The following is a 68,653-nucleotide window of genomic DNA, read 5'->3' as shown; positions in this document are numbered from 1 at the left end:
TGCCATTTTAAAAAAAAAAAGGAGAATGCAAAACTGGATTATTGGCAAACAAACACTTTGCGTTGTGGCTTTCTTTCAGATATACGCTTGCATGATGGTGTTCTTCCTCAGCAATATGATTGAAAACCACTTGATGTCGACAGGCGCATTTGAAATCACGTTAAACGGTGAGTCTGTTGGACCGAATCAAACCGCTATGCCTCTGCACGAGACATTTGGTGATCTCGCGTTCTCCGATGCAGTTCACGCAAGTCTGACTAGCTTTGTTAGTGCAGACTCCTGGAGATGGAACATTACAGCGAGTATCGTCTTCCTTTTTAGATGTGCCAGTGTGGTCAAAACTCGAGTCGGGTCACCTGCCCTCCATGCAGCAGCTTGTGCAAATCCTGGACAACGAGATGAAGATGAATGTTCACATGAACACAGGATCACACCTCTCCTAACCTGACTTTTAACTTCCTGCTGCCGCTAAAAGCCCCTCCATGTAAGTGCAGAACTGTTAACAGCTTGTTCTTTTACTGATACTAATCGTGTTGCTGTTCCAAATGAGACCGATTGACTAGTTGAACTGTCACCTTCTAATCTGGTGTGTGTCCCCCCCCCCCCCTCCCCGTCTTCCTCTATAGGTCTGAGGTGGGTTTCTCACTGGGCCGTGAAGTGATGTTAATGAAGGTCTGCGCTGAAGGCAGGAAGACTGCCGGCACAGACTGGATGCCCCCCCCCATCACTCTTCACCACGCCCCTTAGAGACATCCCACCCCCGACGCCTGAGTGGGATCCATAGCAACAGTGCTGACCGTTCTCTTTTCTTTTCTACGATTCATACTACTGCAGATTTGATCATTGTTCCGATAAGAAACAAATAAAAGGTTGGTTACTAATAATCCTTAACTTGTTGTTCTGTGTAAGTAAATAATCATGCCGTATGTAAAACCAAGTTCATTGTGCTAACAGTAGTTCAGCCTTTTCGGAAGTGCAACACTTAAATTGGGTAATTATTCTTGTGAAAGTAACATCTGTGTGACTTCTGAATAATTTTTATATTGATAATGTGGAAGAGGCGAAGATGATTAATAAAAGACTTGTAAGTATTTAATTGTGTAGCTGTTGTGTGATGGTTGGTGAGAGATGGTGGATTTTGGTAGGAGTTGGCTGACCCTGTTCAGTTTAAAGACGCCTTAGTGGGGGGGGGGGGGGGGGACTCTTTGCGTTCCACCTTTGAAAGAAGCCTGCGTCATGAGGTCTGTTCATTATATAATCAGGAAGTTGTTAGGCTCTGTACTGTAATTAGACGGTAAAAGTTTGGACAAGGTAACACACTGAGAGATCCACAATAAGGTCGAAGCTTTTTTTTAATTTGGTTTGCAAGTGCATTCCATGTTTAATAAAATGTATGTGATGAAATCTGACATCCAATAAATGCACTCCGTTGTGCACAAGAAAACAATTTAAACGGTTGTGCTAAATATTAACACAGAAACAAAAAACAAATTCTGATATGATCATTTCCTCTGGAAAAAAAACAAACGTTGAGTCGTTGCATTTTTTTTTTTTTTACCGGGTCTTTGAAGTGTGATTTGTGTACTACTGGTTAATCAATGGTCCTGAAGGCACCAGTGGATAAGTGCTCTGTCACTCACTCTGTCACATCAGCACTGGCGACCAGAAGCCTCCGGGCGGTGATGTGGAGGTGAGGAGGACCTTGTGTGGTCTTCATCACGTGATGGGAGTGGGTTTTCAGGTACTGGTGAAGCTGCTTAATGGCCGAGAGAATCCTCATCCTGGCTGCCGACACAAATAGCCCCTCTTTTAAAACAGATTGTGGTGTGTCTGTCTGACATCCATCCTGGAAAAAGGTTCCACAAATTAGGGAAGCAAAGTGATTTTAATTAACATTTGCATAAATCAGAGTTGCACACGCCACACGTCTTCAGGTCTGGCATGACGCCTGATTTAAAAGAGAGAACGATGCATCACCTGAGCGCAGCAGCTACCCACACTGAACTTTGCCTGCAGGCCTTCTGCCAGGAAGGAGACAAACGCTTGTTCCCTCCCCAGGACTCGGACCCCGACATTTCTGTTGAGCGACATGAAGATGGGGTGCAGCTGAGTCGGGGTAAGACTCCGGCTGTTCCAACTCCACTGACGAACCTTTGCCCCATTCTCATTCAAACATTGACCACCTGCTCTGTTTAAGCTCAGCCTGCGACACAAACGTATGAAAGTGTGCTTTCAGGATTATGACAGCCACAGAAATAAAATACCAGTTAGATGAATTTTAGGAAATGATGAACACTTTTGCGTTGTACCAAATGTTTCCATTGCTGTGGTAACACGTCGCCCTGCCATCGGACTGGAACATGGCTCTCACCGGTTGATGTGGAGCGTCGCTGTCGCCATATACAATGCAGACCCTTCCATGTTCTCCTGTGACGACAATGAGAGCCAAGAGGCCTGAGGGATAACTGTGTCCATTTCAATAAGGATGGGAACACCTGCTGCACAAGCATATGTCATATATGGAAAATCTGACAAACACTGGGATCTGAGTTCTCTTAATATGATCCCTCTAGATCTGGAGATTTAATGGAACTCTAATGGCGAGAGGATACAAGACCTGAGCAGAGCCATCGGGAAACACAGTGAGAAATTTCCCACCACTGCAATAAATCCTCTGCAGAACATCAGACCCATTCTGTGGATAAATATAGATGTAAGATAGAAAGGTGCTTAATTCTCTCGTTTTGTTTCCTACACACCGTCAACACGTCAGAATCATTTTGGTCATCCTTCCGACTAGTCGCCCTTCAAATGTCAGGTATCAAGTCCCTCTTTTTAACCAGCTGCAACATTAATTGGTTAATAAAGCATAATACACATTAAGGAGGCTTCTAAATAGTTACTTAAGATACAGAATGAATGGAGATACACTACTAAACTGCTTTTATGAAGCTTTAATATCCATGCATTTTTTATACATAAATATTTAGTATGCTTACTAAAAGCGTTCAGATATGACACAGAATGACCACATGGGGGCAGTGCCTGCATTCATTTTCAAAAGTTAATATTGTAATATGCATAGTTAATTATACACTCCCATTCATGCTGCCAAAAACATTAAATTTTAGTAAAACATTTGAATACAAATCATTTTCTTAGTACCTGGTGATGGCACAAGCCAAATTTAAGGGACCTGTGGTCACATTGAGGGATCAACAGCTGCTCCTCCGCTTCGTTTATATTCGTGTGCTCCTCAGTTTCAGTGCTTGGATACACTGTCCAGCATCCTCTTTCTGTTGCACAAGAAAGCCGGAAGCTGAGCACCTTTAATTCTGGGGCAGCTAAATAACAGCACAGAATGAAGTAGTATCAGAAAAGGATATTTAATGCCGCAATGGATTTGCTTGGTTCTGATCATCTGAGCAAAATACAGTCTCCACATAGATCTATATGCTGGTTGGGTGTAATATATTTAAGGCAGATACTCACAGGTCTCAGCCACAGGTATCTGGGTTGAGTTATCCTCATAGACTGTCGGTTCTGCTTGTTCTCTAATCAAGGACACAGATTACAAATGTTCTAGACTTCAATGCAGTAAAAGTGTGTTCTCCTGCCATTTCATTAAAAATCTTTACATTTCTGCATGGAGGATAAAAGTGATTTTCTTTTGTACCCGAGTTCACTCTGTAAGTCCATGATGAACTTGTTGGGATCGTCCATCTCCCTGCCTTGGAGGAGGAGCTCCTCCTCCTCTGTGTCTGTCTCGCATCCCAGTGTTGTTGACATGCTGAGCTTCAGGCCGCTTCTCCCTCCAACTAAACATCTGTGCTTCTCCAGCATCTCATGCAGCTGCTGCCTCTGGGCACAGCAGAAGATCAGAGGTGTCTGGGAGAAAGGGATGAAAGAGGATTGGGAGGAGGTCAGCAGGGAGATCAGTTTGAGTTTGTTTTGCCACGTTCACTTCCCTATACCTCGGGCTGCGGTATCCTCGCTAGATCCAGTGAAGGTTTGGCTCTTTGTCCACAAAACTCACATTTTACTGCGTACTCTGGCAGGAGTTGGTGCTGGATTAACGGAGTGCATTAAGTAACAAATACACAAATCTGCAGATTTACAATGATGTGTGAGAATTTGATCGTATACCGCTGGAACAATGATTGGTATGTTTATCCTGTGGTTGTCAGACTCCCGATTGTATCTCAGAATGCCTGCTGCTCCAATACAATGGCTGGGTGGGTCACTGGTGGAGCGTGGACAGCCCTCTGCTTTCTGCATTTTTCTGGTTTAAAATAAATAGTCTGGACTTCAGGTTTTGGTTTTAATGGAAAATACTACGGTGAAACCAAAAGAAAAGAAGAGCACGTTGAGCAATACTCACCTTAATGTGTCGCACTCGCTGCTGTTGTCAGTAACCTTGGGGATGAATAGCTGTCTGTAGCAATGAGGGACTTAGCATTTATTACAGCTGACTGGTTTTAATGCCCACACACATTATAAAAAGGACAGCTGCTGTATATCGTAATGACTTTATATTTTACATGAATGTAGCTCTTTTTGTGAATTCCCTATAAAGACTTGGGGCTTTACCTGAGTTCCTTATCACCTGAACAATGCTAGGTCTGAGTCGAGTGCCTAGAGTCCCCAACACATGTACCTTTCCACATCAATAATTTATTTATACACAATGGCAACTGCTCTTGAGCAAAAATAGAATCCAATATACCTAATGAATATTATTTTTTAACAGGGCTCTCATGTTAACATGTTAGATGGATTATCCACTACAGCAGCCAACCATTTTAAAGTGTTAAAACTTAAACTTTACATACATTAGATCTATAAAACAACAACAATGAAGCCCGGTTAGATCCGGGCTTCATAAAATAAAATAAAATAAAAATCAGATCTTATTGCACTCTACCTTGTTTTTTTTAATAGGTTATGTTTAGTTTAATCATAGTACTGTATATGATTTTAGGAATCCATTGCTCGTTTGAGTTTGTGTGGTTTATTCCAATTTAAATATAAAAGCTTCTGACCTTCTCACCTCAAGGTCAATGTGAACTTGAGGTTTAGAAGAACTGTATTTGTGCAATGTTGTCCTGTGAGTTTATATGCCAACTTTTTTTTTTCTCCCTGCCTGCTGTTGGTTTTGTAGATTTGACAAAATACTCGTCCCATTTAACAGCTTTCCTCGAGCTTCTGAGTATATCGCATAATTCCTCTGACCTCAGCAAAGTGATGTTGAGGGAGGAATACATCTTTAAAATGTACAGGGCATATTTTCGCCCTGAATTCATCCTCTTTATACGTGCTTCTTTCTGTAGTTTCATAGAACCAGTAACACCATTTCGCCACAAGGTGGCAGAACAGCTTTTGTTTTTATCACCCTCCGTGGCATGAAGGCATACAAAGAACATGACACAGTAATTAAAAATAAGTAATTACTTTGCCTTAATTAATGGCTCGTGTATTTACATTCGTTTACCAAAAATGTGAAGAAAAAAAATATATTCCAAATTACGCATATTCTCATTCTAACCTGAAAAATATAGTTAAATCTTAACCTTGCAAATGAGCTCATCTCCCTCCCTCCAGGTGAAACCAATACCAACTAATTAAGGACAATCACTCAGCCAATCATTCAGGCCCCCGCGGGCAGGCTGTGATTGGTTGCGTAAACGCCTGTTGCACCTGCTGGCATAAAACCAGCGATTCAAATAGCGGCGTCTATCGAACTCTGCTTTGTCCTTGACGCTTGCAGATGACGGTGACGATGGCGAAAGGGAAGAGGAGAAGCGTGATCTGCGTGGCTGCCTTACTGCTGACGTGTCTTTTGGTGCCTCCGACGGACTGTCAACGACTGAAGAAATCAAGTAGACGAGAAGGGCGTAAAGAAACCAGGACGGTGAACGTTCAGGAGGGGAGAGTCGTGTTCGGGAGAGTTTTTGAAAGGGGATCGGGCCTCGCTGCTCCCAGCACAGGTGAGAACACGAGTTCCAACGCGTCTGTGGCGGACGACGCGACTTACCAGCAGGATTCTGCAGGTGAGAGGCTCCCCGACTGTTGTCTGATTTAACTTGGTCGAAAGAGGAATCTCGGTGGATTGTGACGTGTGCTTCTTATTAGTCTTGGCAGACTGGCATAAAGGGCAAACGCAGGATACGGATGTCAAAGAGGCCTCGTGGAAGCGTTTGGTGTCTTCCCTGCAGTGTTTTAGGGATCAGCTGAAGTTTAGAGCAGTGGGACCTGGAACTTCATATTTTGCAGTGGACCGAGGTACAAGAACTATGTTCACCAGTGAATTAACTGCGTGATATGGAGGTACTGAGATTTATTTATTTTTTTGTTCTCATAGGGAATGAATCACCGTTGCCTCTGTCCGAGGTCCCGTCCTCCTGTGGCTACAACATACGCAAGAGTGCCTTCGCACTTGTTGTACTGGTTCCCTATACTGGCTGCAGCATGGTTCAAGAGGTGAAAGCTTAAGTCCTGACCAACGTTCCCTCTAAGGTGCGCTCGTGCGTAATTGCGCACAGCTGATGCGGTCTTCCTGCAGCGAAAATCTACGTTGTGCACAAAAGGAAATCCAACTTAAATTAAAAATAACAAACACGTACAAATTAATTCTGTGCTATTTTCCTCTGAGTCAGTGAGTGACCGGTGACTGGCTGCCCCAGCTAATGGGATTCACATGTTTCTACGCATCTAATAGACGCCATTGCAATCTGAGTTCCAGGACTCACAGGACCACAGAACACACATCCTTTGCTTATTGATTTCACGTGGTTTTTGTTTTTCTATCGCTTGCTTTTTATGTGCTTTTATTTTTATACTATTGTGCACTTTGAGATTTGCTTTCAAATATAAAGTGCGTTTAAAATACAATGTATTATGATGTTGTCCAAGGGACTGTTTGGGGAGTTCGTGTTTGCTCAGATGCATGAGAAATTAGAGGGAACATTGGTCCTGGTGCCAATCAAATATCTTTGTGGTTTAGCAAATTGATGTGCCTACTGTTCTGATTGAATATTAAGTTTGGATGGCAGGAAAGCACTAGCTGCAGCTCTCAAAATGTGAGCTTCTTTGCATGTTGTAAATTTCAATTGTGGCTCAAATGGAATTTTCATTGATTTTAAACTTCTCCTTCTGCATTTCTCCCAAGGGTGAAAATTATGTGCTCCCGCTGCGTTGGCAGGAAATCCCAGTCTCTCTTTGGTGTGCGAAAGCTGGGTTGCAAACTTCTATAGCATTTGCTACCCAGAAACCAGAGGGGGCTCCATCTCTCCAGTTCCCGCCCTTCTACCCTACTGGTTTTTCCTACATTACACGTCCTCCAGTGATGGCAGCGGCAGTGCCGGTCACTACAGCTGCGCCAACTGTAAAGAAACCGGCCTTTCCTCCAGGTCAATTCTCTTTCTACCCAATTTATCCCTTTATGCAAGCGCCTCGACCAGGAGATGTGCAAACTACAAAGGCTGTGCCTGTCACTGCTGCACCTGCAAAGAAACCAGAGTTGCCACCATTCCACTTCTACCCATTTCTTCACCACTTTCAAGCGCCTTTGCTGGTAGATGCACCAACGGCAGCACCTGCAAAGAAACCGGACAGTCTTCCAATTCCACAATTCCCCTACCCTCCCTACTTTACGGTGCCTCTGCCAGTAGATGCACCTGCAAAGAAACCAGACAGTCCTCCAATTCTGCAATTCCCATACCCTCCCTACTTCACGGTGCCCCTGCCTGTAGATGCACCAACTGTAAAGAAACCGGTCTTTCCTCCAGGTCAACAATTCTCCTTCTACCCAATTTATCCCTTTATGCAAGCGCCTCGACCAGGAGATGTGCAAACTACAAAGGCAGTGCCTGTCACTGCTGCACCTGCAAAGAAACCAGAGTTGCCACCATTCCACTTCTACCCATTTCTTCACCACTTTCAAGCGCCTTTGCTGGTAGATGCACCAACGGCAGCACCTGCAAAGAAGCCAGACAGTCCTCCAATTCCACAATTCCCCTACCCTCCCTACTTCACGGTGCCTCTGCCAGTAGATGCACCTGCAAAGGAACCAGACAGTCCTCCAATTCCGCAATACCCCTTTCCCTACCCTCCCTACTTTCAGGCGCCTCAGCCGGTACCTGCACCAACAGCAGCACCTGCAAGGAAACCAGACCGTCCAATTTATCAAGTCCCCTTCCCCCCAGGTTTCCCCTATTTTCATGCAGACCTACCAGTTGCTTCAGCAGCTCCTCCAGTCATTGCGCCAGTACCCACAACTGAAAAGCCAGCTGCGCTTCCTTTCCCGCATTACCAACCTTTTCCCTGGCACTTCCCATTCGCTCTGCCAGCCGACTCTAATCCCCTGGCTGCGCATCAGCAACCAGAGGTCCCACCATACGGCTTTCCTCTGCCTCCCTATGTTCACCCTGCCCATCCACTCGAACCACAGGAGCCAGAAGCAACTAAGCCAACAACTGCCACCATTGCAACTGCACCAGCTGAGAGAACCGAAGTCCCTCGAGCACTGGACTCCCAGCGAGTGGTTTACCCAATTCCATTTTTGCCACATCAGCATCCTCTTGGCACTTGATTCCTTGTAGCCTGAAGAAATGGTTCTAATAAATGATTCAATATACATAAGCAGCTGTCCTGTTGTCTTAATCCTAAAGCTGAACCATAAGAATTGGGTGTGTGTGGGGGGGGGGGGGGGGGGTGCTATTGAGATTTGTAGTCCGGTCAAATGCCTCTAGGATTAGACGAACTACTTTACAGACCTGGAGTTGGTGAAGGGGTTGAGCATGAGGCGGAAGGGAAGCCATTTGTTACACCTAATGTGCATAGGTGTGTTCTTTGATAGACAAACCAAAGGCAGCGAAATAAGGGTAGTCCGCACTGGATGGACAAATCAAACATGAATGGGAGACATATGGTGCATTTGCCGCATAAAGATGTAGGTTTTCTGTCTTTGCCTCCTTGTGTTCCCCTTAAAGCTATCGGATGATCTCCCTCCATCGTCACACAATGCAAGACATGAATGACTGCCTCATTGTTTTCATTCTCTGTGTACTAATGACCGTGTATTAACATTTGTTACTCTCGCCGAGGGGGAGGCGAGGGTATTGCAATTGGGTCTCTGTTTGTCTGTCTGTCCGCTCGCATAACTCAAAAACTAGTAACCCAACCGACTTGGACTTTTTACACAAGCAAGGTTCTGTCCGTGGCTCGGTCCTCCCCGAGAATGGCGTTGAGCCGGATCTGGATCCAGGTTCTAGATTTTTTTAAAGGGTTCTTTAACATTGCGAGATAGGGCACTTGGAGGCGAGGGTCTGCAATCTCTGATTGTTCAGCTTGTTGTAGATGTGGATGTGTCCATTCTCTATAGTTAATCACAAGACGAAAAGGGCTGGCTCTGGGCGGGGGTAGACAGGACGAGAAAGAGATTCAGCACACGTATGTTTTTTTTCCTTCAGAACATATTTCTAAGCATAATAAAATTCTACTTACAAACACATAGATTCTTTTTTTAAGTATATTTTAATTGAAGCCCTGCCATCTGAGGCCGTCCATATACAGTATCTGATTTCAATAGAGAAACGTGAACAGGATAAAGGATATCTTGGCCTCTGATTCCGATGATGGCTGAAAGATGACTCAACAACATTATGCAGTTTAGTCAGTCCATTACCGCAGCATGACACAGCGAGTGTGTATTTTTAGTTCTGTTTTGCATGTGAACCCTGTGCTTCCTAGACTTTCACGGCTCATCACACGTAGATCTGTGATGTGAGAGCGTACCATTGAGGGGGGGGATCACTGCTCTGCTTTGGGCCAAATAATTAACAAATGCAGAAACCATGACGTTTGCATTTATCCAAAACGTTCGCATTTAATTATGGCACTGTTATTGATCAGCTTCTTTAATGATTCTGCTTTTGGCCTCCTTTATCTGTCTATATTTAGCGTGGCCTTTTCAGCCCACTGCTGATGCAACCAATCGTACGATTTTAAACCTAGCCGGCGTCCTTATCAGGATGCAGATTTCTAACAGTTATTTAATCCTTTCGTTTCTTTAAGGGTAAGATGAAGAGAAGCCAGGGAGGGAAAAAACATGTAAAAAAAAAAAAAGATGGAGTTGCAGATAGCGGATCAGGAGAGCAGTTGTGCTGAACAGCTCTCCCCCTCCCTTCCTGTATTTCTCTCTCCTTCTCTGCTTACATCCCACATCCCCCCTTTCCTTGCCGTCTATCCACCTTCCCTCTCTGCTCCCTCTCCTCTCTCCCTCCCTCTACTTCACGGAGCTGCAGTATATGAGAGGGTGTCCTGGGTCTGGCTTCACTGCAGTGTAGAGAGGAGCAGGGCGGCTGTTTGAATACGATGGTGCACCAGGAGAAACGCATTTACCAGGTGTGTGGATCTGTGTTTGCATGAGTCGGTGACAGTTAGGGTGTCGCGTTCGCCACACCAGTCAGTCAGACCCATCTCGGTAGTGCTGCTGCCGATGAATCAGCCATAATGGATGTGTGGTTGTAAGGTGGTGTGGGTGTGTTCATGTGTGATCTCAACCTGTTTGTCTCTCACACACATACGCTTTGTTCCTTTTTCATATATGAAATTATTCTGCGTCGGTTACCACGAGGCTCATTTGCTGTACATTGTCTCGTTTATAGTATTTCAATTATCTGTCACTCCTCCAGTTATTTCAACAATTAGTTTGTCCATTTTTCAGGCAGCGAAATGACAAATAACTCTCGTCGTATTCTATTCTCAAGTAATGTCTTCACAATGGTTATTTGACCCAGTCATCAGTTCAAAATCCAAAATCTCTTTGTTTGCCATCAGAAATTATATCAAAATAGTACATTCTTAAAATTGAGAATCTGAACATATTCTGTGGATCACCTAATCGATCAATCAGATCATTAAGGCGGCTCTAGTGCAGAGACAGTCTGCTGGTGACGAACACAACCAGCCGTCTGACGTGGATGCACACAAGAAGAATGAAGGCAGTGAGCTGTGATTTATGCTTTCACGTCGTACCTTGTCACAAAAAAAAGAAAGAAATAAAGGGTGTTGGTGTCGGGACGGTTTTCAAGTTATTTTGAGAGACAGCGCTGACGCATGCAAGCAACATCCATAAATTTGGCAGTTATCGTGTGTGTGTGTGTGTGTGTGTGTGTGTGTCTGTCAAGATCGCCAAGATTCCAAAATAAGAAATATCATGAAACGTTCTCATCCTTTTGTTGTTGTTGTTCATTTAAAGACAAAGATAATGTGATTTTCAAGACTTTGGATTTCATGCACCAGAAACAATGGAACTCAAATGACCTAGAAATGTTCATTTGAGGAAATGTCTGCTCATTATGCAGAAAGAAAAGCTTTTAATATTCAAATGTGATGTTTTTGGGTCAGCTGATTACACAACAAAATGGGGTCGCATTTATTGTACTCTATACATTTTTGGTAGAGAGAAGATCAAAGAATGGATTAAATGTGAAGATTATGCTATAATGTCATGTCTGAGTTTACAGACTATAATATTAACCTGTAAAAAGCAGGAAACTGGACTTCACTGTGCTGCAACAGTCCATCCACCTTCCACCACATGAATCCATATTTGTCCCTCCTCCTTAGTTCCTGTTTCTTCTCTTCTCCTTTCATTCCCCTCTTTTAATTTAACCATCCATCTTGATGTGACCTTCTCTCAGTGTATCCCTCAGTTAATCCACCACAGATGGAACTACAGCTCAAGCCGTACTTTTATTGATGTTCTTCGCACGCTTGTATGTTTCTCTCCCTTCTTTGGCAGGCCCAGAGGAATGAGAGAGAGTCCATCAGGCAGAAGCTTGCCCTTGGCAGTTTCTATGACGACGAGCCAGTCATCTACACCAGCTGCAGCAAGAATGGCCCATCCTCCCGGTGGGTTTGGATCCACTGTGTTTGACTTGAGTGGGTTGCGCTTTGATCAATGAAGCCTTTTGAAGGTCCACGCTGATGTTTTGGTGCTTCAGCTCCCACATTACATCTTCTGACGTTCTCTCAAAATATATACCAGTATATAAAAATATATATATATATTTGGTTGATTTCTGGGAGACAGAGATGCAACCTAGATTTAACTCGTTATTTATTGATGGCAAACATTTTTATTCCATTTAATGCCTGAATAGAGATTTAACTAGATGTTTATATATAAATCAGACTTATTTTATATAAGTGGGGAGCAAATTAAGGAACATTCATATTTTGACCACACACTCACAGTAAATACCTTTCAATCAAACACCAATATCACAGTAATATCAGCCTGTATTGACTGAGTCTGCATGTGTAATACCAATAATATGTCTTTTTTTCTTTGATACACCAAAAAAATTCTCAGCTTTCTTTCTATAAGAAATGTCAGATTATGAGAAGCCGTCATCAGAAGTGAATAGAATAGAATAGAAAGTGCTGTCCATGGGCAAATAAAATCCAGTGCACGTCATTCATGTAATGGTTATCTTTATTTATTTATGTTAGTGCGTGTTGTCTCAGATTTGGAGACGGCGAATGAGGCATGCACGCAAAAAAGAAATGATTCCTTTGAAAACCACAAAAATGCAGTTGGCAGCCAGTTAAAGGGAATTGTCATTTCCAAACTGTAGCAAATTCATCATGGCCAGCAGCTCACAGAAACTCCAATATTAAAAGACTATACCCGTACGTTCTGAGGAGGTGGGGCAGTGGTTAGCCTCTACTGCGTGAGAAGCTGAGATGGGAACCGAGTAAAGCCTAGCATGAGTCAGACAAGACGGTGGCATACATAAGTGATTCGAGTTTAAGCTGAACCATTAACTGTAACAAAATAGCATTAAATGTAAATGGGCTATAACATTTTTCATATTGTCTCTGCACATTTTATCTTACTTAATGGCCTTAAAATATATGCACGTTATCCCCATAGAATGAATCTTTACTTGCGCCATTGTTTTAGTCTTTGCACTTCTACTGGTACCTCTTTGTCATTTGTCTTTAGGGCTTCATGGCTACAACAATGACACCCCAGCTCTGACATAATGAAATCCAAGTGGAGCAAATTTCCCATGAAGTTGCAAAGTGGACATTTTGCGTACCCACATCCATGGGCACTGCGTAATAAGTTGCGTTACGTCTGACAGTACGGTTAACCAAAGCAGCTGCAGCTACAACATGACCGTCCTTCCTTTTATATGACAGCAGAGGTGTCGTTTAGATGAAACGATGCAATGGGCTCCTGTTTTAAGGAAGTGCATTTCTGTCTGTTGTCCAAAAGAGAAGTGATACCGGAGCTGTTAATGTTGATCACCAGTGGAGGTAAAGGTGTACAGGGTTTGGGTACTAGGGTTTGATCTGGGTGGAAATTCCATGAGAAACATTGGCAATTGTTTTGAATGGATGTTCCTTGGTTGATGTCTTCTTTCACTTGTGTTGTAGTCCAGTACCGTAAATGGATGAATGAAGGGTGCTTTGGGCTTTTGGAAAGCTGCTTGCAAGCAGCTTGCAACAGGACCTGGTGTTTTTTCATGCGGCTTTCGTTGTTTCATTAAATCTTGTTCCTGCCTGATGGAAACTGTTAGATTCCATTCTTTGAGGAAGCTTTTCCACACGGTTCTGGGTTTGCTCCCGCTTATCATCGAGAGTGTTAATGAGTTTAGGTTCAGCACTGATGTTGACTGACAGGGAAACTTTCCCCCCCAAACCGTTGCCACAAGGTTGAAACAACCCATGGAATCATCACATGTGATTTTTGACATTAGGATTCCTTTAATTGAGCTCAAATGAAACAAACATCATACTTAAAGTATTAAGTATTAAAAGCATTTTATGTGTTTAACTTAACAAATATTCATTCCGACATTATTTTACATAAACCAATCATTGTTGTTGTATTATGACTAAAAGTTATTTTTTCCCGTCAATTATCCTATCTATATATGTGCTCATTGAGGGGGGGTCTTTTATGTTAATAGCAAATGTTTGTTAAACAGGAGTGACAATTTAAAATAAAAATCAGCATTAGCATGGAAACAAAAAAGCAGGGTTTCATTCAGGGTGAAGAATCTTGTATAAAAAAACAAACACACAGAATTCTGGTCAACTTTCTGCTGATTGTTTTGCTTTTTTTTGCTGAAATTACAATCGACAACGCTCGTGTCATGTTTGATTCATTTTTTAGAACAGTGCAAAGGTTTGAAACCAGTGTTCAAATATTTCCTGGCTTTACGATTTCAGCTTCGTTCATTCTCATGTGAGATCAATTACACGTTAAATGTCTTCTTAGTATAAATATAAAGCCTTCCATTCAAACCAAGTCATACATGCTGTGTTTTTCAAATTTAAATTACTTTTTTTTTTTTTTTTCTGGCTGTAATTACGTTTACAATCAGTATTTTCCCATTTTATTTCCACAGGTTTCATTCTGCGAGGAGACATTTCCAGCACCCTGCCTCATGTTGACCACTCTTTGTGGGTTTTTTCTTATCAGACTGCAGAGTGGGGTGAACCTTCAGGTGTGTTTCGTGAATGACAGCAGCAGTGACAAAGACAGTGATGCAGAAGACTCCAGGACAGAAACTAGTCTGGACACACCGCTGTCACCTGTGGTGTGTACTTTTTTTGTGTTTCCTTGGATGCTCTGTGTCTCTTTCTGTCACGTCCCATTGCTCTCACCCACAGTGGCTGTTGCGTCATGACATCACTCTCACCACTTCCTCTCCAGAGCAAGCAGAGCTCTTCATTGTCAGACCGAGACACGGCAGAGGAGGACTCGGACCCTTTAGATGACTGCAGCGGGTTCTGGCGGGTGCAAAGGAGGCTGCAGGAGGAGGCCCAGGTGGCGCTGGCTCTGGCTCGACCCATGGCACGCATGCAGGTGGAGGTGGAGAGGCAAATCCAACAGCACAGACGTTCGCCTGTGGCTGACCTGGTTAGTCAGTGAGAGAGAGAGACACGGGTCAAAAGATTTGTCCTTAATACAAGGACTTAAAACTTTGTCTTGTCCTATACTACAATAAATCCAGCAAAACACAAACTAGAAGGGTGCTCAAGAGCATATTCCTTCACCAAGGCCCAACAGTCCTGTTTAATTAAATTAAAGCTTAGTCCAAGTTCCAGCAAGGCATATGCATCATCAGAATTACCCTCAGTATCTCTCAATGTTAAAGAGGAAAAAAATCACTTATGTCTGGCTCTACGCCAAAATTAAATGGCTCAATCTGAGACGGGCCTCGGCCTTCGTGATAATCCAATAAGTAATTTATGTGCAAGACCAAAAAAAGCTTGATACTGCAATGCTCATTTCGAGTCCATCTCAATGTGCAATAATTCACCCCCCCCCCCCCCATTTGTATGTGTTAACATGTGCAGCTTCCCCATCTGCCCCACATCAGCGAGGGTTTGATGAAGCGGAATCTGAGGCGAGGGGACATGAGGGACATGAATCTCGGACAGCTGCAAGTCATCACGAATGACTTGCACGCACAGATTCAGAGTGAGTGCGTTGCACACGCCTGTGACACGAACATCTCGACGAGTGTCAAATGTGCGTCAACAATATTGGCCTGAATATTAGCCTTTGTAAACTGGTACTTTCTAACCACGTTTTCCACAAATCAGGCTCCTAAATTCTCTTTCTGCACTTAAACCCAGGTCTAAATGAGGAGCTGGTCCAGTTGCTGCTGTTGAGAGATGAGCTGCATGTGGAGCAGGACGCCATGCTGGTGGACATAGAAGACCTCACCAGGTTAACCGCCCTCTCTTCAATCTTTTATCTACAGTAAATTTGCCGTCCGTTTAATGAGCCCTGCGGTCTCTGCTGGCATTAACACATTCCTTGTCTTTTATTGTGACAGGCACGCTCACATCCATCAGCGGCATCAGACAGAAAAGGCTGTTTCAAAATAAACCTCGAACGTGTGCGTCCATCTGTGAGGACTGTCCCTGTTTGGAATCTTCATCTGTGTTGGAGTTAAAACGCTGTACATTAATATTAACAGGCACATTCATCATGTATGAAAACACAGGACCCGGCATTTAAAAATGGAGACGAGTCATCACTGCTTTCTGTATGGATACAGCTGAGTTTGTGCAGGCTTCTCATCGTGTCAGATTTAATAGAATTAGGGGAATCCTCTCAATTTAATTCCCAGTCCGGATTTACTTTTTCACCATTTTGCACAGCGCACTTGTGTGTGTGTGTGTGTGTGTGTGTGTGTGTAGGAGAAAATCCTGCATGCCTTGTTAACCCCAGGTCTGACTGAGCAAAACATCTTTTAAAGGTCTTTATATTGTCTACAAAAATAAAGAGAATGGACCAGTTGTTTTGCAGACTTGATCACCTGTTCATCTTTCTCCTCTTCTCACAGAGCACAGTCCTCTCTGTTTGATAACATCAAATGTCTGCTATCTGGTCTGTTGCAACATAAAATGATCATCACTCTGTGTTAATTTGCAGCTTAGCATCGGTGTTTAAGTGCTGCAGCAGCTTCACAGAGGCTCTTGTTGGGATTAAACACAGCGGCTGCACATGATAAGAATTTTATTAGAAAACATATATGACTTTATTCTGACAAATTTAGTAAATTTGTCAATGCCTTTATCCACTCTGTGTTGACGAAATGACAAGCTATGTGTTCTGACAAATTCATTCAGGATAGAACGTGCAACAATTGGCATGTTCAGAACGGTATGCAAAGATATTTTTTGTTATGCTCAATTTATTAAACCTTAAAAAAAAGGTTATATATATATATATATATAAAGATTTAAAACAAATACTACTAATTTAGAACCTAAACATATTTAATTTCTTCCAAAGATTGACAGATGTGATGTTCTGTTTATAAATGTTAGCCATTTTATTAAAGGATGGAGAACATGTCTGACTGTTTTCACTCACCTGTTATGAATGTCATTGTATAATGATTGTAATGGAGAGGAGAAAAAACCCTGTAATAAATGTTTTCAATGTGCGACTTCTGTTTACCGTGGGATGGTTTTGGTTAGAATTCATTTGTGTGTGCACCAACGTAATTTACCACAAAACCCAAAGTACACAAGCATTTAATTCAGTCCCAAATATATATTTACTGCATGTTGAAGCCAATTGATGCCTGTGCACATTAAAAATGAATATCTCATATTCATCAATACAACCAAAAAAAAAACAAAAAACAAATATTTGTTGACTTGGAAGTCATTCAGAACATGAAGCTTTCAGTATGGCCTATTTGAACAGTAGCCTGCATACGTCAAGATCCATTACTCATCAGTGCTTGTGTTAATTCCAGTTTCACCAAAGCATCATGATACAGGGAAACCATTCACACAAACTTAAGAGTGCACTTTCAATTCATAGTTAAATATCAACAGTGTGTTGTGGCATGGGAGGAATCCCCTGTCTCCTCGTGTGTATAAAACCCTTATGGAAATCTGGTTAATGTCAGTCACACCAAAGTCAAGAGTCTCATCCAAGATGCTGGTCTTCAAGCGCTGTGAGTAGAAATGGCTCTGAAAGAAAAAGCTTTGCGAGTCGTCTGACAATGAGCATTCAAAATGTATTTTTCTGTTTTCCTTTTTCCAGACGTCTCTCCTGCACTGCTGCTCATACTGGTGACCGGTCCTCTGTGGCAGGCCAGCCAGTCTTTACCAGTGACGGATGAAGGACGGGTGACAAACTCCTGTGTTTTACATGCGCACACACTTCTACAGAACATCACCAACACACTCTCACGGGTAATCCTGCAAAACAAAAGATGTTTCCACGCCCGTTGTTAATCTCTCTGTAATATTTAACTGTGAACAAATTGCTTTGCACATCTTAGAAAGACTTGTTCAGTGGAATCAACTGCGAGAAGCAGGGAGTTGATCTCAACATGGAAACCGAGACGCCATCTGTGTGTGCACCAAAGGTAAAAAAAGAAAAGAAAAGCTCATATATATATGGAGCTATTTAAAGTTTGACAACCTAATCAAACATTATATACTATGCTGGGTTACTTCAAATTGTCTTTGTCCAACAGGGGTTGACATGCGCCGGAGTCATTATGTCACAATTTAATAAGGTAGGTCATACTGAAAAGATTATCCTTTCTAAAATTGTTTTATTTCCATAATTTGTACATTCAGATCTTATGAAATTATTTATTTTAAAATGTACAAGCCAAATATAAAAATGGGCCACAAATATAATTTAAAACAATACAACAAGAAAAAACATGCATACAAACAAAAATACTTCAGACAAGTTACATTTTTCGAAACTACTAGCCGCATATTTAAGAGCAAAGATGTTCAGTATTTGCCTTCGGCCTCTGTAAGATCACATTTACCGGAACAATACTTATTTTGGGGTTTATTCTGTGGAATAAGTCATGCCTGACTTCAGCAAACATAAATGGAATAAGATTTTCATCAAAGATAATGGTTAAATGCTTTGAACCAATCTGAAGGACAACTTTTAAATTATTGTATTATATTTGCCTGCAATCCCAAAACTTTTACTACCCTCCGTTTACCGTAATACCTCTTACAGCATGTAATATATGTGCACTGATTGAAAATGTGTTCTTTTGCATATTCAACTAAAAATTAGCTTTTAGTAATAAGGTTGAAAATGTCTGCATTGCATCATGATTATAATTTTTTTGCACACATTGGGAACAGGTCCCTCTGACCCTTTTTTTATATGAATATATGTTCTATATTTCCATTTACCTTTTCTGTTTCTCCATTTAGGAGTCGTGCCTGAAGAACATCAGGGAGGATTTGAGTTACTACTACCGATTTCTAGCTGCTCAGCTAGATCCTGACAGTTTTAGATCTATTCTGTGCAGCCTCAGAGAACTCATGGAGGTAACTCATGTTACAACCTGCATTACTTACCTCCATTGTTGTTTCATTGCTTTAGCATCAGTGCTACCACTGCTAGCATATGATGCTTCAAATGTTAGGGATGTGAGGTCAAAAACTCTTCTGACTACTTTTTGATATAGTTTAATTGCTTGAACTTTTATTGCATTAGATCAAAATCTATATGTTGTGCAAAAATGCTTCAGATGAGTCATTTTCCTTTCACAGGGGTGCTTTGCAATGCCTCTGCCGACCGACCTGTCCATGGACCAGGTGAGAGATCTCTTCATGCTCAACGATTCCACACAGCCTTGTGGGGTTTTTTTTTAACTCATGGAAGAGCAGCCTGTTTGTGTTAAACTGGTAATAATTATTATTTTGTTTCTATTTAAGGCTTCTGCAGACAGGACCTACAATGACAGACTGAGCCTCTGCAAAATGTTCAAGGGTTTCCAGGTCCGCGCCATCACGCTCAACAGAGTCCTCGCATACATGAACTCTGGTGAACACACTAAATAGGCTGCAGTAGTTTGATCGCTTCAAACGTTACAACTCTACAAACTATGCGACCAGTTCATGCTGCATTCAAATAATTGAGTTCAAAACACTCATTTTTATTTAATTGTACGACTTATATTTGACATCAAAATGATGTCTTTAAGTACTTATTTATAAAGTCTATTTACAGATAACATTATTTTATTCTAGAATATTTATTGAATCTATTTATTGCTATGGTATTCCCTTGTTTGTAGGAATCTACAAATAAATATTTTTTCCTGCAGATATCCTGTTGATTCATCAGTAAGTTATTTGCTGTTTTTCCAAGTGATTTTGGGACACCGTATATTACTGTATATTACTTATCTGGACTGTGTGATAACAAGAAGGACGATTCAGGGCCGCGCTTACCCGAGCCACTGACAAAAAGATCTCACAGTGTTCAGGGAAAAGGGGAAAAAAATAACATTCCACACTTTGCTTTTATGTTCCGATCCACTCTATCCACACCAAAAGAAGACGTTTAGTTTCAGAAGTGGAGGAACACAAAATAGTTCAAGGGGAAAGCTGTAATTATATTAAAACCCCCGCTTCTAATGGATTTTACACCTTATTTACATAATTCTCTGATGGGTATTATACCTTTTTTTCTGAAAGATACTCGGTTTAGCAACTCTTATACTAAATTTTATTGATGATTTTATTGACCAAGGAAACGTCCTAATGTAACTTCCTCCCAGGCTCTCCCTTGCATGAAAGAAAAATCCAGATCAGCTTTGCAAAGCTCTGCTGCTTTTTTATTCCGTTAGCTTTTATTGTCACAATGTGGACTATTAACATTATTTTATTATCCATTGATACGTGACAGGAGCCTGAACACATTTTTTGCGCTCGTAGCGCTACCTAGAGGAACATTTATCTTTTAGCATCTACAGATTTACCAAACTCCCATCCTGGTACCGTGTTCTGTTTGATCTTTTATTAATGACATGGGTTAAGGTTTATATATATATATATATATATATATATATCTTTAAGATAAATATAAAAAGGGTTATAATAAATAACCAATCCCAGGTGTGTTCGTGAAGTTTAAATAACCGTTAATTACGCACAGGTGCGATGATATGTTCAGAGGTCGTGGGACATCGGCCACTCCCGTCCAAACGCGTCGGGAAAGACAAGAATGGGCCGTAGCCGTGCTGCAGCGTGCTGTTGGTGGATCATTGTCCTTATTTCACTGAGCTCTCACGCTAAATGCCGGCTAGTTTACGGTCAGACAAAGCCCCACACCCCAAGCCGAGCCGGAGGCGACTTCCAGCCTCCGTTGACGCACGAACGGGGACAAAACGCTGCGCTCAGCGGGCGGCCTCGACCTGTCGTGGTCAACTGTCACCCGGACTCCATGGAGGTCGTGGTGCAGGCCGATATGTTTGACCGAGGCCTCCGTGTGGACGGGAGACATCTTCGGTTGGGCTTAGAATCGGCGAGCGAGGGGAGTCCGTGCAGGGCAGCGGCCTCGGCAGAGGTGGAGTTCACCATCCGGGCCGACCTGGTGGACTGTGGAACGGAACGCTCTGTAAGCTTTTATATGGAGTTTGTTTTATGGGAAACCCATTTTACAATTACGAAGATATGTCGATGGTACGTACTGTCAGATCCGCGTTGTCCCTTTCAGTCAACAAAAGAGACGATCACCTATTCCAACGTCCTGGTCTACGCCCCTCAGCCTTCATCTGATGGTTTGCTCAGGCTGGATGGAGCAGAAACTTCAATTGTATGCCATTATGAAAGGTCCTGCATTTTATCATGGTGGATTGTTGCTGTTGGAGCCCTCTGTCTGGCTTCATTATTAATTTCCTTCTTTTATTTAAATATCTTTGTAATGTAATCCTGACATTTATGTCATTTCCTGCTGTCTTTCAGGAGGTACCGTGTGAACGCCACTTCCGTGCGTCCCACGTGGGATCCGTCTGTGTCCCTGGCCTCAGCAGAGGGCCAGATAGATTTCAATATGAAACTCATGGCTGGTATTTAAAGGATTGATAACCATATTCTTGTCATCGTGCATCTTTTTGTCATTGAATGTTTGGCGTTCTTGCCTTACCCCCCCCCCCCCAAAACACACACACACACACACAGATAATTGGCAATTCAAGAGGGGCTCTTATTCCTATTTCCTGGGTGACCCCGTTCATCTTGAAGTGTCTGCTGTCGTTCGAAGCCACATGCCCCTGCGAGTCTATGTTGACCGCTGCGTTGCCACAGCAACCCCTGTTGCACAGGCTCCAAAGAGCTACAGCTTCATTCGGAATCATGGGTGAGCTCTGTAAACCGACTTCAATCTGCGGCAACAGCAAAATGATTGTACTTCATCTCTGCTTACCCTGGAGTTTCTACAGCCTCCTCCTTTGTTCTGCTTTGCTGCCTCCACAGATGTTTTGCCGACGCAGTCCTGACTAACTCCAGCTCCCGCTTCCTTCCGAGGGCGGAGGAGCATAAGCTCAGGTTTCAGCTTGATGCCTTCAGGTTCTACGAGGAATCCAGCGATCGGGTTTGTTCCTCGACTTGTTTTTGTTTTTCTGTTTAAGGGTCTATAAAGACCCAAAACTTGGTTGCATTTGACTCCGAGCTCCCTCACAGGTCCTTGTATCCTGCTTCCTGAAGGCTGTTCCTGTCATTTTACCCGTGCGCCCTCAGGACAGGGCCTGCTCTTTAATTGAGAACAGGTATTCTAAAGATGCAGCATTTTGTTTTAATAACCAGAAAAGGTTTTATCTCTGAAAATGTCTTTCCTTCTAGGAAACATGCTGATTTTTATATACAGAGTGTTCTCCCCTTGTTCTGAATTCCTTCTTTATCCAGGTGGCGATCCATTGATGGGAACGACCCGGCATGTGAAACTTGTGATCTCTCCCATCGCAACGATGAGCATCTGTCCTCTGAACCCCCCGTTGCTATGAGCAACCCCCGAGCGTGGCTGTCAATACCACCCCCAGAGACTTTACCCCAGATTGGACCACAACAACCAGCCACGTACGACCGTTTTCGTCCAATAGTGCACCAGAACCAACACAACCAATTTCACCAATCCTCTGCTGGACTGGTGAAAAGAGGAGTAGGTGAGTACAACTTAAGTTTGTTCTTTTTTTAAAAAGATCCGTTTGTCTAATGTTATAAACTGTATGCATAGCGTGCAGTTTAAATGTTTTCCCACATATCTTAAACTGTGAAATCTGAGTGTTTTAATGTCTTAATGTTTAAAAAAAAAAAAAAGAAAGTCAGCGATTGTGAATTATACAACAAATCAGTTGATGTGACTTCACTTCACATTTCCTAATGAGACTGTTTTGTTTTTGCAGGGCGAGCTATCCACCTGGGACCCATTATCATTCTGCGATCCGACAAAAGGCAGGCAGATTCCACAACGGCACCAAAGAACGGGACCGGCTGAGACTTTGGAAGGCATTACTCGCCTACGGGACAAACGGGCACGGAGAGATTTAACCAGTGAATGAGGAGATGAATCATGTCATTGCAAATACCATCTTTGTGAAATTGACTCTAAACTCTCTACAGATATTACATTTTTTCGAGTACTTGTGTTTTGTTCCTCTGTCTAAAACCTTTTTCTGTTACTTCTGTTCCCACCAGAAATGCATCGGCTTCACAACCATCTCCATTGTTTGATATCTGATCTTTCCAGAATTCACCATCCAGCAGCTCTTTGCTAAGAGCTCCATTTGTCTTTCCATGTAGCAAATTAGTTAGCATTGGGTTTGGAGCCCTGTCATTGGGCCCAAGCAACCAGAATTGGATATCAGAATGATGCGTTGTGTGTTTGTGTGAGTTTACACAAACACACAACGGCGCATGCTTTCCACATCCACTGTAATGATTCAGCTGACGTAATAGAATCGATTGTAAACTGTGGAGAAAAGCAGACGTGCTCTTAGGGAGCACTTCCCTCCATTACTGCCCACAAGCTATTTACCTTGTATTCACATTATTGATGAATCACGCTAATCAATATGGCGCAATATAAAATTCTGTTTTTGCTTGCCACAGCCAGTAAAAAAAAAAAAAAAAAAGGTCCATTGAGTAATGGCTTATTTTACTGTAAATTATATAAACCTAGTCACGGACACGACTCTCACCGTTTCTGTTAGGATGCTTTCAACGAAGGGGATTCTTTTCGGATGCCTGTTGAATACGAGTTCCGCTGCTGCACTTACAGCGGAAATCCATGTTGCCAGGAGCAGCGCTTTGCATTTCCTGCAGCATCTAAATGCACGCCGACCAGCCTTTTAACCCTGACTTGATGTCTTAATGCACGGGAGCGGATAATGGAAATGGAAAATCTTTGTGTTCTTGCCAGCCGAGTGTTTGGGATTAGTAGCTTCAGCACCTCGGACAGCGCCCCGCCCGTTCCTTATTCCCAGTGGCTCTTGTGAAGTGCTGCCCACGCTCCATTCTCTCTGTGTCCTCTTCCACCTTCACGGCCAGTCGTTGCTCATTTCTCCGAGCCTCAGACAACGACTGATCGATTTTTTTTTTCTGGCGCCTGTTTACTTTCGTGTCGCATGAATAAGACGGTGTTTACGATTTGCTGCGCCATATCAATTCCCCACTAAGTGCATAATAAATCAGGGGCTCAGTGGACACACACTCCGGGAGGTTAAAGCCTCCTTCCTTGGAATACGGCAGGGACGCGTTCCGCTCTGTGTTCGTGGATCTATTGCTGTGATTATTCGTGGAATGATGTAGACACTATGTCTCCTGGGAATGCGATGATGGCTGCGTATCGGCCTTTCAACAAGCGCGTATTTCACATCATCCACGAGCGTTAAAGCGCGCCTGCACCTTTTTTTTTTTCAGCTGAATCGCCATTTTCATTGCAGCACCAATGTTTTTCTGTAAGTCCCCAGCGCTGGCGGTGATCGGCGTTTCCTTTCTTGTGCGCGCCGTTTATTCCATCCGTCGCTGCGGACAGCAGATTTGCCGGGATGAACAGGTCTGTTGCGCGCAGGGAAACGACACCACTGCCGTTACGTGTTGCCGGCATTTTACGGACCGAACGTACTACAACATCGCCATGGTCACTCGGAAACTTTCCGGAGTGCTCATCATGCTGCTTCTCTTCGCGGTGGGATACCTCGTTCAGCGAGTCCTGTGCGCCAGAGCCAGGCATCTCACCCCGCCGGGCAACGGACACCCCACAGTCACCACGTCGCAAGAGCCGCTCGTGGGGAGCAGTACCCCGGACAGCACCCTGGATGCCGCTGCCGCTGCCGCCGCTCAGCTGCCCTCTTATGAAGAGTGCAAACGCCTGCCGACATACGAGGAAACGGTGCGGGAAGCGAGAGGCGGACATCCTGATTTCAACATCGGACAAACTACATGACAGACAAGACGCCGGTTGGATGAATTGGATCTTCACTAGAGTTCAGCATTAACCGACATCAAGGATTGTGTTATTCTCTCATCTGCAGCAGTCCGGATTTGACCTCCGTGTAACTGTAACGGATGTTACTCCATCTGTTAAATGTGTCCCAGTGCGCGCGGCTGCATTTGACAATAAGGCACGTTTTGTTTAGTAGTGCTTTATTCCATTTACTGCAAAAAGACATGTTAAAATGTTCAACTGGCTGCGTCAAACTGTGATGGAAGGAGGTTTACCGGATAGGCTTTGCGTTTCATTTTGTTACTTTGTGACTGATATTGTCTCGCTGGTGCCTTTAGGCCTGGGGTTAAATGTTAAAAACCCGGGACTGCGTGTGGCAATTCTTTAAACAGCAGGATATGCGACACGTAATTTGTACAGTGTTTTTTTTTTCTTTTATATGCGATTTAATCACATGTGTAGACATATTGGTTTGATGTGTTTCCTGTGGCATCCATAACACAACAACTAATCGATCCTCTCACCCTTCCCTGCAGGAATCTGAAGGTTGGGCTTCTGTTTAAATGAGAGACATGCAATTGAGCGCAAGATCAGATCTTTATTAAATTAAATAGTCATTTCATTCTTATCCCAAATACACCTTGTTTGTTTGAAATAACAGACCGATTTCATATAAATAAACGTTAACGTCTGCTGCTCGCTGCGAGGTTGTGCACCGTTTCCTTGATGCTGTCTTTCACCGTCGCGGTGTCTGACGGCAGTTTGACCAGCTGGACCAATCGTTTGAGCGCCTCCTGCACTCCGAATCCCGTTTTCGCGGAACACGGCTGGATGAACCAATCCCGAGTCGAGCAGATCTTCTTCAGGTTAAACGTGTCGCTGATTTCGGTCGCAGTCAATGCGCCATCCACGTCCTGTTTGTTGGCGAGGATAATGAGCGGAAGGCCCCGCAGCTGCTCACTCCTCAGCGTGTTCTCCAGCTCCTTACGCGCCTCCTCCAGACGCTCCTTTTCCGAGCTGTCCACGACGAACACAACAGCTGCTGCATCCTGGTGGAAACTCTTCCAATGCGCACGCATCTTTGCCTGGCCGCCAATATCCCACAAGGTCAAGATGAAATTGACGCTTTTCTTTCTCGCCTCGAGCATTTCCACGTTAAAACCAATGGTGGGCACGGTGCTGACGCACGCATCGTGTCTCAGTTTATAGAGGAGAGTGGATTTTCCTGCTTTGTCGAGCCCCAGAATAAGGACTTGGGCCTCTGGTTGCTTAGATCCGTGCAGTCCCATGCTGATATAACGACTATCAGATCAAGTGCATACAGTACTCCTTTGAGGTGTTTGTTCAGCGCATTTCCTGGGGTTTAATACATCAGCCATTAACTCCATGCTGGCGGTTTTACTGATAAGGTTTCACAAACACAGGGCAAAGTTTGTGCCAATATTTCGTGTTTATCTACCCAATGAATACACCAAGGCATGGAAATGTATAGCGTAAAGAGACCAGTATTTTTTTTTTTTACCCGTTTTATGAATTCACAACATTCGGGATTGCCCCAAATTATTTTTCACACTTTAAGTCAAAGTCGGAAGAACGCAGGAAAGTAATCCATTCTTCTGAAATCCAATGTTTAATCTTAATGACATTGTGGTTCCGCAAAACTATAGATGGCCAGCGAAAATGGAAATAACAGAAGGTGTCATGTCCGAAATGCACCATGCCAAAGAAAGAAACACAGTTTGCCAAACCATGAGCGTCGTATGAAATAAATACATAAAAAAACTTCTTCTTTTTTTTTTTTTACAAAAGTCACTCATCAAAAACATTCCCACCAGCCCCTGCTCAGCCCCCCAGTGGGACACCATTCTGTGAGGCCCATGGGTCCCGCGTGGACATTCTGTTGTAGCTGCCTTCACTTATTTATATTTTAATATGAAGTACTTCGAGGCGAAGATCACCTTTGACCTTCCGGGCTGCATCAAACATTTAGGTAACTTCACTCATACAGATTCAACGAATTTAAAAAAAAATGTATGCAGTAAAACAGATGGGAAGGAAACATAAAAGTTATAGATGCTGCTGCTTATCTCGACGCGGTGGCCAAAGTACAGTTTGTTTACAAGCCAGGCCAAAAATAGCAGAGGGGTTCATGCCTCCTAAAAGCGTTTTTTTTTTTTTTTTTTTTTAAAGCTACTCCACATTGTTCTGAACATTAAAACACGATGAGGTGTGGTCATAGTTACCGAACACAGGCATGGTGCAGCTCAGATTCACGTCGGATTGGGACCGAGTCAATGTTTCTATAAAGAAAGCGCATTACCTCGGTGCGCCTCCGCCTTCCTCTCACACATTTGCTCCCGCATAGGTCTGACATTGTCTTTGGATGTCTCATATCGACTAAATCAATAAATCGCAATGATCAGTCCCGGGTTAAGTTGAGCGCTTTTAGAAACCACATCTCGGCTCAACACGCGGGCGCGTCTCCGCGGCGGCATCCCGTCAAAAAGTAGACGAAGGACACACACGCACAATGCGTCCAGGCGCATTGTTTACTGCATTCCGAAGACACAAGTGTTTCATTTTTGTCAGGATCTTGTCCATTTGTCCCCCGGCTTCACCCACACGCCACCGGTTGGATCATCCATGACATACACCAGCCCTTCCGTGCCACGGCGGCGTGGAAGCGAAGAATCGGGCGCTGCTGCTGGTTTCTCCGCTGCTCGCGTGGAAGCGTGAACGCAGCACGTCCTCTTCTTGGGACTGTGTTCCGTTTTCTTGCAAATGTTCACCTCACCGGCGCCATGGTGGGAATAAGTCATCCGTTCTTCTTCTGCTGCGGGCTTTGAGCCATGTTGTCCCATTATTATTTTTTTATTAGAGTCAAAAAGAATGAAGTTAAAAAGCAAAAAAAAGAAATAGTGCAGGTCACTTCGTTGTTGTTTCGGGACAACTTGTGCTGTCGGCGCATGTTGTCTGGCTTATAAAGTGCTATTTCAAAAGGCAAATATTTCCCGTAAGAGTGACGCAGCCAAGTGCGTGCGTGCTACGCGCACGCGTAAATGTCTCGACTTGGCTTGAAGCGTTTAGATGAGTGGCAGTAAGAGCTATTCTGAGTCGCTCCACCTGGTAAAGGCCGTCATCGTTTAGCACTTCCGAGCTGTCCCATGCGTGAAAGGCTGGTTTGGGGGGGGGGGGGGGATTGGGCAGCCTTGCAGAGTTATGGCATCCCAAACACCCAGGGGACGTCACGCGTTCTTCTCCCAGCCATAGTCTCAGAAGTGTGTCAAACCCCCAGGAGATGTTCCCATTGCTTCCATCTCCTCCTGCATCTATTCTTGATTTGCCCTTGAACAGAGTATGCATGTGCGTAATGCGCCAAAAAGAAACCAGCGTGAAACCAGCGTGTGGGGAAATAAAGTGCGAGCATTTCAGGAGAAAGGGATCTTTAATAGATATAGTTTACATACATTTTGTTTTTAAATCCACATGTGAACAATGGACTTCTTCTCAAATCGAAGTAATGGCCAATTTATTTAAAACTTCATGTATAGAAGAACAAAAATAACAAAAACATTTGGTAAATCTGCCAGACACATCCAAAAATGTAACAATAAATAAGGCATCAGGTAAACAATTCAATAAACGGTTTCCGTCACGGATGAAATAAAAGCGGCCGAACTCCAAACAGTAGTAAATCATGTTTACTGTAAGTTCCGCCTGGCAGGTTGTGCCATGTTACCATGGCTACCAGCACTCAGCTTGTGTGTAGTACATGCTGTGTCCATCTCCTCATTTCTCATATATAGCAGCAGAGGACCGTGGGGCGGTTGCACCTCCTGTCGTGTGGACGTCATGGATGCACTTTGGACCGTGGAAGCCAGAGAGAGAGAGGCGTCAGGTCCCACGGTGGAGTCAGACCAAGCACTAACCACTACGCCTTAAATCAGGCTCGACATGCAGTTTGCTAAAACCCAAAGAGGACGAACAGAGTGTGCAATGGCTGATTAAAAAAAAAGAAAGAATCTACCATTCCAAACAATTAACATCTAAAAAGGTGCATTGTCTTCATCACTGTGTGTGTGTGTGTGCGTGCGTGCGTGTGTGTGTGTGTAACTCGCTGCTGCATATTTCAACACACTTGGATGTAAAATGTAGCATTTTCAACGATATCACTACTAAACCCTTATTTACACAATGAGGAAATAAGTTGATGCTCATTTCTCAGAACCGCCCTATCATGACTCACTGGGTAACCTGAGGAACCCGCCCTCCTGCTCCCTTATTGGTTTAAAGTTCATCATGTAGCTTGTTGGCGACTGTAACTTCAATACAAAGATCCTTAAAACAACCAGTTAGTCATTCTCTGTAACATTCCAACGTGGGTTTTCTACTTAATACTTGAATGAACTCCAGTCCCTCTGATTGGACAATCAGAGCCCCAAATGTCACATCAGGTGCATGAGAGCAGCACCAAAATGCTGCAAGCAGGGTGGAGTTCTTCACACAGATATTTTCAGTACATTCCTGCGGTTGCAGAGTAATTCTTGAGTAGGCACTGGTTTAAACTGGTTCAGAGATTATCCCATGTTTCATGTTTCCACTGGCGCTTTTGTTTTAGTTTTTTTTTTACTGTTAACATTACGAAGATGGCGGATGGTTATGAGAACTGTGTTGTGTGTAAATGTCGTCATCTTCGTCAGAAACCTACTCCCCGGCTTTGCTACTCCCCCCAGCCCCACTTTTGAACTTTACGACCATGACGGTGATGTTGTCGGGACATCCGCGGTAGAAAGATTGGAGGACAATGCTCTTGGCGCCAAAGTGAGGCTCATCCAGACGTTCGCGGACAAAACGGACCGCCTCCTCGTTGCTGAAAGCGTCCCAAAGGCCATCAGACGCCAGGATCATGAACTCTGGCTGCAGTTTGTCCATGTCAAAGGTCATGATATCAGGATCAGGGATTACTACATTGAGGTTCTTCAGCGGGTAGTCCCCTAGAGAGCGGGACATGGCCAGGATTCCCTGGACTCTCCAGGATCCGTTAAAACTGATGAAGCCTCCTAAAAGCAAAGAAAGAAATACAAGGTTCAGTCTGATGATTTGTCGACGAGTAAAAGTGTTTCAAAGCCACGGAAACTACGACTTGAACTAAACTCTGAAACACTGAATTGATTTGAGGACAACATTCACCAGTATCCAACAGATGGTCTACAAAACCTCCGCCGGCGTGACGCATGCGCGTTATATCGCGGGACGGTTTCCCTGGCTGCGTACCTGCCCTCTTGATCCTTTTGCGCTCTTTGAGCTGATACGGTTTGTGGTCGTGCGACAGTGCTACGGCGTTCCCGTCTTTGTCGCACAGCACGCCGCGAGAGTCGCCGACGTTTGCCACCGTGAGTTCTCTATCGGACAGCAGAGCTACCAGACACGTGGTTCCTGTTCGGAACATCGGATGGGGAAAAATAGGAAGTAGCTGTAAAGCGGTTCCAGCTTAAATGACGCAATCGAAACGAAACCACAACAGGTACTCGCAAAATGCTGCTCTGCTCCTCACCTGCTTCATCGTGGTTTGCAGAGAGCTTGTCCAGCATCTCACGATCCACAGACAGGATGCGCTGCTCGAGGATGCTGGCGTAAGACAGAGCACTCTCTCTTTTCTCTTTCTCAAAGGCCTGCAGCTGCTGCTTCAGGGCCTCCGGCAGGTGGGCCTTCACGTAGTCGGCTGCAGCCTGTAGGGAGAGGCGAGAGGTATAGGGAGGCGAGGAAACACACAGGGAGGGGTTAGATGACGTTCGATGAATCGCTATTATTCAGCATCTGGTAGCATCATGCAAAACTAGAAAAAGCACTCAGAGAGCGCAAACATCTGGCAAGGCACAAAAAAGTTAACGTTTAAATTTAAAAAACAACCCAGTCATATATTTATACATTCCTGGATCCAGATGGGAATCAGGATCACCATCAAAAGGTTAGAAACTGTTCTCGATACCTTTATACACCAAAGCATGAAAAGGAAAAGTGAATCCCCTTTATGACTGTGATTTTTTTTGTGAGTGAATTAAATGTATATTTTTTTTAAGCCAAAGTAAATGGGAAAATCCGGATATTATTCTTTTGTATCCAGATCACTTTCAAAATTTAATGGTATATATGTTAGACCAAGCCCCAAGATCCATCCAGCAGTTTTTGTATAATCCCACTAACAAGCAAACAAACAAACAAAGTCAAAAACATAACCTCCATTTTTGTTTTTTGTCTATCACCTCCTAAAATGGAACATTTTGAAGTTTTGCCTTTCTTTCCACCATGGCCCTGTCCTGCCAGCAGACTAACGGACAATCCTCCCATCCGTGCATCTTTTCAGCTCCTCATTTCAGACCCTGCAGGGTTTATTGCTTCGTCAGCATTATTCCAGCCAGGAGGACACCAGCTGGAGAACACGGTGAAACAAAAAGATCCTAAAGAGATTCCCTCAGGGGATGGGGGAGATTAAAACAGGGCTAAAATAAAATATACAGGTTGCAGGCACCCCCCACCCCCCCAAAAAAAAACAACAGTCAAAGGCACCCTTATATGGAGCTCACCATATGGCGAACCCTTATATGCGTGCTTTATTGTCTGAGGCCAAACGCCATTAGAGTCTCTGTTGCTGCCAGGCAGTAAGGTTCGGTCCGTCTCTCATTTAGAGGGCCGCTCGCTTTGTTCCAGCAGGTGATCTGTGCTGAATTATTGAGCAGCCCCTCCCTCCAAAGATGAGGAGATAAACCCGAGGGGAGACAAACCCGGGTTTCTGAACGTGCGCCACAAAAGCCTCTCCTGCTATAGCTTTTCTGCATCCATCAACGCGGTAATCAAGATCAGGTTACAATGCCGCTAATGATCGCCTGAGTGAGAATGCCTCTTCTTGTGCCCCCCCCCCCCCCTCCCTTTCCCAATTTACTGGACACAAGTGCACTCACTCATTCGTTTAATTGAATAGAGAGGCACTCGGTGCGCCTTTATCGGGGAAAGAGCTTTTCAAGTGTAAATTCCCCATTTGTGTCGTGAACGTCTGAAAACATCCGGGGAATTAACGAGCAACTAGACTTTATTAAACGTAAATCTAAGATGCATTGTGGATCTCTCTCGATGTCAGAATAGGACTATGAATTCTGTTTTTATTTCATTTTCAGCAAAGCAGTGTTGACAGCCTGCCTGGACTTCCTGTTTCGACGGAAAACAGGCTCCATAAATCATTCTAAAAGATCAGTTTGTGCTGACTTCAGTAATTCTGGGTCGTAACTCACTGGATTTATTTATTTTTTTGTTGCCATTCTCTGCATGCATATTTTCCTAAACTGGAGCAGACTGCACCACCAGAGAGAACCCGCTCTATCTGCACGTATTTGGTTTGGCAGCTTTGCTTTATTCCCTCCGCCAAGATGGGGGGGGGGGGGGGGGGGGTGTATGTGATCTCAGGCGTTTTGTTTATCTGTCTGTCTGCCTAGCTGTAAGCAACATAACCCAAAATGTTACTGACAGATATTGATGGCATTTCCAGGAACAGATTATCACATTTTGGTGATAATCCAGAAGAGATCCTGGATTCTGGATCATCACGGTCCCGAATTAATTTTGTTAACATTGCAGTCAAAGGAGTTTCAAAATTTGTTGTTATCAGGTTCTTATCATGGCTGAGCATGACAGATGGTGTTCTGGGACATGTGGTCCGAAGCCAGTCATGAGAAACCGCTGACCTTTGACCAGACACGCATGCATTGGAGGAAAGACACACACACACACACACACTTCTTTGTGAGTCAGAATCAAACTCATTGATTGACATCTGGAAGGAGGAGGCGCTGATACAAAAGAATGGGGGGGGGGGGGGCAGTGCTGCGCATTTGTGCACCAGTGCGTCTGTTCTGATAAGCTCATTGTGAAAATACCGCGCCCCCCCCCCCCCCATACACACACACACACACACACAGCCCACCCCCCCGCAGCCTACCTCTCCGCCGTGGCCGTCGAATATGCCGAATATGGACGGGTGGCTCCTGTTGGTGACGTCGGTGAGCGCCTCGAAGCGGTCCTCCATGTGATCTCGCCTCCCCTGTATGGAGTAAACGGCGACGTTGTCGTTCTTGAACTCCCAGGTTTTGGAGAACTCCGCGTCCAGGACGCTGAGGCCCCCCAGCCGGTCGTTCTGCATCATCTCGGCCACTTTCCCTTTCACCATCTTCACCGCATCGCGGCTGGACTTGACGATGGTTTTCACCTCGTCCGTGTGGAAGAAGTAGCTCCACAGCGCCAGGCTGATGCACAGCAGGAACAGCGTCTCAGGCCTGAGGAGAAAATAGCGCATGATCCGACCCAGAAGAGACAAGAGCGTCATTGTGTCTCCGACCATCACACGCAATCAGACTGCGGTCTATTTATCTCTCCCGTTTGTTTTTGATTTTTTGCACAATTCACTCCATCCGTTCAGCGGGAGCTATGACGCAATCGATAAGCGATGAAATGTCTTAAATGTCTCTTCTTCCGTCTTCTACTCTACGATCGAGGCTGGATGCCCAGAAACCGGCCCGGGAAGAAGTCAGTCCATTCGGCTCCAAGTCGTCTTATCCTCGGCTGCAAGAGGACTCTCCGAGTCGAGCCGATCTTCCACATCCCATTGTTGGGTACCGGATGTTTAAGGGTTGAGACCCACGCCGGTGGGAGTTAAGCCCGCAGGAAAACGAGTGGGGCGCGTATTTCCGCGCGGATTAATGGTCACTTTATTTTTTGCATTACGTTTTCACACGCACCGCTCCATTTTGAGCTGCGTCAAAACTGCTGAAGCTAACAGAAAACAGGAAATGAACTACGGTTAGCTCAGTAAATCAAAGCAAAAAAGCAAAAAAGCTCTAGGCGTAACGGATAGGCCGCCAATAAATATTTTGTGAGAACTTTACTTTGAAAGTCCATAACGGAAGTTGCATCCCTTTTTGTAAACAGTCAAGAGGTTGTGAACTTGTGACGTTGTTTCATTGACCGGAGCCCGGTCATTGCATTGACTAAACACTGCCCCCGAGTGGCTCTGTAGAATACCACAGCTTGGATATCTACCTATTTACGGTATAGTAAAAATAAACTATATTCAAATAAAGTTTTTATTATTGTAAATTCATTGTTCTGATTTGAACTGAAATAATGATGTTATATATTGTATCTCAGTAATCATTTGACTTTTTTCCTTTCTCTCGATCATCTGGATGCATTCAGCATTGCTCTACCTTGGTGTGTCATCTGGCGTCCTCAGGGGAATCAATCAATAAAAATGAAAATAATTGTGACGTTGCTGATATAATAAAATGAATTAAAAACCCATCAAAAATAATTTATTGGCATTGTGTTCCAAGAGTGTAGCAAGAGGATCATGCAAAATAGTTTTTACAAAAATCCCCAGAAGCTGAGCATCATACAGCGTCATACAGTGGTAGCTTCACATTGATAGTAGTAGTAGTAGTAATAATTTTTATTTCAATCAGTATCTTAAATGAGAACAAAGAATTAAAAGAAAAAGAAAAAAAACAACAACATGACAATGACTGAAAAGGTATTGGCTGAAGTGAAACACTTATTAATGCCAAACCCTTATTACAGCTCGATTAGGAATGAAAACACCCAACTTACATATTAACATACAAAATAAACAAAATATATATATATATATATAATTTCTATATCAATTTTTTACAAAATTAATTCATTTTAGTTATATGCCAATTTCTTTAGTTGAGTATGGTCCAATCAATCAGTGTAATGTAAAAATAAACACACAACAACAACAACAACAAAAGCAAAAATGAAAAAAACTAAAACAAAACAGATAGTAGTAGAGGAAGAAGAAAAGTTACCTGTCATGCAGCTTCATCTCAAGGTTTCTCCCTGTTTCTGGTACGTGTCTATTATAAAATCTTCAAATCAAACAATGACTCCAAGCATACTCTGCAGATACCTGATAATAAACAATTTGCTATTATAGCCAGCAGGGGTGTGGAGCTTAATAGTAATTTAAAAAGTCAATGCAACTGACAAGAAGGATGAAGAAGTGTGCTAGAGGTGAGCTATATTGTGGAGATTGAAGCTTGGGTTAAGAAGTCACACTTGATTGATGACGTGACAATAATTGCTACAGGCACAGGCACAGGTATCTATGCCTTTAAACCGCATTGACCAAGGTTCATTGTTATTTTAGCTCGTATAACAATAAATGGCTCCTCATCAAATGTTTTGAGGAACTTTGGCGGCCAATGAGGAATCATTTCAAGTCAATGTCAGGGGCTGAAACTACATCCAGCACGCATTCTGAGACGCATGAAGTTTGGTTCTGTGGGGACGGGCCTCTGGTTGGTTAGATCAAGGAGTAGCTGGATCAATGTTGCCACATGGTCTGTTTTAGGACATCGACACCTCTCCCACTGGGTTTTACGGCAATCCATTCTCTGCTTTGAGGTACCGCCAACACTAGCGTGGTCGCTACCACATGTTACGCCGGCACTGGATGTTATCCTCCCTAAAGAAAGCGTGCGCTTGTGTGTATATACTGTAATAATGTACATGTGTTTTTAGAAATGTGTATCTGTTTGTGTAACCTTATATTTCTGTTGTTTGTGTACAAAGCAGGTGTGTGTGTGTGTGTGTGTGTGTGTGAACACTAAAGCCGTGTGCATGCTCTCGGGCCCTAGAATCATATCCCATATCACAAAGAGTAAAGTCTTGCCTTGTGTGCAACCTGCTTTATTTCCTATCCCCCAGGAGTCATGTAATCTGCTGTTGCCAGCCCACCCACCTCCTGATAACCCCCCCGGTGTTTTTTGGTCCCTTGTTCTCTCATTGGCTTAAATATGCAGAAATTGCACAGCCGCAGCAATATAAGGAAGAAGGCAGCCTCCATCGTTTGCTAGTTGGAGGGGCTGGAATGAGGAGTCATCACCATCTACATCAGCAGGTAAACGCTTTGCTTTACAATAAATATATTGCCGATGCACCGAGTCCAACATGCGCCACGCTCTGTTCTTCAAACGACTCTTCCTCCTCCAGATTGTTGTGCCGAGCCCACAGCAATGCCGACCATTTGGAAGTTGAATGCCTTCCTCACTGTTCTCCTCGTGGTCCTGATGGCCGTGCTGACCTCCAGCAGCAGAACCACCCGCTGGCCCAAATCTCAGAGCACCAAGAAGCCTGCTAGACCCGGGACCAATGGCGGCGGTGGACGAGCCGCACGGACCACCACCTCGACATCCCCTAACAACATGCACATGTATGAGACGACTGATGTTATGATGGATCCCTACACGTTGTCCCCCGCAGACAGCACCACCTACTCCAGTGATGCTTACCCAACTGATTTCAACACAGATAGCACAGCGTCCCCTGCAAGGGGTAACTACACCCTCGACTTCAGTGAATGCTTTTTCAACTTTTGTGAGTGCTGCCCACCAGAAAGGGGTCCCATGGGACCCGCAGGAGAGAGCGGGCCATCAGGACAGCCAGGAGAGAAGGGCCCCCCAGGTATGATGGATTATATCTGTCAGGAAATGTAACTGTTTGAGGTCCACATTTTATTTTTATCGTTTCTTTATTATCTTCACTTTTTTGCAGGGTTACCAGGAGAAAATGGAGAACCAGGTTCCGAAGGACCTCCGGGACCAGCTGGACATCATGGAGACAATGGTTTTAATGGTGATATAGGTAAAACAAAAAAAACAGGAGAGTTTTTGAATGCCCGTCTGTTCGTCCCTCTCTCCTGTTTTGCACCAAACACCTTGTATGAAATTACCGTGGAGGTCATTTTCTATTATTTATTTGAATCTACTGAAGGAGAAAGAGGAGATCAAGGACCAGCTGGTGATCCCGGTGCTCCCGGTGTCCCAGGAAAACCAGGAGAGAGAGGTTTGTAGTTTCCTATGAAAACATCGGTTGAAGAAATTATCCTGAATTTGATGTCCATATTGGTGCAAATGTGCATTTACATTTGCAAAGGAAAGTGTTCCAATTAAAACACGTCTTAAAACACTACAAACTATTCATACTGTAGGTGATCCGGGCCTCAAAGGAGAGAAAGGTGATCGAGGCTCCAGCGGTCTGAAAGGGGACCCCGGAGAAATAGGCTGGCCCGGCATGAATGGGACAAAGGGCAACCTTGGGCAGGATGGGCCTATGGGTCCTCCTGGGCTGGAAGGGCCAAAGGGGCACAAAGGTGAATTGGGACTTAAAGGGGATTGCTTACCAGGCGAGAAAGGTCATCTTGGCGAGCCTGGTCTGAGAGGTGAGATGGGCCCCCCAGGAGTAAACGGAACTGATGGCGCAAATGGAGAAGGAGGGGAGCCAGGTCCTCCAGGAGGGAAGGGGGATACCGGTACCAGAGGACCTCCAGGTCCTCCAGGAGGGAGGGGCATGTTAGGGCAGAGGGGAGAACGGGGCCTCAAAGGTGCACGTGGGCCACGGGGCCCTAGAGGCCCCCCAGGGGAGACTGTGGCGCCTGTCCGCTCTGCTTTCAGTGTCGGCTTGTTTCCAAGCAGGTCTTTTCCTCCGCCCAACCTGCCCGTGAAGTTCGATAAGGTGTTTTATAATGGGGACGGGCACTGGGACCCAACACTCAATAAGTTTAATGTCACTTACTCGGGCGTCTACCTATTCAGCTACCACATAACTGTGCGAAACCGGCCTGTGCGTGCTGCCCTCATGGTGAATGGGGTGCGAAAGCTGCGGACCAGGGATTCTCTGTACGGCCAGGAGATTGATCAAGCCTCCAACCTCGCTCTGCTGCCACTGCATCAAGGTGACCAAGTGTGGCTGGAGACCCTGAGAGACTGGAATGGAGTTTACTCCAGCAGTGAGGATGACAGCATTTTTTCTGGCTTCCTGCTTTACCCCGACGTAAATGAAAAACCTGCTGCCTCAGAAAACCACAGGCTTTGAAAGAGCTCCGATTTAACTCACTGTAGACTCTGCGGAACCTTCAGCTTATTGCAGCGCTCTAATCGATTGATGCAGCTACAAATACTGCTGCTTTAGTATCTGCTCTGCTGATGCGAATCAAACCAAATGCTTTGCTTGCTTTGCTGTTTTAAAGATGAAATCTGTCTTGGTTATATACTACTGCATGCAATACTTCCATCCTTTGTAACAAAGCATTAAAATTGACTATGGTTCAACTAAATGGCCCTCGAGTTTTATTTGCTGAGCAACAGAATCTAATTTATAACCCATTGGTCATTGTAATTAACACTGGTAAGCTCTTTGTAGGCGAAGCCAGGAAATAAAAGGGAAACAACCCCAGTAAATGCGACACAATTACATTTAGCAACCGCTAGAGGGCGCACGGTGCCTAAGGTTTGTGCAGAGACAAATGGAGAGCAGATTAGTGATGTTTTCATCAATAATAGAATAATGCACAGCAGATTCAAAATCCTTATGTTCACTAATTGACAATACACTGGAGAATGATGCATTGGTCTTCACAGCAGAAACTATTCACACAGCGAGCCGCTAAAGCAATTCCTCTGTGATTTTGTTCTTAACCACAGTTGTTTGGTTTGGTTTTGTCGTGAAAATATAGTGACTTACAAAGGCTTTAAGGTGGTGTGGTGCAGAAGGTGTGGCAAGTTCAAAAGTGAAATCCTGTCTAAAGACTAGTACTTATTGAAAACAGTCAGTTCAACACTTATCAAGGAGTACTTTGACTTTGTTATAATCTTGTGTTTGTTTAATGATAATTTAATTGATGCTGAATCTTTTGAAACATGAAGGTGATTACGACCGACGGGAGCCGAGAAGACCGATGTGGAAAAGACAAAAAGCATTATGAATGAAGCATCGTGACTGGCACCCATACGAGCAGAACAACTGGCCGCTTTAGATGCTGAACCTCCTGCAGCAACGATGGACGGATGCATCATCACCTATACTCCGGTGAGCACTCATTGTAGAGTGGTGTTCAATGACAAAGGAGGACATTTGCGGTATATATATTAATTCACGTATGAAGTAATTCAATCTCACAATCTGTATTATATGTTTTTTTTGTGTGTGTTTTTAAGCAATTTTCCCAGTATGTGTCTATGCCACTTTACTGGTAATATCATAAGTCAAATTATCCTCCATGTCTGCAAAGTAACTGTTCAATTACAACAAAACAATAAACTTCCCTTAATTTTTTTTTCATGTTCATTTATCAATATAATAACAAGCAAGCATGTCTCATTAATTTTCATAGCACTCTGTATGAGACTGCATAATTGCTTTTAGTCTTATGTGTTCCGTGTATATATATCCTCTGTTTTCCTGTAGGTTCACACAGTACAAGCAAACAAAAATTATAGTCAATGGCAAATATTGAGAAATATAACTCCTATAGCATAGAATATTGTGACATAATCATTGTGGGATGAAACATTTCAGAATGATGCTTTTGATCCCCACCAAATAAAAATAATCAAAAGTCTGATTTTATATTCATCCATGTCTTCAAACGTCTACAAAAATCACATTTTATCATAAAATAATAACCTGGATATTCTTATCTTTGAGTGTGAGGCTAATTGAATATTAATCAAGATTGCAATGTCATTAAATGTTGTATTTAATGTGATGTCAAAACGTGTCATTTGGGTACAAGCTTTGATGGGGATTTCATAATTTTTGAATAAGACTGGAAGGATCTTGTTTTTCCCAATTTGGTCAGAAAATTATGTTTGTGTAAGAAAATTGTTTTAAATGTTCCAGGTGAATTGAGTGTTAACTTTAGGGGTGCACCTAAACTTTTATGAAGAGTACCAAAAAGACACACAACACTGAAACCTGTTCAAAGAGGAGAGCCCAGAATAACATCTCCATCTACTGGTGAAGAGACATACATTTACCTCAAATTTACTGCTGGTGATGGTGCCGTGTGTGTGCGTGTGTGTGTTATGTGTGTGTGTGTGTGTGTGTGGTGTGTGTGTGTCTGCATTTATGTATTTTATACTACTCTGTGTGAAAATATAAATAACTACCTTGGCGCTGTGTGCAGTGTAATCTGTTCTCAGCAGGCTGGATTCCCACTGTGAGAAAGACAGTATATTGTTCCTGCAGCACCACAGATAACAACTAATTAGCATACTGAATCATTTGGCTGCAAGAGCCACTCCTGCCACCCATCTGCACTGAGCTGATAAACACACACATGCACGCCAGCTTACTCACACACACGCGCAAACACACACACACACACATACACACAGATCTATGCAGAACAAGCAGATCCACATAAGCCTGGACTCACAAACACACAAACATGTACACACGTGGGCAGAAGCCTCCTCTCATTCCCTCCCTTTCAATAGCCCTCTCTTTTTTTGTGAGGGAGTGTTTTTGGAGAGTCAGGAACACTGAAGCAGGTAAACGTTTGGCAGGCATTAACCCAGAGAGCCCTTCAGTCAGTCCCAGTCAATTCCAGCGGAGCCAGGGCAGAGTGCAGGAGAGGTCTCCAAACATCTGGATGTCTCTGATGCTCTCTCGAAGCAATTAATTTTTTTTATTTTTTTATGTCAGAGAGTTTATGTTTTTTGTAGGAGCGCCACTGGTGGCAAAGTCGTCTGTGTCGTTACGGGTAATAGGGAAGTAAGCTTGACAAAAGCAACATTTATGTGGCAAAGCTGCAGCCTCATTCATTTCCCAGCGGTGATGGCAGCCTAAGCCACATAACTTTTCGATTGCGTAACTGAAAAACTTTCGGGTAGCGGGAGTTCTGACCAGTGTGTCTGTTTCGGAATGTGTGCAGACATAACAGTGTGCAAATGAGTGCAGGGGAGGCTGTCGAAACCACTTTCACAATGGCAGGATATCCTGCAGGTCAGCGAGCCGCGTTAACCTCTGCAGGAAGTTGTCATTTGTTGGGAGGAAGTGAGGATTCCAATGTTCGGTGGTGGCGTTTGATGAGGAGGTTGTGGCTTTAACCATGCATTCTGAGCTGATAGGTGGGAAACAGTTGAGCGTGTGTGCGTTTCTCTGCCTCTAGGAATATGTTAATTAAGTCATGTATTTATTGGGAGGCATATGTAGTGAAATGTGGAAGCAACATGTGTCTCATAAGGAAGAAAATGAACTGAATAAATACAAATACACAGAGAAGAGCATGCTTTGATAGAGAGCGAATATACAAGGCTTTTCCTCTGAGTGTTTTATTCAGGGATTTTTCTATAAAAAATTCATTGATTTAACATTGGATATATTCATAGATACAACTATCATACAACATTACCAAACAAACAATATCCCTTTACTGCAGTTCATTAAATACCATAGTTACCAAAGGTACCAATATTGGTATACTAGGTCCTGCTGTAAAAGCAGAAAAACCAACAACAGTGAGCAACATTTAGCTCGATTTTTCATAAAACCGCTGGTGTTGTTATGATATTAACACTGTGTGTGTTGGTCGTGGTCGTGGGGCCGTGTGTGTATGTGTGTGCGTGTGTGTGTTACATGTGGCAATGAAGGGTTTTATTTGTGTACCTCACTAAACTACCACTGCATTACAGTTGGAAAAAAAAAACACTGAAACATTCATATAAAAAGGACTGAATGGATCATTTCATCTGATCATACGACCCATATTTTGTACACGTTAAGAATCACTGCATGTCTTGTACCTCCACAGCAATTTAACATCGATTCCTGGCAGTGAACTGTCTTAATTGGTGTCACTGTTTCTTCACCAATGTGTAACAGAAATAATCGGTACCACATCTGATGTCCGGCGGTTTGGATCCTTGGTTTACCCTTTGCGTCCGTCGTATCTCCTCCTTGTTTCCTTGTCTCCTAACAAATCACTTCACTAGCAAAGCCATTGAAAAGAACACTACTGGACATCTTGAGCCACATGACTTGAACTCGACTCACTATTGTTAATGCTCAGCAGTGGAAATATAATTCTATTTACAATACATAATGGAGCTGCATCGGTGCAATAGAGTCCTTTGCGTTCCTTTAAAGCCTCCGACTGAGGCAAACATTTGTGTTATTAGTCTAACACATCAGATTTGTTTGGGTAGAAATATCTGATATAAATCCATCAGTGTTTTTTTTAAATGATTTCATTGCAGCACATCGGAGCTATCCTAACCGAACCATATCGTAATCGACATTATCAATAATCTAATATTACACATTCAAATCTTTGTTCAGGGCTGTTTTGTTTTTTGTTTGCTTGCTCATTATTTATTTTTGTGTGTTTGTGTGTCCATTTCTTTAAGAACATCCAGTCGTCGAAAACACAGAAAGTTATCATCTGCAGGTTTGTCGAAGTCACGAGACATGCAGAAATGACAAGTCTTTCAAGAGATTAAATCCAGTCAGTCAACATCTAAGACAGCCATCGGTGCTGCAGGTGTGGTGTGATGACAGGAGCGTACTCGTGGTCCAGTTCGGACTCCGCTATCTCGTTATGCAGAGCTTGTCTCTTCTTCTTACACCGACAACTCAAAGCTAACAGCTCCTGAGCACATTTAATTCTTTTTTTTTTAAGCCCGTCTTATTTTTCTCTTTTAGTCTCAGGTCTTGTGTCTGGGATATTTTTGGCTCCAGCATCACCATCATCGACGGCTGGAGCCATCTAAAGGCCGGCCGTTGCGCCTCAGATCCCGACTGGCTAGATGAAGCGGGGGCCCGCGTGAAGCTGTTAGAGTCCTCGGAGCTGGAGGTGAGTCCTGATCCTCCGTGAAGCTCTCAGGGCTGCCGTCTGCGTCGCCATCGGGAAGGCTTCCGCAGCTGGAGCCTGGCGACATTGTCTCCAGGAGATCGTCCCTTGCCAAGCCCACCACCGTGTCCTGATGCGTTCCACCCTGTGGGCCCACCTCGTGGGCACCAACCAGTAGCCCCGTTTCACCATCAGTTGTGCTGCCAACATTCCTCCCTCCATCCTGGTCCTCCAGGAGGTTGGAGAGGAAGCTGATGTACTTCATAGCGAGCCGCAGGATCTCATTCTTGCTCAGCTTCTTGTCCGGAGGGTGAGTGGGAATGAGTTTTCGAAGCTCCGCAAATGCCCCGTTGACATTCTGCTGCCGCCAACGTTCCCGACTGTTGGTGAAGATGCGACGTACGATTTTTGGCTGGCCAGCTAGAGCAGAGACGGGGATGGAAAAGACAGACATAGAGAGAGCATAAGGTGAGCACGCATTGATGGAGATAGTATCAAATAACAAGCGTAAGAGGAAAATAAATAATACAGTAATACAAATGGAAGAACTAGTAGCAGGAGAATAGATGCACATTTTGAGATCTGACAAAAATTTGCCTATAAAGAATTTTAATAATCCTTAAGAATTACGTCACAACGTTGTCTTTAGAATTAGATGATAGAGCAGGAGCTACAGAGGTTGGCAAAAATTAGTATATGCAAAAAACTCCACCATTGCAAGATAAATGGTCCATTCGGCATGAGAATATGGTTATGGGGAACCTTAAATGCTCGTTATTCCATATTCCATGTACTTTTATTTTTGGTATGATAAAATACCCCGCTGCAGGTATAGTCACATCCCCCCACCCTCAACAATGGTGTCTTCAAAGGCTATTGCCACCCAAGGAACACACCCAATCTATCTTAATCCTTCAGCCCACTCTGCAGTACAGCCTTGGCATGAAGCATGCACTCCCATCCTCCACCCCTGTATGTGACAATGAGTGGGCAGCAGTGGAAAGCATGTTTCAGATGAAATAAACCCCAAATATGCTTGAAAGAGCTTATTCAATGGAGCACAGGTATACATGTTTTTGACATCCTGATTAGCAGCATTCATTTTAAATCAGGAATGTTGATACATTTATTCATCTGGGTTAAACTCTTTAAGTGAAAATTGCTTTTGCAAGACATTTTGTGCAGCACTTGGTACAGTGTCGATCCATGTCAGTGGATGAATGGCATACAAGGGACTGCATAAGGAGGACGCAGCAGAAGTGCATCTATAAAGATCTAAATATGTGCCTACCCTCGTCGAGTTCAACCTCATAAGGCGCCGGGCGGCGCTTTACCCTGTTGCTGGGGTACATGCTGTACTGCTCCGACTCCCCTCCGAGACTTTAGTGGCAGAAACCAGAGAAGAAGTGCACAGGTAAAAGAGAGAACATGAATTTCATCATGCACCATTGTGAAAAAGACCCAGCACACACATTTATCACAAATGCATACACTTTTCCTTACTTGTGGATCTGCATATAGACTTAAAATTAATTTCTAGTAAACACCCAAACTATATTATTATTATTATTATTATTATTATTATTATTATTTATTATCACAACCATTACTTTCATGACCCAAACTCTCCTCCTAATATTAAACCAGCGTGCCTATAAGTAAAATAATATTTTCAATTAAAAAAACAACACAGACACAAGTCTTCATCATGAATGACTGAATCGGCTTGTCTTCATGAAGCACCATGAGTGACATCCACAGACAAACACATGCTAAATGTCAACGTCATGGTAATCTCACGAGCATCCTGCAGCCTTTTTGAGACCTGCAGGACGACATCTCACAAGCACCAAAACATAAAACGTTCTATAATGAACACTCATACAGTGATTAAATCAAACGTGCATTGGAACACAAAAACATTGTTCTATATCTTCTGCCGCCTTTATACCTGTTGATGGCGGCAAGAGGCTGCGCCAGGTTGTAGAGCATCGCCCGAGCCGGGACAGGGAACGCGCTTGGACTCAGTTGGACCATTCGAGCGTCGTCTCGTTGCGGCGGCGGCAGCGGCAGCGGAGGTCTGCGAAGTTCCGTGATCGGCACCAAATGGCTTTCAGTTCTCTGCTCCACAGCTTTTATAGCGTCCCTCCTGGAGAGCTCGATCACCGGCACTTCCCTTTTCAGGTCAAGGGCGTTGTGAGAGGCAGTTTCCTTGGCAACGCCGTTGATGATGATGCTGGTCCCATTGCTCGAGTTCTGCAGAGGAACGTCATCCGTCTCCTCAACCCCCTTGAAGCGCCCTCCCCTCTCCTTCTCCCCCTCCTCTCTCCTCGGCTCCTCTTCCTCCTTGCATCCGTTCTGTCTGGAGATGATGAAGGAGTCCTCTTGCTTTCCAGAATCGGAGACTGCATCGGGACTTCCGCCACAAACCTCCGGCTGCCTTTTATCCATCATTTTTTATATCGTCTCGGCCCGCCTTAGTCCACAACGTCCTGAATAAGATTATTTTACATTAATTGATTGGTCGGAAAATGCAGTATTAACAATTTACTTTTATTTTCAACACAATTATCAAATGCAAATTTTGCATCCGTAAGAACACACCGCGCGAGAAAGATATTAGTTACATTAGGTTATTCATTATATTGTTTAATATTAAAATTCTCCGACAAGAAAAAAACACTATATCGGTAATTTTATTTATAAGCTGTTGTGAGATGTTGGTAGCTTTTATTTGCTTAAATCAAACCGGCTGGAACACGATACACTTCGCAGACTGATTAATGAGGATGTATTCACAATTTAACTTTGCTCGATTACGCAGAATGTTTTTATTACAAAATCTGAAGAGATTTTTATATATAGAAATGTCATTTAGAAAGAGCTCCATCCTTTTGTTTCATCCACACCGACAAACGTATAGAGCCTGATTGGCCTTCATTGTGCCGGTAAGATACTATCTTGTCGTGGAATAAACATTTGAGCTCTGCGTGAAGCCACATTCGAATATATTAAGAGCACATTTCAGCATTTACAGGTGAAATGATCGAACTTATTATATAGAAACGATGTGGGGAAATTATAGGATCACGAAGGTGAACCTTCTCTATCGGAAAAAAATATATATATTTATTGTGTCTTCAGTAAATGCCGAAATACAATCGCAGAGCTTCAGAAACACTTACGCCTGATCATATTTATCGATACCTATAGTGGGGTTTTGTCATTTCTGTTTATAGTTGTGTAACCAATAGGCCATGGTTTAAGCCGATCGCCAAAGACCTGCCATACCGAATACACAAATGGGGGATATGTTTAAATAGCTTATAATTAAATTCATAAATGTCCTCAAATATTAACAGAACATAACGACATGTCATCAACTAAGACTCGCTCATCAATTGCTGGGAATTCTCTAATAGGCCTCGCATCCGTTATGACAGCCCGTATTACAGTCTTCAACCATCAGATCGGACAATAGCACAAAATATAGGGTAAATATTGCGCACAAAACACCAATAATATAATAAAAACAACATCATTCCAATCACTCCGCGCTTTGGAAGGACGGACTCGGTGGTTTAAACGAGGAGATTTGTATTTTGCGCTTACCGTTCCAGCCGTGTTGTTGATGTTACTGTGTAAGTGGAGCCATTTTGTGAGTGGGTCATCCATGTCTGAGGTTTTCTTTTTTTTCTACCAGTTGTGGAGCAGTGTGTGTGTGTGTGTGTGTAGCTGAGTTATTCCTTGCTGCATCCAGTGCGCTCCCTCTGTATGGGGAGCGGAACACGGGCCGCAATGTGGCCGAGCGAGATAAGCGCACGGCAGCGGCCTCTTCATTCCCGATAAGCCGCTAAACCCATTATTTATGAAATGATTCATTATTATTTGGCTGTCGTGGACTATATCGGCTCGTGGAGGGCAAAGCATTTAAAAAAAAAGCAAACAGGCACAGCGCAACGGCCTGTAACAACGTGAGGTATACAGTATTATGCGTCCTGCAGCTTTAGTTGAGGTGTTTTAATTTTTTGGATGAAAGAAACAAAAGCTCGCGCGGGTTAAACTTTTGATCTACTTATATTTCCTACACAAATAAATATTTGTGAGCCCATTTATTTATCAAAAACGATGAGTGATGATCGCTGAGGGTATATATAATCTCTTTTTATTTTAATTGTAAAAATTAGAAAACTAAAAAAACTCCTCGATGTGCACTTCTGCACCTGCAGTGAGGCTCAACTACCGACATATATATATATATATATATATATGTATTGATACAAAAAAAAAATCAAGAGGGTCTTATGATGATAGATGATTTCTAAATGGGACACAAGCGTGGATCGATTTAGGGATTGCTAATTAAATAAATAAATGAGCTGTTGTATGTCACTGCGGGGCGGTGGGGGTGCAGAGATGGCGGTTCCCTCGGGGTCCATGTGGAGTCATGGTTGGGTGAGATAAAGGCGCATCAGGCTCCTGGTGGCATCAGATAAAGGAGCAACATGTTATCGACGCGCACGCAGGACGGCCGGCGTGACAGCAGGTAACGGATCCTATAAAGACTGCCTCTTTACAGCGAAATAAATACATTCGCTGTATTAAATAATGATATATGCACAAGAATATTAGATAGAGATAGATAGATAGATAGATAGATAGATAGGTCTATTTTTACACAGACCTGTTGAAGAGTCACGACCACCATCCTACATCCTGCAGATATCCTTATATCATCCTAATTGCTTTACGAGCATCTTACCAGGAAACTGCTGGTAACCCTAACCCTAACCCGAGATGCGTGTTGTTGTTGTTTTTTTTGTTTTTTACAAATTATTCATTCATTATCCAACATCTGCTGGAGCCTATCCCATATAGGTTGGGTTACAGCCTGCGAGACGCCAGTTCATCGAAATCAATGAGTAGTAAATTGTATAGTTAAGAAGTAAGAAAATCATATAATATAACTCAACATATTTCCATGTATTTCAAACGTGTTGGCAACAACATATACGCTTTTTGAAGTGGTGTCCTTTTGCAGTAAAAATGCAAAACTAAAATTTTGACAAAATAAAGCATTTATTTCGATGCAAAACGGTTTCAATATCCTGAAGAAATGATGATGATACAACGCAAGTAAAATGAAGGGCTCTTGCAGAACGGCAGGGAAATGTATGATGCATGTAACGGGCAAAAGACCAAAAACTGAACGGGATATTAAATGCTTTTACTTGAGAAAAATAAATATATTAGTGCAGATGACCGTTTTCAATTATTTAAAGAATATGACACATTATTACACATGTCAATCATCTGAAATAATCAGTGATGCATTCATTTAAAATATGACAAAAGTATCACTCCAATTCACTATTGGAGTTGTGCGCTCTAGTAGTGCATGATGCAAAAAAAAAAAAAAAACTAATTCATAACTTCATAAGAATCTAGCTTGGCTTTTTTTTTGATTGTCATAAGTATTTAAATGGGAGAGAAGCTTGATGAATGCATTATCCCTGCTTCTTAAATGTCACCATAACAAACAACTGTATACAGTGGTGTTGGTTTTGAATCAGTAGAGCTATATACAAACCGACATCCTATTTCAAGGTGGCTCGGACTTCTACTATATTGATGTCTTTTAGTTTTTTATTTGTTTCACCTTGTAATCCAACTCTCTGAGAAATAAACATCTAACTACTGTTATTATATACTTTTTAGATGCAGAAATTTAGCTGAAATATAAACAGATTATTTCACATCTACCACCCACACATTAGACTAGCAGTGTTTGTATAGTGGCGAATTATAATCCAGCAGTGGCTCCGTGCCTTGCTTTGTCTTCCCAGTCAGCGCTGATGGGCACGCCGGGCGGGCATGATCCGAAGTGAAGCCGTGCTTTCCCGGGTCATGAGCCGCGTCACCTGGTCCAGACTGAGACCTGCCACTGCCTCTCCGTTCACCTGGAGAATTTCATCACCGATCCCAAGGAGACCCGTGTACCCACTGCTGTCTCCCACCTTCTCTACATACACGCCTTGGAAGGAAACAGTAAGGCGGCAAGAGAAAGAAGATACATCAATACACATTACAATTGCAAACAGGATAGTTGACATGACACAATACGTAATATTTTAAACACATTTGAGTGTGGATTACCATTTCTGCTAATTTAGTTTTGATAGTTTGGATTATATATAATGGATAATGAAATGATTTGGCAATTTTATATCTGAGGGATGACATAATTTTATTCTTAAATCTAGTGTGTTATTGTTTTTCAAAATGGCCAACATATCACTGAAGAATAGACTGAAATAATGCAGTGCTGCAAAACAAAGATCTACATTGCAGATTGTGCAAACAAACAAAAATGTAAATAAAAAAATAGCTACCGGTGTCTGGTCGACCTTTGCCCCTTGAGATGACAAAACCAAAAGGACCATTTGGGGGTCTAATGAGCTCCAGGTGAAGGGTCCCATCAGAGAAAGCCTGGGTGACTCGGCCCACCGGACATACCATTCTGGAGGCAAATAGATCTTCAACACTCAGGGCCCTGTGGAGCTCCAGCTGAGGGCTATCCGGGCTGAAAAGGAGTAGATTCAACTCCAGTCAAGGGGGAACCTCTGTTGACGTATCACACTTGTTTTTCCTCCTTATTCTCCTTTAACACCCACCTGGGCGCGAGGCCGTAAGGCACCCGCACCTCTCCGAGTATGGTTGACCGTTCTGTTCTTCTCTCTAAACTCTGAACAGAGGAGGCTTTGCGCAGTTGGGCCAGCGGCAGCACCTAGTGGCAAATAAATGGCATTGTAAGAAACTGTGTTCTTCATATTGGCTAAATTCAGCAATTCTTACTCCTTACTTTCCACCTTTTACAGGTAAAATATATTACATCTATTTGATTTCGTGCAATTAAGCAAAAGGAAATTAGCATTAGAGTACGGGCCAAAACGCAAACCTGCCTCTGGCTCGAAGATGTTTGCTACTCTCGCTCACCGTGTGCAGGGTTTGCAGCGACGGCGTCCTCTGAATGCGGATGGTTGGCTGTGGTTTGCGTGTGGGGCTTGGGGAGGCAGAGCAAACCCGCGGGGCGGTGGGTATGCTGAGCTGCTCCATGCTGCTGGAGCGGCCCCCTTTCACCAGTCTGCCAACGCTGTTCAGACCGATGGAGGAAAAGAAGCGGCGCAGGAAGAGCTTTGGCCGTCCGTCCAATTTCCTGTGGTAGAAATTATATAAATGTGTTTTTACTGAGCTCTAAAGAATTGATAAAACATTTATTTTGCTATTACTCTGGCCTCATTGGGTAATGCTTTTCAATGCCTGAAGAGGGCGGAATTGTCTTGATGTTCGTGGAATATTTTCAGCAATAGCATCCTGTGCACTGTGAACAACGGAGTGGGGGGAATAGATTAAACTGTTTAAGCGGTATTATCATAGCTTACCTGGACCCGTCACAGTTTTCCTCCCATATGGCCTCAGCTCTCCGATGTTCTGCCCTCAGTAGCTCTGCTCTGAGGTCCTCAGCCCGAGACATAGCCAGGCCTCGAGGACGACACTCTGCGCCAGAACCAAGTTCTCCACTCAGGCCTGCAAGTACAGAAAGATTAACTGAATAAATCTAAAATCTCTCACCTCCCCCCATCTTTGACAAGCACTCACCTATCCCATCTGGAACAGCATCCCAGAGTTCAGCGTCTGGCAGGTCTACGGGGAGTCGTGCTGTGGAATACCTCAGGGTGGAGGGCCTGATGCAGGACACAGAGCTGCTTGTTGGGGTCACTTGTGTTGAAGCCACTGGAGTAGGGTCCAAGAAGTCAGATCCTCCCTCCACTCCCTGATTTGGGATTACTTGGAACTGAACAGTGGGCTGACCTGTAACAGAACGATTCCTCGAACTTGACTTCAGGGCTGACTTTATAGGTAGCAACGGGGTAGGTGATTCTCTTAGTCCTCCAGATGCCCCCAACACATGTGGCTCCAGAGAGACAGGACTACCTGGGGCAAAGGACACATCTCTGCTCAAGCTGACCCTGTTCCTGGGGTTTGAGTTACGCCGCTGGGCCCAAGAAGGGCCGTAAGGGCCATTGCCAGACTCCAGTCGACTTTCTCCTTTTCGACTTCTCCTCCTAAGTTTCCCAAACCCTGATGCTTTCCACCCTGTGTTAATCTCTTTATTTTCCCCCAGCACATAAGCTCCAGCAAAAGTGACAGTAAGAGATGTTTTGGGACGAGCACTTGCTTCCGGCTTGTTTGCAGGCGCGCAGTGAGGAGCTGCTTTTCCTCGGGGGTCCTCAGTGTTGCTGGAATTCTGCGTGTCAATGTTCTGCAGACCGGGAGATGATGAAAGCGGCTGAGGTTCCCTGACTACAGAGCCACATGACTCACATTTCTTTACCAGCACTATTATTTCTTTAATCACAGTTGTGGGCTCCCCACTGATGCCCACCTCTTCTTGCATCTGCGAAGGAGGCATCGAGACACTTCTATGGCCTCTGCTCCTGTCTGACCCATTAACGTTAGAATCGGCATTACTTTCTTTACTCTTGGACTTGGGCGTCCCAGGTCTGCCACGCTGTCTCACTCTGTCCAAATACCGGCACTCTGCCTCTTTCTCTGATTCATCCTCAAAGCGCACCCGTGTGGGTGAACAACCGTAGCGCCTGGAACGACCACTTTGGTCCCCAGGGGAAGTGTCTCTTTGGTTGGGGACAAGGAGAGGACCGGTTACAGTTTGACCAGTAAGATCTTCTTTGGTGTTAACAACTTTTTGCATTGGTGTTGGATGGGAAGACTCAACTTGCTGCTTTTTCCTACGAGAAATAACAAAGAACTGCAAGTGAAACTGATTTGCATGGGAGAAAGAGCGGGGGAGGTAGCAAAGATGTCATTTGCAGACAACATAACTTTTCCACACAGTCTGTGAGGTGCAAGTGTTGCATTCACAGTCGCTAGGATCTCAAAATGTCAAAGCCCCCCCCCCCCCCCCCCCCCCCCCCCCGGAGAATAATGTAGCCAACTCACACAGTGGATCTCTGATCGGAATGGGAGCGCCTGCTGGGCCGGTCACTTTTGACGTGATTGGAGCGAGCCTTGAGTCGTGCTCGCTCCAACAGAAGCTTGGCTTGCTCAAGTCTGGGACTCAGGGGAAGTTCATCATTGATTACAAGAAAGGACCTGATGATCACGACAAAGAGAAAGAGAGAACCAAATCATTTGGATGTGAAAACACAGATAGGTAGGCTGATGCCAAATGCAAGATGAGACGAGGATATATATATCACCATCTGTTTACAGCGGCATTTAATATTCAATTTGACAGAATTGATTAAATCTATTACATTTGGGCAAAGTCTTTTTTTGTGTGTGCACGTTGCGACATATCTAGTGACATCATGTTCCGCACAGATTGACTTAACATAGAGTAATTCAAACTGCATCTTCCTAAGCTGCCTTATGTAATATCAGAGCGATGGACTGGAGCACGTCACTGGCAGCGAGCAGCAGAAGGAAACGTCATCCATCCGTCTATCCTCAGGCCCAGCAGCTAAGCAGCTCTGCATTGTGCTTCATCGTGCTGTACTTGTCTTTATCCCCTGGCCCAGTGATAAAGATAGCATGATACACTAGCCATGCAGATTATCCTTGTAATGGGCCGACTGTGATTCGTTCCCGCCTGGGCATCAAGAGGAGGACATCTTTTTTTCAAGATGACAGTCGTCTCAATGGTTCACTCCAACAGAAGCAAACAGGATATAATTAGCAAGCTGTTTTGGTAAACCCATACAAAGATTTTTCTGCAGCTAATTATAATATCACATCAACAGCGATGACATAGTGTGCTATTGGTGCTTTTTCTTCTTCTACTGGTGTCATTAACAGTAATAATAATGAGGCACGGTACTGTTTGTATGTCAACAATTAACTATCTCGATTGTTTTGGTGTGAGTCGCATGGAATGACCTGTAAGAAATAGAAGAAAAAGAAGAAGAAGAAGAAGAAGAAGAAAAGGAAGAGCTACATATTTTTCCAGGTTCCGTGAAATGGAAAAAAAAAGCCTGTTTTCACAAAACAAATATTGAGGCCAAGGAAATATTAAAGCATGCATAGTTGCTTACTGCAGCTGTGTCTTTTTGTCCAGTAGTATTTCAAAAACACAAAAATGTGAAATAATTGGCGCTGTAATCTCTGTATCACCCATCAGGAGCATATAATCCAGAAATACATTGGTATATTTAAAAATCTGCCTCCTTTTGGGGGGATAATATGATATGAGAACAGCCGATGAGTGGAAGAATCAATGATTGAAACATCATTAAAAGTACTGGAAGACATTTTCTATTTTTATTGGGGGGTTTTTTTTTGCATGAAAGTGTCCACTTTTTCCTGCAAATAATGATTTCACACACTTATGAGTTAACCTCTGCTTGACGTTTTTGTCCGGTGTCTCATCTCTCAAGATGAAAAACTCTTGCAGATAAAAGCTTCTTTTCCACAACGAACATAATTCTATTTCAGTCCTGCATCAACCAAACTAATGATTGATGCTTGTTGGCACAAAGCTTTCTTTATTGTGCATGAGAGAGCTTGTTTGACACTCTGGATGTTTTATTCCAGAGGCAACAAGTGCCACCGCAAGTGAAGCTCAGGTCTAAGCAGATCTAAATATTGCTATACAGAGAGAGGAGAATTACACTCCTCACCTTAGATATGGTTCAAGCTCCTGAGGCGGGATAGCTGAGTCTGGGCTGGCCAAATCCCCCTGGGTGCCTGTAACAAGCGGAATACATGGACAAAAGAACATCAGAAAACCTTATCTGAATTCAGATGTACAAACTTTTAACTTTACTTTAAATGTATCCCGTCCACATAACAAAGATTTTCTTCTCCTCTACGTTTAGATAATATTCTGTGTATCTCATATAACCTGGAATATATACGATGGTTGATAAATATATTTGTATTACAGTGTTTCATTGTTAAGAAGTGCTCAGTTCCTATTCAGTGTTTTACATGGTACTACCTTAAGGCAAACATGACTACAAAGCTATAGCATTCAGTTAGAATGTGGCCAACGGGGACATTAAAATAATTGTGCCTGTGTATTTTCATAACCTTCATGAGATTAGATTCAGTGGCAGTTTCATGGGTTATCTGACTGATCCCTATGCCAGTCAAAAAAAAAAACCCACACAGGTTATGCAACTACTCAGAGAGAGATAAAGGCTGATTTACCAAGGATGAGGGGAAACAAATCACCTGCTCATCATGGCTCTACCCCATATGACCTGCGCTAACTGTACTAGCATTGAGACACAGACACACACAGACACATATGGCATGTATATAGTATTAGAGGATGCAAATGCTTAATATGTCCCCGACGATGTCTACAGGATATTTGCTCCCACGCAGACAGAGAAACAAAACCAGGGACACTTCCCCCACCGCTCTGACTGCTAATAATAGCAACATCCCCATGTACATCTGCACATCTGACATCTGTTCAGCACTGGGAATCAGCCAGGTTACGTCCTGCCTCTTGATACAACATCACGGACTGGCTTGTTTAAGGGCATCAGAATGGTTGGAAAGTTACGGACCTACATGTTTACGTTTTAATAACATTATATTTAAATGTTATTTCAAATGTTACAGATAGATAGATAGATAGATAGATAGATAGATGGATAGATGGATAGATGGATAGATGGATGGATAGATGGATAGATAGAGCCTTTTAAAAGAGTCCACCCATACTTGATGCATTCCCCTACCTTTACAATCACTTTCATAATGCTCAACATTTTCTCCTCCACTCTGGTTGTTTTGCTCTTCCCTTATCTTTGCATAGTCCCTCTGCTTCACCTTTGGTTTCTCATCCGCGGACAGTAACCCGCTTTGTGAAGACATGCTCTCTGAGCTGTCCGAGCTGCAAAGTGCTTGGGCGTCTGTCTTCTTCAGCTCGCACCGGTCTAGGTAGCACTCCACGCTGTCAGAATATTTCAGCTGTGAAGAGACATCACTGTCATCCACTGCCCTTCCCACATCATTGCTGCCGTCTAATTCTTCTGGATGATGCTTCCCCTGAGCTCCCGGCAGTGGTTCTATCTGAGTGTAGTCCTTCAAAGGCAACGTGTAAGAAGTGTTATTGGGGCTAACGCCATTAAGAAGCAATGTTTCAGGGCGTGCCACTCTCCAGAAGCCCTTGGGTGGTGCCCAGTGTCTGGCTGATGTAGATGACTTGGAGGAAGACTTGGAGGAAGACTTGGAGGATGTTGCAGGAACAGAGGTGCTGGTAGGAGAGGAGAGCACGGGCAGAGCAGGAGGAGTAGGACAGGATGGGGCATCCTTACCGCTGCTTGAGTTATGGGACAAAAGACTCTCCAGGCTGACACCCTCCCTGAGCCCAAAAGGCTGCTCCTCATTTCTTTTTAACCTCTCCTTTTCAGTGTCCTCCCCATCCAGAAACGATTTTTCTCCCTTTGCTTCAGCTGGAGGACTGTGGATCTCCAAGCTAACCTGAACCGCTACCTCCTCCTCTTCATCACTACTGCTTAAGATCTTCGTGGCATCTGATCTCCAGGAGGGGGCAGGAAGGCACCCCCGACCCTCTCCTCTGGACCTCTGTGTGAGAAGGACTTCAGATGAAATCTGCCTTGCTGGGCTGCCCACTAAATCCTCAGTGTCCAACTTTTCTCTTTCTTTGTTTCTATCTCTCCCTCTTGTCCTTCTTTGCGTGAGAGATTTCACCTTGGTCTGTAGGGCGTGCACGGCTGAACTTTGAGGAGGAGGAAGCTGGGTGCTCAAAGAGGGTGCTGGCAAAACAGGCTGGACGGGGCCAGTGACGAGTCCCCAGTTAATGGGAAGACCAGAGGGTGATGGAGAACCGGGTTGTTCTTGTTTATTATCAACCACCTTGTCTTCTTCCATTGGCTGGTTCTGCACAAAAACAGAAAAAATAACGCAAAATCCAGATAGATCCTGTAAATGAAAAACAAAGATTTTTATATGCAATCTTGCAAAAAAAAAAAAACATTATATTTATTACATCTGTTACCAGCAACTATGTATGTGATCTGCCTGGTGAGGAGATATGTAATGTGGATTCAGTCACGTTGACTTATCCACTGATTACTTTGCAGTGCACAGGATAATCCTTCAGATTGAGAATAAGCAACTGCTGCCTGCAATTGAGCCCCTACACGAAAAAAAAAACTATTATAAATGTTAATATATTCATTAGTGCTTAGAAAATGAACACAATATCTTGTCGATCATTTTCACAATTCTTTGCAGGTAGATTAAGAAATTAAGAATTTTTGCCACAGTCAATTTTAATTCCATAAAAGACGGAATAAGTCATGTTACCTGTATTCAGTGAATACGGCGTCCTTAAAAACACAATTCCACCGCTGATCGTAAGAAAGTTAACATGAATTTCAGGTGCAACTGCACACATTTCAATTAGTGCATCCATTCAGAAACCTGCGCCAAAACGCGCTCGGTATTGCGGGGCGCATCATCTTCAATTCGATGTGGTGACAGAGGTGAAAAGATGGAGCAACTTTCCACTCCAGATACATCAAGAAAATAAACGTGTTGCTCCACATCTCCGCGCCGTCCGTTCACGGCGCTGTCTCTACTAAACAGACCTCGGTCCGGGCAAGCGGCCTTTCAATCACGATTGGTCCAGTAATCCCTTCAGAAATCGGTGGGATTAGGCAAAAAATAAAAAAAATAAAAAATGGAATACAGAAGTGCCTGCCTTAAATGTGTCCCTGCCTCGCCAACCCGGAACCGAGTGAAGCTCTGTGTGTTGCGTAAGTATGGATGGAGCGCACACTGACTCAGTGCGCACAGTAGTGAGCATATGAGAAAGAGAAATGAGAAAACTAAAATGGTTTGACACGTCACATCATCGTCCAGTATTGTGATTGCTCTGATATGATTATAGGTCCAAATTTGCATCGTAAAAAACAACTACGAAGTGATTCTTATTTGTCATGCAGATCATCCCCTCCTACTATCTCACTCCGCATCTTTCTCTCTGTTTTCACAACACGCATGTGCCGTCGTGCAAAGTCTGCCTAATTGTGACAACGTTCTGTTTACATGAACTGTTCGTCTGTGTGTGTGTGTGTGTGTGTGTGTGCGGTGTAATGCCAGCAGAGGGCGCTATCGGCATATACACATTTGCACAAACAAAATGCAATACACACACACAACGCATACCCACGTCCAAGCTAGCTGTAACCGGCTAGCGAGTCTGACGAGTTGACACCCTCCCCGAAACCTCGGCAGCTGCTAAGCTGCTCAGTCGACATGGCAGGAAAATATCGTAACGATTCTCTAAAGAAAGATGAAAATCTTCCAAGTCTTTTGGAATGAGTAAGTATGATCGAGAGATATTATATTAGAACCATTGTAGTGGTGGAAACGAAGCTCAGATGTTGAAAATTGGCATTAATGACGCATAGCTATGTTTAGTTGTTGCTAACATTAATGGTAGCTAGCTAGCTATCAAGCTAACTGCTGCTAGAGGGAGGAGTATGGCTTGTTCGCCGTTAGCCTTCTTTGCTCAGTTCGGCGAGATAAGAACTACTTGTAAGGATGTGGTCTAAATACAGTCCAGCGATGTGTCTGGATGTTGCGAATGTGTAAATCAACGCGTCTGTTGAAAATAAATGTTAAAAGGCAAGAGCGGTCGCTGGCTAGTTTCTCACGCTAGCGTTACATAATCTCGCTGGAGAGTCAAATGGCTCCTCTTCCTAGTGTCACTGTGGTGTTCCTGTCGCTATGATTTGCTTTGAGACCGAGTCGATGTGGTTATAAAGGCTTCCCGCATTGTTATTGATTCTTAATGACAGTTTAAATCTGAAGTCGGGTTCCTTCCATTATCGATCCAGCTCTGTTTCTTTTTACGTTTTTGTTATCAAACGACGTTTGCTCGCTAGCCAACTTAGCAAACTAGCCACCCATAGCTTAGCTCACTAAAAGTGAGCTAACATTGCTTTACATATGCTCATGTTTTAATCAATTTCGGATAAACGCCAATAATGAACGTTTAATTATATATCGGGTTTTTTACAGCCACAGTAGAATAACTTTAACCTGAAATAAATGAATGGCTCTAGCCTTATTCTTCCCGACCGTATTAGCGGTGTTAGCTTCTTGATAAGTTAGCGCAGAGGGACTTGGTTGTGAAGACCCTTTGTCCATAACAGTGGTATCTAGCTATCCTCAGTAGGCCACAAAGCAGTTGTTTTGATCCCTCTCCGTCGCTTGCATCCCCTGCATGTTATCAAAAATGAAGTGTCATCTCGGATTTCTTTTATATTTTGATGCATATTACACCTGAACAACGTATGTCGACCAGAAATCAAGACCAAATTTACATCAGATAATATATATTTTTATGTGTATGAAGTATTAGTTGTTCCACAGAAAAGTACTTTGCTTTATTGTTACATTTAATGAATTTCTCAAATCCAGTTTTGCTGATATATAACACACTATTTTTTTTACATACACTATCATCGTATAAGGTTATACGTGTTATGAGAGAGCATTTAGATCAAATGAAAGTGACTAAACTGTTGAATGTTTTCACACTTCTAAATTCACTGTGTCTTTTCTTTTTCAGTATTCATCACGCGATGTGATCCAAAATCCACAATGTGTGAGAACATTTAAGAACGATTGAGTTCGGAAGAAAAATTCTTGATTCCAGTGGAATCTTCACTATATATAATTATTATTGTTTTGTCTGTGTTAAGCTTACATACATCGACACACAATAGTCCCATCAACATTAATCATGCCAGTGCAAGCACCACAATGGACAGAGTTCCTGCTGTGCCCAATCTGCACACAGACATTTGAGGAGACTGTTCGCCGGCCCATCAGCTTGGGCTGTGGACATACTGTTTGCAAGATGTGCCTGAACAAGTTGCACCGTAAGGCCTGTCCTTTTGACCAGACAGCCATCAGCACAGACATCGAACAGCTACCTGTTAACACAGCCCTGTTGCAACTCGTGGGAGGCCAGGTAAAATATGTGCATTTATTCACTTTTTTTTAGCATCAATAGTGTATTTATAGAACCCTTATTCTTAGCTGTAGATAAAGATAACAGCTTTTGGGGGTATTTCAGTACCGGTATTTGAGTATTTTAAAATTCTATTTGTAGCTTGATAGTAAGATGCTTTCTACAATTATTATACAGGTAGTCGTCGACTTACGATGACGGTCGGTTCCGAGGGTTTTGTCGTATTCAGACTGTCGAAAGTTGCCCCATGTTAAATTACCATAAGCATATTAAGCTACGTCATGATACGGAAAATATCGGAGTAAAAAGAGACAATTTCCTCTTGGTAGACATCATGGGTGAGACCGCAGTAACTGTCGCACTCTCGGCTCGCTGGCGTACTTTTCGGTGTGTTGTAAAAACACCTCGTAAACAGACAAAAGAACAACCGATGAGTGCGGTCATAAAGTCGAACAGTCCTGAGTCACTTAGGAAGTAAGTCGACGACGTGTATGGACTTTGTTATACCATCAAACCTACACAATTATACATATTTTCCAAATGACTGTATGAAATACACTAGCCACTGAACAAAGACTAATTCTGTAATTGTGTTTGCCGAGTGCCGACACAAGGAGTAGAGCTGTATTTGATCAACAGGGTGTGGTACTACGAGCAGGCTTTTGGCTTTGTTGCCCTGATGGAGTCATTGCTACGATGTCTTGTTCCTTACATGATTATTTTCATACAAATAAGAATGGTACAATGTCCAACCAATTGAATATGCCCGTTAGAAATGTACATTCAATAGTTTTATACTGGTGGTGCTTATGAGAATGAGTTAATTCATTATATTAAATGCCCTGAGGTAATTTTCGTCACTTTCAAAACATAAAGGTCTAAAGATTATTACTTTTAGAGGTCCACTTTTATTTAAATTGATATGGTCTGAGAAGTGGAAACATGATGCCAAATGCTTTTGTGTAGAGTTTTTACTGTATTGTTGTCTAATATATCGACCAATAAACAATAGAAAGAAAATGTTTGCGTCGTAGTTTAAATATTCGGCTCTAGCTCTGGGTCCTCCTGGTAATTCATCTTCTGTGTTCTGCTGCAGGTTCCTAAGGCTCAGCCTGTTGCCTTGATTTCCAGTCCAGAGGATTCACAGCATTACGAGGAGGCCAGGCAATGTGTGGAAGAGCTGGCCCTCTACCTCAAACCTCTGAGCAACACGCGAGGTACTTAACACCTACATGATTATCTCTTAATGTGTCCTTAATATTACCCATTCACGGCCTATTTTACAGTGCTGTAATTCGTCACTTGTAGCATGTTGATAAATTTGAATTTGGTCTTGATAAACCTGCTGTTAATGGTTAAATCAGCTGTTTTGATTTTTAGTCTGGACAGTTATCTGTTAAACGTGATGAACCTGAAATGCCAGTTATAGTAGAAAATAATAAAAGCACTTATTATTTTTCTCCAGATAATAAATGGTGCAGGGATGTACGGCATGCATAATTATTTTTAACGACTATAAATTATCATTCTTTCATTGATCCCATTCAGACAGTAAACACAAAAAAAAAGGTCCAAGAAATATATGCAGTAATGGATATTTTGTGCTGGTTTTATGCAGTTTTAACAAAATCTACTATCAGTTATATTTATGTTAAGATTACTGAAATGATTTGTAACTGAAATTCTGCAAAACACGAGGGTTAAAGGGGGTCTTCTGTATTTGCTGTAGTTGGTGCCACCATAACTTACCAGTCTTATCGAATCTCTTCCCAGGTGTGGGTCTGAGCAGCGCAGCCCAGAGCATGTTGAGTCGACCCATGCAGAGGAAGCTGGTAACGCTGGTCCACTGCCAGCTGGTGGAGGAGGAGGGCCGTGTTAGAGCCATGAGAGCTGCTCGCTCTCTTGGTGAGCGAACTGTCACCGAGCTCATCTTGCAGCACCAGAATCCACAGCAGCTCTCCTCCAATCTGTGGGCCGCAGTCCGTGCACGAGGATGTCAGTTTCTTGGCCCAGGTAGGTCATTTTTCATCGCTCTTAAAGTGAGACAAGAAAATAATCGGTCATCGATTCTCTGCCTCCAACTGGCACTTTTATATGCATGTGCATCTCCTTTCTCAGCCATGCAGGAGGAAGCGCTAAAGTTGGTCCTTTTGGCTCTGGAGGATGGCTCTGCTCTGTCCAGGAAGGTGTTGGTTCTCTTTGTTGTCCAGAGACTTGAGCCACGCTTTCCACAGGCATCAAAGACAAGCATAGGCCATGTGGTGCAGCTCCTCTACAGGGCCTCTTGCTTCAAGGTATGTGCCTGACTGAGAATCAGAATAATTCTGTTTTCCCTTGTTATATTCATGACCGTGAGTAGTCCTGACCATAATTATTGCATGTCCACTCTTGTTGAATGTTATATATAGTTCCCTAGTGAAGATTTAACGGTTGCATTGCATTGCAAAACTGATCAATCGGCTTAATGTTTGAAGAAGCCAATCACAAACAGGGACATGAATATTCCTTCTTTTTCTTTCTTCCTCCGTGGCTACATAGGTGACCAAGCGTGACGAAGACTCATCCCTGATGCAGTTGAAAGAGGAGTTCCGTACTTATGAGGCTCTCAGGCGAGAGCATGACTCTCAGATTGTTCAGATCGCCATGGAGGGTGGGCTGCGCATCGCACCTGACCAGTGGTCCTCTCTGTTATATGGAGATCAATCTCATAAGTCACACATGCAATCTATCATAGATAAGGTGTGTGAAACGAACGATATTTGTGTGTTTTGAAGATTCCTCGTATCAAAGCATCTTGTTGATTAAAACTTTTTGTCTGCCATAAAACTGCCAAATAATTTGCTCTTTTTTCCCCCCTGTTGTTTCTGGGATAGCTGCAGACCCCAGCGTCTTTTGCTCAGAGTGTTCAGGAGCTGACGATTGCACTGCAAAGGACCGGAGATCCAGCCAATCTTAACAGGCTGCGACCGCATCTGGAACTACTGGCAAACATAGATCCCAGTCCTGGTAAGACACCAGCTTGGTGACTTCTTTTTTGACTTGTGGAATAAATCCATTACATACAATGTCACAAGTTGGAATCCATATTGTTTTAGAAGTTGGCTCTTCTTTTTAATCACCCCGTATGAAATACCTTTTTTTGTTTCAATTGTAAATCATCTGAAAACACAAACAGTTAATGTGCTTTTTTAGCAAAGTGCAGTTTTAACCACGGTGTCACGTTTTGGGAACGTTTTTTCTGATATTCTGTGAAGTCCATCGTGTTTCACTGTGATGCAACTGTTCAGTTCAGTTCAGACAACTTTATTTATCCCAAGGGGCAATTCAGTTTATACAGTCTACCAGACCGTACATACATCCACAAATGTAGTAAATAAAAAAAACTGGCACACACCTTAACATCATTTAAGACAAACCCACGTAAAAGCTTTACGTTTTACGTTAAGTTTTAATCACATCTTTTCCCCCCCCAGATGCTCCCCCTCCCACATGGGAGCAACTTGAGAAAGGGTTAGTAGCGGTGAAAACAGTGGTGCATGGCCTGGTGGACTTCATCCAGAACCACAGCAAGAAGGGAGCTGACCCTCAACAGGTAGGTCTGTCCGTTGAGGACCTTCAAAATCCACGCAGCTACTATTTTAAAGCATTAGCAATGTCACTTCTAAGTCTAATAGTGAGATGAAGGGTGAACGTGACCTTAAGAATAGCTCATTTTCAGCACATTTAAATAATGACAGTTATTTCATTATAATAACTAACTTTAGTTATAACTAACATTTAGAATCAGGTATGTGTTCAGGTCACCTGTGGTAAACGGCAGTGACTAAGAGGCATCAGTGTTGTTCTGCCTCTGAGCTGGCATCGTATGGAGTAAAAGGATCTTCGTACAAAAGGAGTGCGCAGGCAGAGCGCCAGCATCAGACAAAGGAGTTTCCTTTGATGACGTGATGACAGTAACCCACAACCAGGAGCTTTACAAAGCATCTATTAGCAGTTAGCCAACTCCAAGAAAATCAACAGCGGCACGGAGAACTGTTCTCCTTGCAGAACTATTGTGTAATCGCTGTCTGAAAAGGGTAGCGAAAATTACATGTCAGCAAGATTTAGAAAAAGTAATCAATCTGTAAGAGTTGAAGATGTTGAACACGTCATTTAAGCTTCGCAGGATTGCGGTCTGTTACAAGATGTAAATGATTGAACGCAATCACCACACATCTGTGGAGGCGAAAAGTATTTTTTCCAATAATGTTCAATGTAAATGTTTTTTTTTTTCCTGTTTCGGTCATTCTTTTTTTGTCTGTTTGTAGCCTCCTCAGCATAGCAAGTATAAGACATACATGTGTCGCGACATGAAACAAAAGGGAGGCTGTCCTCGTGGCGCCAGCTGCACCTTTGCTCACTCTCAGGAAGAACTGGAGAAGTGAGTCTGACATGTAGCACTCTTTATTTTGTATTTCTTTTGGTCTTGCAATTACCGGTACACCATTTCTACACCACAAGTATCTCTGATGCATCTCTTACTGTGTTTAATACTTGTTAGGTATCGTAAGATGAACAAGCGTCTGGCACCTCGCCTCCCTGGATCAGGAGGGCTCATGACAGATGACGGCCTTCCTCTTGATGTAGCAGTGACCCGGAAGCCTTCTCCCCTCACCAATGGCACTGGCGCACCCTCGTTGCCCCAGCTCATTGCCCGTGGCACTGACGCTGTCGCTTACGAACTGTTGCCTAAACCCCTCAAAATGGATGCAGGGAGTCCCAATGCCCCGGGATCACCATCTGATGTGTGAGTAGAGGTTCTGGTGCATGAATATTTAACGGCGTGGTTTTTTTTAGAAAGCAAAACGAAATGACATTTAAAAGCCATCTGTGTATTTATGTTTAGCTTGTTTGTACCATAAAGAGCAGACTCTTCCCACTCTGGTGTAATCGCTCTTATCGGCTCATATTGTGTCGGCGTTTTATGTTGTGTTTATTATTTATGTGTATTCCCGTAGCCTGGACCCTGTGCCCAAACTTGGAATGCCACTGCCACATCATGTCATGTCTCATCAAAGAATGCCAGTGGACCACCTCCCTGGGGTGAAGCACATGCCCGTGGTTGCCAGAGGTTCTCCGATCTACCCCCAGCCACAGCTCCCCGAGTGCTACGACACCCGCGCACCATCTCAGTATGACCCCCACCAATACTCAACAGGTAGGATTCAAGCAAATTTAGTGACGCCTGGTGGCTTTTGAGAGTGTGACAGGTTAAAATATCCTATATTAGAAGTTGTTTTGGTAATTTCAGGTTATAATAATTTGATTCCTACTTCTTTAGGGTACCCTTACCAACAGCCACCGCAGTATATTCATCGGGAGTATATGCGTAACCCACCCCCACCCAGTGAGCCAGGAGCTACCTACCAGGATCCATACCCTGGCTACGGTCCTCCAGAGCGCTCCTACCAAGCCCCTCATTCTGGTGCACCCTTTTCCTACCCCCACACTCCACACCACGACCGAAGTCGCCACGGGACCTATGCTGGCCCACCGCCTCCGCCACAGCCTTACCCATCCCATAGAGATAGTTTGGTAAGAATGAGTCCTGCACCTCTGGATGTTCCCTCGCCCTCAGCAGGGCAGGCCAACTCACTTTACCACCAGGAGCAAAGTGCTAGAGATAGATACCCTCCAGAAGGCTATTACTCATCAGGTGCACAGGCTCCTCCCATGAGGGCTTATGTCAGGGTGAGTCATTTTAACTCTTAACTCGTGTCTAAAAAAACTAAAATACATGCTTGCAGTAAAACAACATTTCTTTGTGTCTCAGGGACCATCATATAGTAGTTCACAGCCCAGCTTGGACTACCTGCACCGCCGTCGGCAGGAACTTCTATCCCAGCTGGAGGAAAGGAAGGTCATCTCACCTCCACCATTCGCTGCCTCCCCCACTCTTTCTCACCCCTTTCCCAGTGACTACCCTCCAGAGGTTAGCACCATCTGAATTTCATGCATCTCTCTACATGCTTCAGACTCCCCCCCCCCCCCCCCCCGATATTATGATTACGGTCTTTCACATTTCATTTCAAAATTCTAACAGTTTTAGTCATTGATTTAATCAGGTGATCTCCTTGACATTTAGAATTTTCAAGAGACTTCTGTAAAAAATAAAATAATTTACCCCAATTACCCCAAAAATTATGCTGGGTGCCCCCCTTTATCCAGATCAACTCTAAAATCAGATAAATTATGTTCTCTCAGTGACAAATTAAAATGCTTTCAGCAGTTTTGGTGTAATCCTGCTGACTAAACAATAAACAAACAACCACAGCGGACAGTATGTCCTCATTGGTAAAAAAAGAACAGTAAGTGACTTTGTGGTGTAACAAATAATCAATAAAAAGCGGGAGCAGTTGTGAATACACGATAGTATTAGTGACACCACTTTTCTGTGTTTGTTCCCGGTCTACAGTACGGCGAGGAGACATCCAAAATCATGATGAAAAGCAGAGAGCCTGACTATGCAGGGCAGTATTCTCCCTGGTCTTGTGAAACTATCGGCTCCTACATTGGTACAAAGGATGCCAAACCCAAAGATGTTATGGTTCCTGGTGCCATGGAGATGATGGTGAGTTCTGGTATTCTTGTGTTTTGTTTTTGGCGCACTATTTAGCCCAAAACGAAGAAATATTGTCTTTTATTGTCAATTGCCTCATTAAATCTATTTATTCCAAAAAGAATGTTTCTTTGAGTGCCATGTATTGACATTAACATGTTCTCCCAACCTGTCTGCTGTTTTCTGTGTATATTTATCTCTCTCTCCTGTCAGAATGTGGAGGTTAAGGACCTGCGGGAACCATCACTGGAGGCTCCTCGGAGAGGCGCGGAGGTCAAGGATGATGACCCGATTATCCCATTTGGCCCCCAGCCCACTGTATCGCGCTTTGGTGCCATCTCCCGCACCTCAAAGACGGGCTACCAGACCACTGGACCCTTGCAGGCTTTAGCCTCAACTCCCCAGAACCAAAATTCTAAACATATGGTGATGCCAGGTAAGAACCCTCACACACAGCATCATATTAATGCCCGATAAACGTGGTTAAATGTTAGTGGGCATCACCATCTTGTTTATGCTGAAAGTCAAAACTGGTAAACCGATATTTGCTGAAAGTTACGTAGTTCTTAAACTTGTTTCAGCAGGAGTTTTGTTTTTCACGCAAACGTGACTTGAGAGTAAGTTCCAGAGAATATTACACAAAACAAATGGATTAATTTAATTTCATGTGATTTCTCCCCCCACCCCTGAATGCCCCTGCCAAAGGCAGCTTAACTTTGTATGTCTAGGTTTATTCATATCTCCGTCAGAGATTGAACTTGCTTTGTCTGGGCCCTAAATGTGTGCGTTTTGCTAACATTTAAATGTCGACACACATTTGATCTCACATGGTCTTCATTGAATGTTGTTATTCTGCCTTGAGGTTATGGCCCATCATCAGCACAGACTTTTCCAGTAGTGGGGGGCCCACCTAGCCTTCGACACAATCAAAAATAGTCGTGAAGCTATTCTAATTCTGCCCACCCATATGTCTTATGCTGAATTTTTGCAGCAGGATAATTTGACAGAAGTGTTTGAGCATTCCTATTTGTGATGGAAATGACAATCATGTTCTCAACTTGTTGCAGCAGAATACACTTATGGAAACCATGGAGCATGGGGTGGAACTTCATACCCCTCACACCAGACTGCCTCCTCGTCTCAGGGACACTTCAGTGAGCGGTGCGACCTGCTTTTGTTATTTTACCCCTCAGAAATGCGTGTTTAAAAGTGAAAGTCTGTGTCCTTATTTCAATGTCTCCCCGCATTTCACCTTCACAGCCTGCCCATGGCAGCTCCAGAAAGAGAACAGTTGAAGATCGAGCTGCAGCAGATCAACCAACAGATCAACCAACAAACCCAGATGCGAAGCATCGAGGTCCGTATGCTCTGTGACGTTTAAAATGGGCCATAGAGGTTTAGAAAGTTTAGAAATGTATTTGAATTTTTTTATTTTTTCCCCAAATGTGTTGCAACTGTTTAAATGTGTCAAAATATTTGGAAGTTCCTAAGTTCCCTCCATCTCTGTCCAGCTTCATGTATTTGTTGAGCCTGCTTTCTCATTTGGTCTGTTGACGAGTAAAAGCCAGACAGGTGGGAAACATGTAGTCAAAATTGAGCCATCAGTCGTCTTAAAAAAAAGGATGCTGTGTTTCTTGTGATTTTTGCCGCACTCACTCTCTGCCCTTCACGTGTCACTGTTCCAGGCTAGCAGTAACTCTTTGCTGCTACAAAGAGAGGCTAGTTCATTGGCAGCCCAGCCTGTGCAGCCCAGCCAGGGCCAGGTAGGAGCTGCACAACAGCAGCAGCCCAAGTGGCCAACAGGGGGCGCAAGTACAACAGCTATTTCCAGTGAGCAACTCAGCCTGGAGCTCCACCAGGTGGAGAGAGAGATCGGCAAGAGGACAAGAGAGATGGCGTTGGTAAGGGCTCTGGCCTGATCGATGAGTTTGACTGATTGTTTTGATCAATAGATCTATCCAGATCTTTAAAATGTCAAAATAACGTACGTTATTCGGTTTTGCCTTAACATGGCAACTGAAGACGGGTAGAGGAAAAAGTTAAATATGTGTGGGCAACCATCAAATGGTTTCGGGCCGGCAGTCTTCATCTGAACTCAATATCAAGATTTAAGGTTTGATGTGCATCAGATGAGCACCGCATTTTATGAAATAAAATGTTACATGTGCTCCTTCTGGCAGCTAAGCATGTTTCATCCATCTTCAAACCAGGAAAACCAAGTAGCCCATGATGTTCAGCAGTACAAGATGAAACCTGCCGAGAACGGACAGCCAGAGCACAAGACTCAGCTGGAAGAAATCTCCCTGGCTCTTGGGTGAGGACTCGCTTCCATCAGACACGTTACGGTCCATATTCCCTGAATGCGTGTCATTCTTTTTGGCCTTGTCCTGATTTGGGTCTTTCTCTCCATCCCTGAATTCAGCGAAGTGTCAAACGGCTCCAGCAGTATGCAAGAAAGTGCAGTGGGCGGGTCCATGCTGTCACTGACCAATAAGACGTCTGCGTTGAGCCTGTGCTCTGATCCGGGGGCCAGTGGTTCAGAGATGCAGAAGAACGGCGTCGTCCATTCCTGCTCTTAAGCAGTACATACCGACACACTCGAGATGCTCAGTTGAAAAGCATGCACAGGCACACATACACCCATTCTATTTAGAAGATGAGCAGTATCTGCCGTGATATGAATTTTCTTTCTTTTTGTTCTGTGAATGAGCTTTTTTTTTAATGACTTTCCTTGCCTGGAAACCAGGGAATATAACATTTCTCATGTGTGTGTTTTTTTTTTTTTTTTTTTTTGTACTTGGATTATAGATCAACAAGACTCATGAAAGCTGTGTCAGGATAGACAATGGTAGCGATGGTGACAGTGGTATTATAATTTCAATGAAAATTGGCTTGTTCCAACCTTCATAAACACCAAAACATATAAAATTCTTTTGGAGTTCTCTCACAGACATAGAAGCAGATTAGTAAGCAATATCACATCATATGCACCCTGAGGAACGCCTATTGTAATCTGATCTGTGACCGCATTGTAATGAGCCGCACAAAGATGTCGCTTGGTTCTCACCCCCCCCCCCAGAATCGTAAACAAGTGGTTGCCCAGATCTAGATGGTCTAAGGAGGGAAAAGCGGCACAACAGTATTCAACCAGTATTCAGCCGAAATGGAGATGGTGTTTCACATTCAATTTTGTGACGCATGCACCCCCCCCCCCCCCCGTTCCCCATTTGTACATTTTGCAAACAAATCATTACATCATTAATTGAAGCATTCTGTTTTAAAGATTGCAATGCTTTTGTCTTTGGTAATGAGCGTTACCCATGTTTTATCTTCCCGGTTGTCGGGTGAATTTGATGTCGATTCCTTCAGCACATACTCAAACAAACAAACAAACAAACAAACAGGGGTCCGAACACAAAAACACCTGACTAAACATCAGCGCAGTAGCGATTTCCCTCCTCAGAACTTCCTGTCTGGTCACACAAAGGGCCTCCCCATTGGGATTATCTTGTCATTTGTTCTCCTAACTTC

At 43.5% G+C, this 68,653-nt stretch overlaps 9 protein-coding genes across 9 annotated transcripts in view; 6 read left to right on the top strand and 3 right to left on the bottom strand.

Annotated features, from left to right (window-relative positions):
* selenot1a (selenoprotein T, 1a) overlaps window positions 1-1,096 on the top strand; it is a 3,501-nt gene extending 2,405 nt beyond the window's left edge. The window contains exons 4-6 of the mRNA XM_068748693.1: window positions 80-167; window positions 322-484; window positions 627-1,096. Of these exons, the coding sequence (XP_068604794.1) occupies window positions 80-167; window positions 322-443 (210 nt within the window). The 3' untranslated portion in view covers window positions 444-484; window positions 627-1,096. The remainder of the gene's footprint in view (window positions 1-79; window positions 168-321; window positions 485-626) is intronic.
* Window positions 1,097-10,374: 9,278 nt separating this feature from the next.
* Window positions 10,375-15,921, top strand: LOC137904702 (schwannomin-interacting protein 1-like). The gene is made up of 7 exons (XM_068748906.1): window positions 10,375-10,404; window positions 11,807-11,916; window positions 14,504-14,621; window positions 14,738-14,944; window positions 15,385-15,508; window positions 15,667-15,760; window positions 15,870-15,921. The coding sequence occupies exons 1-7, from the start codon at window positions 10,375-10,377 to the stop codon at window positions 15,919-15,921; spliced, it is 735 nt and encodes a 244-aa protein (XP_068605007.1).
* A 1,570-nt stretch (window positions 15,922-17,491) lies between these two features.
* Window positions 17,492-19,386, top strand: LOC137904701 (interleukin-12 subunit alpha-like). Its single transcript, XM_068748905.1, has 7 exons — window positions 17,492-17,510; window positions 17,600-17,751; window positions 17,841-17,927; window positions 18,039-18,080; window positions 18,754-18,870; window positions 19,096-19,140; window positions 19,261-19,386. The coding sequence occupies exons 1-7, from the start codon at window positions 17,492-17,494 to the stop codon at window positions 19,384-19,386; spliced, it is 588 nt and encodes a 195-aa protein (XP_068605006.1).
* A 1,168-nt stretch (window positions 19,387-20,554) lies between these two features.
* On the top strand, window positions 20,555-22,822 carry LOC137904700 (zona pellucida sperm-binding protein 3-like). The gene is made up of 8 exons (XM_068748904.1): window positions 20,555-20,947; window positions 21,047-21,162; window positions 21,295-21,398; window positions 21,511-21,688; window positions 21,805-21,922; window positions 22,012-22,097; window positions 22,234-22,490; window positions 22,731-22,822. The coding sequence occupies exons 1-8, from the start codon at window positions 20,555-20,557 to the stop codon at window positions 22,820-22,822; spliced, it is 1,344 nt and encodes a 447-aa protein (XP_068605005.1).
* A 2,538-nt stretch (window positions 22,823-25,360) lies between these two features.
* On the bottom strand, window positions 25,361-27,712 carry arl14 (ADP-ribosylation factor-like 14). Its single transcript, XM_068748742.1, has one exon. The coding sequence runs from the start codon at window positions 26,059-26,061 to the stop codon at window positions 25,456-25,458; it is 606 nt and encodes a 201-aa protein (XP_068604843.1). The 5' UTR covers window positions 26,062-27,712; the 3' UTR covers window positions 25,361-25,455.
* A 1,764-nt stretch (window positions 27,713-29,476) lies between these two features.
* Window positions 29,477-33,162, bottom strand: ppm1la (protein phosphatase, Mg2+/Mn2+ dependent, 1La). Its single transcript, XM_068749135.1, has 4 exons — window positions 32,763-33,162; window positions 30,327-30,501; window positions 30,047-30,208; window positions 29,477-29,832 (listed from the first exon to the last, which is right to left on the bottom strand). Exons 1-4 carry the CDS (start codon window positions 33,159-33,161, stop codon window positions 29,477-29,479), a joined length of 1,092 nt encoding a protein of 363 aa, XP_068605236.1. The 5' UTR covers window position 33,162.
* Window positions 33,163-35,859: 2,697 nt separating this feature from the next.
* Window positions 35,860-37,717, top strand: otol1a (otolin 1a). Its single transcript, XM_068748901.1, has 4 exons — window positions 35,860-36,307; window positions 36,398-36,487; window positions 36,617-36,688; window positions 36,834-37,717. The coding sequence occupies exons 1-4, from the start codon at window positions 35,860-35,862 to the stop codon at window positions 37,715-37,717; spliced, it is 1,494 nt and encodes a 497-aa protein (XP_068605002.1).
* Window positions 37,718-42,372: 4,655 nt separating this feature from the next.
* tal1 (T-cell acute lymphocytic leukemia 1) lies at window positions 42,373-44,930 on the bottom strand. The gene is made up of 3 exons (XM_068749151.1): window positions 44,428-44,930; window positions 43,768-43,856; window positions 42,373-42,896 (listed from the first exon to the last, which is right to left on the bottom strand). Exons 1-3 carry the CDS (start codon window positions 44,928-44,930, stop codon window positions 42,373-42,375), a joined length of 1,116 nt encoding a protein of 371 aa, XP_068605252.1.
* A 13,281-nt stretch (window positions 44,931-58,211) lies between these two features.
* Window positions 58,212-67,884, top strand: rc3h1b (ring finger and CCCH-type domains 1b). The gene is made up of 19 exons (XM_068748707.1): window positions 58,212-58,524; window positions 59,621-59,741; window positions 60,298-60,537; window positions 60,643-60,818; window positions 61,063-61,263; window positions 61,398-61,530; window positions 61,998-62,116; window positions 62,832-62,944; window positions 63,065-63,310; window positions 63,522-63,721; window positions 63,845-64,254; window positions 64,337-64,495; window positions 64,979-65,134; window positions 65,336-65,558; window positions 66,190-66,283; window positions 66,383-66,479; window positions 66,808-67,023; window positions 67,333-67,436; window positions 67,545-67,884. The coding sequence occupies exons 1-19, from the start codon at window positions 58,294-58,296 to the stop codon at window positions 67,699-67,701; spliced, it is 3,396 nt and encodes a 1,131-aa protein (XP_068604808.1). The 5' UTR covers window positions 58,212-58,293; the 3' UTR covers window positions 67,702-67,884.
* Window positions 67,885-68,653: the final 769 nt, after the last annotated feature.

This window comes from Brachionichthys hirsutus, chromosome 15 (assembly GCF_040956055.1).
Source record: "Brachionichthys hirsutus isolate HB-005 chromosome 15, CSIRO-AGI_Bhir_v1, whole genome shotgun sequence".
Taxonomy (NCBI): Eukaryota; Metazoa; Chordata; class Actinopteri; order Lophiiformes; family Brachionichthyidae; genus Brachionichthys; species Brachionichthys hirsutus.
Note: the sequence above shows the minus strand (reverse complement) of the source record. Positions and strands in the feature narration are given on the sequence as shown.

What these genes read in the sequence shown, in the direction of transcription:
- LOC137904702 (XM_068748906.1), top strand. Translation starts at nt 10,375, where the DNA reads ATGGTGCACCAGGAGAAACGCATTTACCAG. An exon ending in CTTGCACGCACAGATTCAGA is followed by an intron (nt 15,509 to 15,666) that starts GTGAGTGCGTTG and finishes ACTTAAACCCAG; the next exon opens with GTCTAAATGAGGAGCTGGTC. An exon ending in GACATAGAAGACCTCACCAG is followed by an intron (nt 15,761 to 15,869) that starts GTTAACCGCCCT and finishes TTATTGTGACAG; the next exon opens with GCACGCTCACATCCATCAGC.
- LOC137904701 (XM_068748905.1), top strand. An exon ending in TCACCAACACACTCTCACGG is followed by an intron (nt 17,752 to 17,840) that starts GTAATCCTGCAA and finishes TGCACATCTTAG; the next exon opens with AAAGACTTGTTCAGTGGAAT. An exon ending in TTATGTCACAATTTAATAAG is followed by an intron (nt 18,081 to 18,753) that starts GTAGGTCATACT and finishes TTCTCCATTTAG; the next exon opens with GAGTCGTGCCTGAAGAACAT.
- LOC137904700 (XM_068748904.1), top strand. Translation starts at nt 20,555, where the DNA reads ATGGGCCGTAGCCGTGCTGCAGCGTGCTGTTGGTGGATCATTGTCCTT. An exon ending in ACGAGGAATCCAGCGATCGG is followed by an intron (nt 21,923 to 22,011) that starts GTTTGTTCCTCG and finishes GCTCCCTCACAG; the next exon opens with GTCCTTGTATCCTGCTTCCT. An exon ending in ACTGGTGAAAAGAGGAGTAG is followed by an intron (nt 22,491 to 22,730) that starts GTGAGTACAACT and finishes TTGTTTTTGCAG; the next exon opens with GGCGAGCTATCCACCTGGGA.
- arl14 (XM_068748742.1), bottom strand. Translation starts at nt 26,061, where the DNA reads ATGGGACTGCACGGATCTAAGCAACCAGAGGCCCAAGTCCTTATTCTG.
- ppm1la (XM_068749135.1), bottom strand. Translation starts at nt 33,161, where the DNA reads ATGGTCGGAGACACAATGACGCTCTTGTCTCTTCTGGGTCGGATCATG. An exon ending in TCGACGGCCACGGCGGAGAG is followed by an intron (nt 30,502 to 32,762) that starts GTAGGCTGCGGG and finishes CTCTCCCTACAG; the next exon opens with GCTGCAGCCGACTACGTGAA. An exon ending in TGCAAACCACGATGAAGCAG is followed by an intron (nt 30,209 to 30,326) that starts GTGAGGAGCAGA and finishes TGTTCCGAACAG; the next exon opens with GAACCACGTGTCTGGTAGCT.
- otol1a (XM_068748901.1), top strand. Translation starts at nt 35,860, where the DNA reads ATGCCGACCATTTGGAAGTTGAATGCCTTCCTCACTGTTCTCCTCGTG. An exon ending in TGGTTTTAATGGTGATATAG is followed by an intron (nt 36,488 to 36,616) that starts GTAAAACAAAAA and finishes AATCTACTGAAG; the next exon opens with GAGAAAGAGGAGATCAAGGA. An exon ending in AGGAAAACCAGGAGAGAGAG is followed by an intron (nt 36,689 to 36,833) that starts GTTTGTAGTTTC and finishes TTCATACTGTAG; the next exon opens with GTGATCCGGGCCTCAAAGGA.
- tal1 (XM_068749151.1), bottom strand. Translation starts at nt 44,930, where the DNA reads ATGATGGATAAAAGGCAGCCGGAGGTTTGTGGCGGAAGTCCCGATGCA. An exon ending in CCTCTTGCCGCCATCAACAG is followed by an intron (nt 43,857 to 44,427) that starts GTATAAAGGCGG and finishes CTGCCACTAAAG; the next exon opens with TCTCGGAGGGGAGTCGGAGC. An exon ending in TGAGGTTGAACTCGACGAGG is followed by an intron (nt 42,897 to 43,767) that starts GTAGGCACATAT and finishes TCTCTGCTCTAG; the next exon opens with CTGGCCAGCCAAAAATCGTA.
- rc3h1b (XM_068748707.1), top strand. Translation starts at nt 58,294, where the DNA reads ATGCCAGTGCAAGCACCACAATGGACAGAGTTCCTGCTGTGCCCAATC. An exon ending in ACCTCTGAGCAACACGCGAG is followed by an intron (nt 59,742 to 60,297) that starts GTACTTAACACC and finishes ATCTCTTCCCAG; the next exon opens with GTGTGGGTCTGAGCAGCGCA. An exon ending in CCCCCACCAATACTCAACAG is followed by an intron (nt 63,722 to 63,844) that starts GTAGGATTCAAG and finishes CTACTTCTTTAG; the next exon opens with GGTACCCTTACCAACAGCCA.